Source organism: Seriola dumerili, unplaced genomic scaffold (genome assembly GCF_002260705.1).
Source record: "Seriola dumerili isolate Sdu_G_001 unplaced genomic scaffold, Sdu_1.0 BDQW01000088.1, whole genome shotgun sequence".
Taxonomy (NCBI): domain Eukaryota; kingdom Metazoa; phylum Chordata; class Actinopteri; order Carangiformes; family Carangidae; genus Seriola; species Seriola dumerili.
In genome coordinates, this window is record NW_019174343.1 from 624709 (window position 1) to 696797 (window position 72089).

The 72089-nt window shown below is 39.9% G+C and overlaps 3 protein-coding genes across 10 annotated transcripts in view; all 3 read right to left on the bottom strand.

Annotated features, from left to right (window-relative positions):
• Positions 1-766, bottom strand: part of LOC111221877 (serine/threonine-protein kinase 35-like) — a 22767-nt gene extending 22001 nt beyond the window's left edge. For all 6 annotated transcript variants that reach the window (XR_002665102.1, XR_002665103.1, XR_002665104.1 and 3 more), the window contains exon 1: positions 91-766. Coding sequence is in view for 2 of the 6 variants with exons in the window: in XM_022745463.1 (XP_022601184.1) it covers positions 91-583 (493 nt within the window). In the remaining 4 variants the exon portion in view is untranslated. The remainder of the gene's footprint in view (positions 1-90) is intronic.
• A 14070-nt stretch (positions 767-14836) lies between these two features.
• helz2 (helicase with zinc finger 2) lies at positions 14837-37588 on the bottom strand. Of its 3 annotated transcripts, none has more exons than XM_022744958.1 (20): positions 37529-37588; positions 30934-32526; positions 29894-30077; positions 29561-29668; positions 27399-27913; positions 26617-27255; positions 25670-26468; positions 25434-25509; positions 21929-25325; positions 21736-21821; positions 21503-21565; positions 21203-21358; positions 20962-21106; positions 20737-20868; positions 19471-19663; positions 18903-19049; positions 16818-17027; positions 16563-16719; positions 15940-16107; positions 14837-15836 (listed from the first exon to the last, which is right to left on the bottom strand). In XM_022744958.1, the coding sequence occupies exons 2-20, from the start codon at positions 32283-32285 to the stop codon at positions 15724-15726; spliced, it is 8640 nt and encodes a 2879-aa protein (XP_022600679.1). In that variant the 5' UTR covers positions 32286-32526; positions 37529-37588; the 3' UTR covers positions 14837-15723. The 3 variants fall into 3 exon arrangements, with proteins under 3 accessions (XP_022600679.1, XP_022600678.1, XP_022600680.1); XM_022744957.1 differs by having other exon boundaries at positions 21440-21565; XM_022744959.1 differs by lacking the exon at positions 16818-17027 and having other exon boundaries at positions 21440-21565.
• A 1630-nt stretch (positions 37589-39218) lies between these two features.
• On the bottom strand, positions 39219-46411 carry stmn3 (stathmin 3). Its single transcript, XM_022745374.1, has 4 exons — positions 46303-46411; positions 45410-45588; positions 43799-43990; positions 39219-39278 (listed from the first exon to the last, which is right to left on the bottom strand). The coding sequence occupies exons 1-4, from the start codon at positions 46382-46384 to the stop codon at positions 39219-39221; spliced, it is 513 nt and encodes a 170-aa protein (XP_022601095.1). The 5' UTR covers positions 46385-46411.
• Positions 46412-72089: the final 25678 nt, after the last annotated feature.

Consider the following 72089-nt stretch of genomic DNA (forward strand, 5'->3'; position numbering starts at 1 on the left):
GAGAGTGAAGGGCTGTGTCTTTACTTCGGCCACCAAAAAGCAGCAGTTAATCCTACATTACCTGTCTACTGGAGAACTAGATGGACTCACCTTTCAGTGAGGTCTCCACCAGGCGCAGGTACTGCTTGGACCGTTTGTTCCCGTGACTCATTTTCTGGGCCATACCGTTCCTCTGCAGCACACACTCCTCCAGCTGCACCACATTCTGGTGCCGCTTCTCCAAACTCGCCAGCGCCCAAAACTCCTGCAGGGCCAGCTCCACGTTTTCCGGTGCGTCGCACCGCAGCTTCTTCACGGCGACTTTAGCTCCGGATCTCCGGGCCAACGCTTCATACACCACGCCGTATGTTCCCCTTCCAACCTCCCGCAGCAGGCTGTAGCGGGGTGCCATGACCCTCCGCTCCAGGCTGCCCTGCTTGAAGAGGCCGGTGTCCTCCTCCATGTCATGGTCTTCTTCCGTGTTTCCCACGCTCAGACACCGCAGCACACTGGACTCGTCAGTTGGCGCTCTTGTTTGTCGTCTGCAGCACGCTCGCGAGCTCCTCGTGCGTCTCCGCCAGTTGTCACCTCCAACTGTATCCATACGTCCGCGTGAGCTTTCACGACTCAAACATTAGACAGAAAAGTGTCCACATGTTGTCCAGGTGACCTGGATCCCTGATCTGACGGTGAAAACGGGGAAGAAGTTGCTCAGTAATGAAGGTTTCAGAGGGGAGGAGGGTGGACGGTAGCGGGATGCTATTAACACCGATACGATGCATTACTATATTTCCGGTCGGGACCTTCAAAATAAAACATGTAAAGTTTAATGCGTTTCTTGTTGGGCAAGTTCACGTGTTCTTCTTCTTCGTTTCTATGGCAAATTGCAACCATATGGAGCATTATCGCCACCTACTGCAGAATTATAGAATCCTTATATCCTTGTTATTAATCCAGTGTCTTTGAGGTAAATAAAAATATGGTTCCAAAAACCATTCCCAGGATTATTTGTAAAGCCAGTTTGTAGATCCATGCGTTTTATCCCTTCTTGTTCCAAAGTAGTCCTAGATATGTTCCTCTCCTTTTCATATTTAGGGAAGACAAAAAACATGCATTCCACAGTCTCTTTGTGTTTACAAATGTCATAGTTTCCAGATGGGTGTTTTACAATAAGATGTAATGATGAATTCAGTTTGGTATGTCCTAATCTTATTCTATTTAGCAAGCACTGTTCTCTCCTACTTTTCCCCAAAGTCTTTTCCACTCCAACCTCCTACTGGATCTGGTACAGATGTCTTCATTTTAGCTCTACATGCCATAATTTTTGCCACTGCCTTGATTTTGTGCCAAATAAATGATTTTGTTTATATTTTACTTATTGATATATGTAACTCTACATGCTCTGCTTTTAATCTACGTTTAGCTAATTGATCCACTGTTTTATTCCCTATAATTCCTACATGAGCTGATACCCACAAAACCTAACTTGTATTCCTAACCTAATTATTCTATATAATAACTGCAATATTTCATTAATAATGTCTTGCCTACATTTTTAAGAAGTATGTTTTAAACTAGTCAGTGCTGCACTATGAACAAATTAACACTTGCATAGGTTTGTGATCCTCTACCCACTGAAGAGCTAATAAGATTGCCATCATTTCTACTGAATATGCTGTGATCACTTTGCCAACTGCACAACTTGTTTTACCATTATCTGGGTTTTTAGATCAATCCGTAATACAGATATATTGTCCATACATTTCATGAAGAACTGTGTTCACATAAGCCTGCAAATTTATTGAATGTCTTTTTGAATGTACATGATCCAAAACAGAAAAATCTATTGTCTGAGGTAGTAACCATGGTGGAACAACTGATATTAAAACAGTTGGCTGGCTAATATTCCAGTCACTGATTCCTCATTCCTTGATTATATCTAAAATACCAACACAAAAACATTCTTTTTTTATTATGGTACTTTTCCAACTTATATTTATAATTTGCTTTGTAGGGTGAGAGAATCTTTCTCCTTAGAATTAGAATCCCCTTAAATTAATAGGCATTTCCCCAACTTCTACTTGTATTGGTGACAATGGTTTTGACTTGACTGCTTGTGGAGCAGTCAATATAACCTTAATGCCTGATCCTGAATTCTCTCCAAATTTTTTGTACATGATGTACATGCTGCTGATCCAATTACTATACAACCATAGGACTGGAATCTAGGACTGTTTTAATACTAGCTATATAAATATTTCTATGAGCAACTCTACCATCTCATGATATTCAAAACTTTTTTACATTTATCCTCTATTTTGTCAATTTGATTTTTCCATGTGACCTTTTCATGCACCCATATTCCAAAGAATTTGAAAGATTTAAACTGACATCTTCTCCTACATTTTTCCTTATAAAAAGACAGTTTCTGATTTATCTACAGATAACTTAAAGTCAGAGACCAAAAGACAGTTTCTGATTTATCTACAGATAACTTAAAGTCAGAGACCAATTTTCAACTTCAATGATTGCCTCCTGGACTTTTTTCACAACATAATCTATATTCCTACCCCTTTTCCAAATAGCTCCATCATCTGCAAAAAGTAACTTACCAATATCTGAACCTACCTCATTACATATATCATTTATTGTAATAGAGAACAGAAGGGGACTAATTATACTACTTTGAGGGGTTCCATATACTTCATTGAAAAACAATTCCCAACATGAGCCCAAATAGACCGACCAAATAAAAAGTCCATAATCCACTTATATACTTTACTTCCAAAACCCATATTATCTCATTTTATTAAGAGCCCTTCCTTCCACATCATATGATAAGCCTTTTCCACGTTGAAGAAAACAGCTACAACACACTCTATTTGCCTGAGTTTTCCTGATGTCAGACTCCAGACATAAGAATGGCTCTAAAGTACTATGTTCTTTTCTAAATCCACTCTGACAAGCAGTGATTATTTCATTTTTTTCAATGTAGTATGTTGGTCTTTCTGTAAACATTATTTCCATAATCTTGCATACATGCAATGTCAAAGCTATAGGCCTATAATTAGCTGGACAAGTAGGGTCTTTCTTTTAATGGGTTCAATGACAGCCTCTTTCCACATTGCTGGAAGCTTACCTTCCCCCCAAATCCTATTATACATCTCCAATAACTTTTCCAATGCAATATCACTTAAATTCAATAACATTACATAACATATACTATCCTTACCAGGAGCAGCCAATTTGTACTTATTTAGAGCCCTTCTCAACTCATGAATGGAAAAAGGAAGATGTAAAGCACTTTGTGATACATTTAAGTTCATAATTGTTATTCATGAACATGGCATCTGTAATAAAAAAAGACACAGCTCATGTTTATGCTTTTTTGAGGAAATGATTATGCCAATATTTTACCAGCTGGCTCCAAATCAATTTAAAGGTACACTCTGTGACATAATTACAAACACAAGGGTCACCGCCCCATACCAAAATTCAATGTTACTCAGCTTCTCTGATGGTGTTCAAGAGGTTGAGAGAAGTACCTAGAATATAACAGTTTTATTTAATTAGGCTCAACTGACAAGCATAAAAGCCGGACTCTTTAAAACAGACTTCCCAATTATATGTGAATACACCTGTGACCTACAGGGTGTATTTAAAAAAAAAAAAAAACTACTGAATGGTCAACTGTAGACAAAGAGAAGTATCTGGACTTACTTCAGGCATACTCACTCTGAGCTAAGGATGTAGTTAAAATGTCTTTATTTTTGTCGGGAAATATCTAAGTAAAAATATATTATATGTGATTCCTTATACAAAATGAATGGCGAAAAGGGCTAAACCAGCATGTTACACAATAAATATACAAGTAGACTATGTAGAAAAAAAGTCACAGTAATGATTGTAATCATAACAATAGAGGAAGTAGCCATAAAAATATCCACAATATAAGCAATGCTGAGTGGCAGGACACAAATATACCATAAAAACTAATAAGGCACATTATCCTATGGCACACCACTACCATATTTGTCATGAGGGCAACCCTTTTGGAAGAGAAAGGTTTGAGGAGCAGTGTATGAGAGGAGATGATCGTCAAAATAATTGACCTCAGAGACTTATTGGATTTTTAAATTCAACCCTTTCACGAGGAAATTGATTTTTTGTAATCTGTTTCACTCCTGTCATCAGTACTTTTATTTTTGAGTCGTCATTTCCGGCCTGTTTCAGGCTCCATCTTGCTGCTTGACGCCCGTGAAGGGACGGGTTGCAGAGTTCGAATGTACCACTGTAAAAGAACACGGGGTACCAAAACACAAAGCTTGTGTGTGTTTGTGTGTGTGTTTGTGTGTGTGTGTGTGTGTGTGTGTGTGTGTCGGTGAACAAACGATCTTTGTAAACACCATCAGATACAGTGAGTAACAGCTACACGAACCTTTCCACATGTTCTGTAAATCACAGGATCAGATCTGTCAGTGACGTTACACATGAAGAACAGCTCAGTGTGAACAGCTCAATAAAATGCTGTATATGTCGCTTCAGTCATAGAAGAAAAGTGTTCGTCGTTTGCGTTCACATTTGTTCCCCCGCCACTTTCCCTCTGATGGTTTCTTCCGTTCATTTCTTATCCAGCATGGTACTTCACGTGCGCATATCCTCAGCCCCAGAGGGCACGTGTGGCAACACGCTGCCTGCAGAGTCAAGGACAAATGACGTCACACAATGCAGGCACATGAATCATTACAAAAACCAGAAACAATCTTTATTCTCTCCTGACTGGTTCCAAAGATATAAATCATGTTCTCAGTCTTTTTGATGAAAATGGTGTCATATGTCTGTTCACAGTTTCCTTTCAGAGAACTCTGCCCCTCCAGATGGATTAATGCACTTTTGAAAAGCCACTTAAAGAACACAGCATTTACTGATGCTGGATGGAATTAAACTAGACTGTAATAATAAGAATAAGAAAAATAGAAAATAAAATGGTAGTCTACTAAGTTTTTCTGTAAGTGTAAAATTGAAAACATAAACTGGAGAAGGGCTAAAAACTGGATATCAAACGAGGCTCAGGAAGTTAATTTTAAAATGCTGTGTTATATACATTATACACTGCTGGTGTTTTCAGACACTGATATCTTTTGTACCCTTTGTAAACATGATATAGAAACCTTTTCTCATAGTGTGAAATATCCCAGAAGATTTGTAAAGACCTTGTGAGGATGATAACTCTCTCTACTCCTTTAACCTTAAATATAGGCTATTATTTGTTACTGTGTTGATCCAAATGATGGTGAATGAATATTTGATTAACTTTATTATTCTATATGAAAAATTCTTTATTCACAAACAGAAATTTGCCAAATCATTTATCAATTTTCACATTTTCTCCTAGAACTGATTCTGTAGGCTATTCAAGTCAGTCGATCTATTCGAAAAACACAAAGAGTAATAACCACCTCTAACTGAATATGTTAACATTTGTGTATTCATGTACCCTAAGCCTTTTAAAAAATAAACATTTGTCTTGTTGTATTTTCATTCATTTCATGTTTCCTTTTGTACTTATGTCATTTCAGGTCATCTTATATGTGTTTCTGCTGTTTTACTTGATATATAGTAATATCCTTTGTAAATAAATAAAAATCACAATCACAAATTTGCCAAGTTGATTGAAAAAACAGCAAAACAAAAATGCATTTCTAGTGTTAAAAATTATTTATTTATTGATAAAAAATCTTCAGTCTTTATTTTCATACCTATTATAATTAAGCTACACATCACCTGTCTGAAGTTTTGATCTCTGAAACTGATTCTTAGGACATTGTCTGGATTTATTCTGTATCTGTCTCATCAATCTGAATTAACTGAAGTTTTCTTTATTCAGCATCCGTAGGAAAAAAAAGTTTCAGAAAATAAACTATATATCATCTGTCATCACCTGCCCCATCCTTTATTTACTTAGTGAAGTTGTGTATGTCAGTACAAATAAGTCACTGTATGAAAAAATCTGTGTTGACTTGCTGTGATGGAGTGAATCAATAATTTTAGATGACTCAGTGTCTTTTATCAGGACACAGCTTCATGTTCCCTTTAGGTCACTTCGCCTATTTCCTTGTTCAAGCATTTTGTGTACACAAAGCTTAGAAAATAAAAACTCTTCACAATTTTCAGCTGTATTGTGTTTCAAACTGGATTGCATAGAAAACATGATAGATGCATAAGTGCTTTACAAGATACTTTTCAAATATCTATAATACACACAGGGCAGTATATGAGGATGGGGCATGTGGAAGGAAAAGATGATGGCAGGCAACAAACAGAATATTTACTAATGGAGGACTCTAACCATGTGTTGTCTCTGTACCAGGAATCATTACATGCCCCCTTCTTGACTCTGATAGTGAGAGAGACGGGGGATCAAAGTCCCCTGCACCAACCTCACTCTGGCTGTCTTCATCCAAATCTGTGTCATCCAGGTTTGTTGCTTAAACACAAACACATGTCATAAACATCCATACTTGTATTCAGCTAAAACCATGTCATGTGACAACTACACAATTAAGAGACTCAGTGCTTGAAATATTGAATGAAAACTGTGGTGGACATGAGCACTGCTCAGCAAGACAAAACCTTTATGCCTCATCACCATAACATAAGAAAAGAATTCAGGTGTTATTTTAAATAATCTCACTGTCCACTTGTGAACTCCAGTGTCATATAGAACAGTTATTTTTTACCTGTTATCATTATCTTGCTTAGTCTGTCCATACCCTGGTCCTGACCTTGACTGGCTCCTGCTCCACTCTCACTGCTCTGAGCTGTGTTCACTGGCTGCCAGGCTGGGACTCCACCTGTCCCATACTTTCTATCTCTGCCAAACATTATACTTAACAAAATGCTAATTACATGAAGTAACATTAGTGGTATGCTGAGTTCAGGCACTCAGTTCCATCCTACTGTGAGAGATCAGACATTTCCCTAGTTTTGAGGTGTCTGGGAAGCAGCTTTAGTTTCATTTACTTATCAGTGACTGTGACATGACCATCTGCAGTGAGAAGGTGAATGAACTGCCACTGCCCAGTGTGAATTTTACACACTGTTTCGGCACATGGACAGTTATTTTGTCTCCTTTAGTAGCCTGGTGAAATGAAGGCCCTTTCAAAACATCACTGACTGGACTGTGGAGGCTATTTCTCATGTGTATGCCAGCAAAAGGCGCAGGATACAAGCTAATTACACTGATTTACCATCTCTGTGTGAGATCTGCTGTAAGTTTGAGACAGAAGATTATTACAGGAGTAGAGCAGCTTCTTTCAGGAATAGATCAATACGTAGGTTGTGTGTGTAGAGAGAGATAGAGAGAGACAGAGATAGAGAGAGAGAGAAAGAGAGAGGTGATGCTGGCGATCGTTGTAGAGAGTTAGCTTGTTAGTTAGCAGTTAGCACTATAGCTGTGAATGTACAGTGTAATGTATGTGCACTTTAGCCTGTTTGTCAGTAAATAAAGGCTACAACTCCTCAAGACCAAAGTTCCTGCGTCTCCCCTGTGCTTCAACTACAGTCCGGTTTTATATATACAGTATCTAATTTTATCTAACTGGAAATAAACCTGAAACTACTTTAAGCTTGTCTAATAGCCTCCATCTCTGATTACAGTGTGTAACAAAAATTCACTTCCCTGTGGTCCAACAGAGACAGGTCTTTGGCACAGCTTACAGTGGTCTGAGGCCAGAGCAGCAAGTAGCACCAGCATGTGGATCAGTAATCTTTGAGTAGTTTTGTGCTGTGAGACAAGAAACCATTTGTATTTTGTTTGTTAATTGCTGTAGTGGGTTCAGTCAGCTAGAGTTCAGTTGTCGAGTGTTTGTTTGTGACGTTATGAGAAACAAAATAGAGTTTTCTCTTTGTCCTGTGCTGACGTCATCCCATATGAAGCAAAATGTGTGATGGCCATGGATGACCTCATCTGTGCTGTCTCCCTGGTGAGGGAATGTCTGGAATCTTATGTTTATTAATCCATTCCCACATGAACCTCATCTCCGCAGCACCAACAGCTTCTGGTGTTTTCTACAGCACTAAAGATGATGCTTTTTTATTCTGTTGTTTCCCAACATGTTGATGTGGATAAAACACTGATGTGTTATTTTGGTCACAATCTATTTTCTAATGAGGCAGAAGTTTCTGCACCTTGATCTGTAGAGACCCTAGTCTGGTGTTGAACAAACCCTTCAATCTGCAGGCTGTAATGTGTTTAGCATGTTTGTGTGGAGACGTGTGGAAGATCATCCTGATGAAAACTGGATTTTAGCTACTTAACTGTATATGTACATATATGCATTATGTCTGTACTCATAAAACAACAGATATTTGTATTAAGCCATTACTCTGGAAGAGGACTGAAATGTCTAATTTCCTGTTCTTCACTCAGAGGTAGCATATGCCCTCTTGTGCTCACTAGCAGAACTACATTATCTATGCAGAGATTACAGTACACTGATTTATATTGTGCTTACAAATAAGATCTTTCTCAAAATTTTCTCAAATTTTCTCAACTGATATGTAGACAGGGTCGCATATATATATATATATACAGTATATATATATATATATATATGTATATATATATATACAATACATTAACATTCATTTAACATACAGTGATATCCAAAAGACTCTTGCAACCAGAACTTAGAAAGACTGAACCGGACAAACTTGGTGTCATTTGAAAGGCCTTGTTTCCCTAAAAAGTTTGAGCCCCTGGCTGCTTCCTACACAGAGCAGTTACACCGACAGACACACAAACTGCTCTTTAATTATAGTGGTAGGATAGGCTATATCAGCTATTTTACAGTTATGAATTTTAAAATGACATTATCAGCAGGGCCCATTGAGAAAGCTCTGCCCCCTCTAGCTCCGTTCCTGCATGCAGGTCTTTACAAGAGAGAGGTCTTAATACGAGGGATGATGCTTCAGCACTGCCTTTCGTTTTAATACTGAGTACTACTAATCACTCAGTTTATGATACAAGAACTTTTTGGGATTCTGTTCCTAAATGTACTTTTGTCTGTGAGACATGTTTGTATGAGTGTTCAAGTCAGATTTCCTCATCTGTCTTAACAGCACAAACTTGTCATACATCACTTGTTTCAGAATCATGAATGAGGAGGTGCAAGTTCATTAGGTTTGATAATTAGTATAATCAAGTGTCATATAAGGCTGCCTGTTCCACCTAGACTATGGAAATGCTTCACTCAGAAAAATGTCCTTCCAGAAGAAAAGAAAAAGAGGAATTTCAATTTGCAGAGCTTGACGTCTGCTCTGAGAAACAAGCAAACAAAAACAAGAGCATTCAGTAGTCACATAAAAGGACCCAAAACAATGAGAAAATGTTAATGGTACATCTGTCAATGATGAGTCATCAGAGCAGCGGTATACAGTGACAGAAATAAGGAGGAAATGGTTTAGGCTGCATGAAGTTAAATGCTAAAAACATCTCTCTAAAATCAAGGGTACATGCACTAGCTTACAGCAGGTGATGTTGCACTATCGGGTGCAGCAGAGGATGATACTGAACAGTTGTGGCAGCTGCCGCAGTAAAGTAATTTTCCAACAACTACTTAAATGTAAAACAAAATCTGTAAAAATACTTAAATATAAAATATCTCTCAGTAAATTGACAAGATATGATGATGATGATGAATGATGATGATGATGATGATAATGATGATGATGATGACATTCCTATCATTAAGTCAAACAAGTGTATTTCCCCCTGTTCGTGACTCATACTGCAGGTTTGGACCAATCGTGAATTTTGTTCATATACTGAAGAGAGAACTTTAATACAAATTCTCTTAAACTGCTCATGTGTGCCACTTCTAATAATAATTAAAAAATAATAATTCTGGTTCTCCCACGATGCTCAGTGAGACTTGTCATAACTGAGTCAGTCTCCTGAAACTGACACTTGTGTAGGAAATGACAACTATTGACAAGAACTATCAACACAGCCAGCAACAGCAAGTAGCATGCAGTGTGGTCAGAGTGGAACCAGAAAAGAACCTTGTTCTCGTTTCTCTCCAGGCTCTCTGGTGCTTGTCTTAAGTTTGCAGAAACAAGCTTTACACACTTTTATTTCTTGCAGCTTGCTCCAATATTAGCAACACAACGAAGAAGACTTTTACACAACTATATTTTGGCCTCCCTCTGAGTAATGCAGGACATGTTTGTGTGATTTTACAGAAACAAGTGAAAAGGGAGAACAATATGAAAATCAGCTCAGTGACTGCGAAGACTACAAATTGATCCAGATGATGTTAACAAACACATCAGCTATGATTATGGGGATAATGCTATTATAACCAAAGTGGAATATGTATAAATTATGAAAAATATTTGCAGCACAAACTGACTAAAATGTCTTGCTGGTTACAGCCCTTGATGCGCCACGGTCGGGTCCTCTCAGAGTCAGGTTGTTTGGGGATGCAGCTTAAAGCAATTGGTAAACTCAAACAGTTAATTTGTTACTTGTGTGTTCACACACATACTTGTAGTAGTCTACATCTCAGTTCTAGAACCTGCATTCAGCTAACCTCCCCCTTCTAACCTGGTACCTTTAGACTATATGAGCTTGGCTAACAAAGAAAACCTTCCCTCCCCCACAAACCAGGTGGTCTCAGTAGCCATTTTGAGTAGTTTCTTTGTTTACCACCATTATGTGTAGTCTTCTTTGTCCAGGGCATGTGGTCACAGCGACCATTTTGAATTAGCCATTTTATCTATCTTACCTTTGTCTGTGTCCCCCCCCACACACACACACACCCACACACCCACACACACACACACACACACACACACACACCTGTATATACTTCAGATTATACATTGTGTTTTTAAATTGTAAATAAATGTCTTTAAGTATAACTATTGGTGTGTTTAATGTTGCAGTGTGAGTGTGAATATTGCCAACCTCTACTCAGAACTCCAAAAAGAAAAGCAACAAAGGAAGCAGTAAATGGACTTACATATTTAAGACCTAACTAAATGTAATTTAAGACCTAACATGCAGCTAATGTAAAGCTAGCGGAGCTTGGAGAGTTGGTTATCTGGTTGCTAGGCACGCACACACGCACACAGGTCAGGAGCTGCCGTTGCCATGGCAATGTGAAAATCTGCCCAGAATCTGGCTTCTACATGGCTTAAAACAATTGCAAATTATGAGAAAACCGTTACTTCTTTTCAAAAACCGAAATCACCGTGACAGACACTGAAGCCAGAAGTTTCTTACAGTCTCTATTTTATTCAGATATTCCTTAAAATGAGGTTATTTTTTACTGCTTCACGCACTCTAGCCAACTGACGCTGTCACTCTAACTTTGAAGAAAAAGTGATTTGCACTCCTCCTTTGAGTGCTCATAGTTTGAAAAGTTTACATGTTATGTAAAAACAGTTGCTGTGTTTTGGAGAGAGCAGAAGTTTTCCTCCATTATTCCACTATTCCAAAAATACTGGGAATAAATAATGCATTAGGAATGCATTGGAATTTTCTTTAAAAACCCAAAAAATTTCACCTTTTTTCTACAAACTACTACTTTTTTCTGAGTCACCCAGCTCTCTCATACCTGCACGTAGAAATGTGATTCAAACTATAAAACGGAGGAAAACTTCTGCTCTCTCAAAAACACAACAACTGTTTTTACATAACATGTAAACTTTTCAAACTATGAGCACTCAAAGGAGGAGTGGAAATCACTTTTTCTTCAAAGTTAGAGTGACAGCGTCAGTTGGCTAGAGTGCGTGAAGCAGTAAAAAATAACCTTTATTTTTATTTTTAACTCGAGCTCACGGCCAAACCGTAAAAAGGAGACAAATAATTCTTTCTGAAAATGTAGACATAGTTGTTGGGATTCATAAAATGTAACTTTGACAGGCAGGGTCTGCACAAAATTTAAACGGGGGTGCCGAGTCCGGCAGCAATACCTGTCTCACTCTCATTGACACCTAATGTAATCGTCTTTTTTTTTCAAAAGAATCTCACTCTGTCTTCGCACTGAGCTTACTCACTCATTTTAAGGAATATCTGAATAAAATAGAGACTGTAAGAAACTTCTGGCTTCAGTGTCTGTCACGGTGTTTTCGGTTTTTGAAAAGAAGTAACGGTTTTCTCATAATTTGCAATTGTTTTAAGCCATGTAGAAGCCAAATTCTGGGCAGATTTTCACATTGCCATGGCAACGGCAGCTCCTGACCTGTGTGCGTGTGTGCGTGCCTAGCAACCAGATAACCAACTCTCCAAGCTCCGCTAGCTTTACATTAGCCGCATGTTAGGTCTTAAATTACATTTAGTTAGGTCTTAAATATGTAAGTCCATTTACTGCTTCCTTTGTTGCTTTTCTTTTTGTTTTGTTATATGAGTGAATGAAGTTGTGACGGTCTCCGCTGAGACAGAGGAGAGGAGAAGCTACTAGCCCTCCCTCGCTGTCACTTCTAGTCGCGTTGCTCTCCTCCCCAGTAATGTTAAATTTAGCACCGAAAAAAAACATAATAGTGGTAATTTAAATAGCAGTTCATGGGATTTATTAACCCTCAGGGGTCCCTCTGTCCTTTTTTGGACATTTTCTTCACTTTTCTTTTTTGATTTGCTGATCATTTTGGCTGTGTTACAGCTGAAGGTATGGATTTCTGCAAGAAAGTGTCTTTTTTGACATATTTTTAAAATCTAATGTCAGTTACTGTTACAGGTCTATTATACACTGGTAACACATTTTGTACCCTCTGGGGTTCCTCGCGTCCAAAAAAGGACACACAAAGAAAATGCTATAAAATCATCATATATCAATATTTTTTCTGCTTTTTTTTTGCATACATCTCTTAAACCACTTCAGTTCTGCTCAAACCTACCAAATGTTTATTAGTTTTCAGGATTTTAACCCTTTAAATGCCAGTTTGAAGACATGTTGCCTCTTGTTTTATTAAAAAAAACAACACAGAATATGAGATATTTCCCACATAATACATGATGGAGGGATGTGACATTGTTTTATATCAGAGTCTTTTATATCAGAGACATTTCTCAAAACCAGAATATGATCAGGGTGACTTTTGAACACTGGAAATAAATCATGTACTCATCCTGGCAGTAGCCCCCGTGGCACTCAAAATTTCCCTGGAATTTTCTAGTTCAAGTTATTATTGAAGTTCATTATTTAAATTAGTTATCATTTAATATCAATATTCTTAATATGAATATTTATATCATGATAGCCAATAAATTGATAAGCAATGGAAGGTTCAACATATGGTGTTCCACTCATGAGGCAGAGCATCGACCCAACAGTATGCCTGCCTCTCCTCTGGCACTGCTGCATCAGCTCCTGATATTTGGTGCAATTCCGTCCATTGGCCTCCTCCATGCGGTCCTCCCAGGGAAGTGTCAGCTCTATGAGGAGCACCTGCCTTGAAGAAGCTGAAGATAGTACCATGTCTGGCCTCAGTGTGATTGCCACGATATGAACCAGGAACTTGAGCTGGCTCCCCAAGTCAACTCGCTGCTCCTAGTCCAAGGCAGATGTGAGCAATCTGGCTGCTGGTCTGGGCTGCATCCTGTGGCTGCTCATCAGCTCTGACGAAGGTGATCTTCTTCTGGCCAGGTACGTTTGTACCCATCTTTGAATATTTTCAGTATCAACGTATTTGTGAGTAAATATGTAAATACAAAATTTCTTCATTATGTTCATAGAAAACATAATCCAGTTGCAATTACATTCATTAGAAAACATACTTGTTGCAGTTTAGTTAGTATAGTATAGAGACATCATTTTTAGGAGACAGGGTGGCTCCAGCACACCTGTCATGGCAGTGTCTTTGGTCTGTTTTAGCTGGAACAGGTGTATCTGAAAACAAGTGACTTGGCTTCAGTCCCACAACTACACATCTTCTTCTGAAACAAAATTCTGTTAAAATTAGAGTGTGAATTATACAATGACAATCAGGTCAACTTTTTCTCTGGGGTGTAAGGGAACCCAGTGCAGTGCAGGTGTTACAGTGAACTGTTATGGTCCTTACATTATCTTACTTGTTCAACTAAAGCTGACAAATAAATGTAGTGGAGTATGAAGTTCAATATTTCCCTCTGAAATGTGGTGGAGTGGAAGTATAAAGTAAAATAAAATGGAAAAAATCAAGTAAAGTACAAGTAGCTTAAAACTGGAGAGTATTTTGAGTAAATGTACTTCATGACTTTCCACCAATGCTAATACAGTTGCTGAGCCTTCAGCCCACAGATTTTAATATTGTTCAATGACCCAACAGGTAAAATTCCTGAGTGAAATCAAAGGTGTCTATTATAGAAACTAATATCAAAAAGGTAAAAGACCAAATAAACCACCACAAACACACAAAAGACTATTATATATAACATGAAATAATAAACTCTATACTGATGTCAAAACGTACCTTAAAGCTAAAGTTAGAAACTAGCTAACATTATTGTTCATCTACTTGACACAATCTAATTAAGAAACTCTGACGGTAAGAAAATAAAGTGACTTAAATGAGTTAGATAGTTAGGTACTGCTTATTACATTTACCTACAGTGTCTTTGTAGGTCAGGTTAAGAAATGGTATGATCCACGTTAGGGGTGTCTAAAACTGTATTACAAGATTATTCAAGACATTAATATAGGGAATATATTGTAATATTTACAATTACAGGTAAGAAAGATATATATTCAGTCCCCCAAAATATTGTTTTTACGTCTTTTGGGGGGTCCATGTCTCAAGCAGGGTGGTCAGATTCTGTTATTGCCCTCCTATTAAAATCCAAAAAATTCAAAATAACTGGGTTCAGACAAAATTAAAACCTTGAATAAAACAATTTTAATGTTTTTCTACATTTGTATAGACTTTTACTAAAACCACTGAATGTAGAAAAGGGTTACAATGAAAATATTACACAATAAAATGGTGTGTGTGGGGGTTGAGGGTGTCTTGTTATCAGCCATTTTTTTAAATGTATGTGCAGCTCTGCTGTGTGTATTTTACCATCGCTATACAGACAGCAAAGCATGAGCAACAGTTCTGGTGCTCCAAAAGCTCAAAAATACTTCTAAATCTTACTTCTACAACTGCTCTGTGAAGCTTCAAGGCCTCTAGGCCTAATAGTTTAGTTTAAAAGGTAGCAAAAACAAAAACATGTAATGAGAAATTAAACATAAAAAATAAATGAATGGTGAGCATTAAGAACAGCTGTCCTGCAATGAAAAACACTACTGACTCATTCATCAGTTATCAGGCGCACTGACCCACTGGGGGCGATTTCATACAGTGGTAATTCTGTACATGTCAGCTAAACCTAAACATGAATAAATAGATCCAAACAACAGCTGAACTCTGTCTTCACAGTCAAGACTCGCACTCAGTGATAAAGTATTTTACTTTAGAGGTCTACAACCTCTTCTAAATACAATATGTTAAACTAGAATCAAAAATGAAAAATTCAAAACAAACATGTCTATATGTTAAGGAGAGAGGTGTATGTAAATCAGAGCGCAACAACAACAGCTGTGTCAATATCAAAAATCCAAAATCTGCTATTAAATTGCAAAAAGAATAAAAAAAACATTATGGTGACATCATAGAAAAAAAATATATATGTACACAGATTTCATTAAGCAATGCTTAAGTTTGGGAGCTCTGATCTGCTGCTTGTAGAAATCAAGTCTCCAAAAAAGGATAGATCATCTATGTAGCACCATGAACCGAAATCTTGTCTGCATCAGTCACTGCATTGTGACGCTTGTAGTGGTTCATGAGCTTTCTCCAAGCTCCACTGCTGCTCAGTAACTCCTGGTTCCCTTTGAGAGGAGAGACACATTTGAGTTATGAAGCTGCATACAGCAGGAGATTTGAGCCTTAGTAAGTTTAGGCAGAAAAAAGACAGGAGCTACAATATCTCACCAATGATGCACAGTCCCTCCTTGGCCCTGGTGATGCCCACATTTATCTGGTTGGGATCACCCACAAAGCCCAGATGCTTGGAAAGCCAAGCCCTCTCTGGTTCACTCTCAATCTCTTCACTTGGCAGAGAGCACACTGTAGATATGATGACGTAACGCCATTCACTTCCTACAAGACAAAAGGTTCTGGGTCACATGATGGGCCATCGCTGAAACAGTAGACGTTTTTTTCTGGTGGCCTTCCATTTTACACATCTGGAAAAATTGTCTACATCATGATAGTAATTAAGTATTTCCATTGTGTAAGAGTCTCTCTGCAACATTTTGAAGTGAGATATCCCTTTTATTTCACCACATGAATCTGTATTTACTGTTTTACAGATTGAATTACAGATTGAATTTTTTTCATTCAAAATGTGAATTATGTTGATAAAATATGACACACTGGTGATTTAAACTACAGGAGGTGTGTAGACCCAGCACCACTGGGGAAAGCTACAACATTAAAATGCTGGTTACATGTAAATACATTTAACAGCTTAACAGCACAATGAGTCATATTCCCACTGTGGTGTTGCTACTTTAATTTCAGTAAAAGATTTGTTGTTAGATAGCTAAGCTTACCTTGGCTTTTAGTGATTGTGGTAACAGTGATGTTATTCATTTTCTTCTCCTTCAGCTCGTCTCTTATTTCTGACACTTGTGCATTATAGGGTGACAAAATCACAATACTCTGCTGTTCGATTTTGGCAGTTTTCACCAGCTTTTCAGCAATGTCAATCTGTAAGAGAACCAAAGGAAAACCTGTGATTGGAAGCAATAATGAATAATGTCACAAAGAGCAAGGAACTGCAAGGGTGCCCTGTACAGTAGGCATACCACTTTCTTTCTCTCTTCTCTGTTTGCTTTAGAGTTCTCATTGCCCTTGGCTGTGTTGACAACCAGACTGATGGTCTGTCCTTTGATGTGCCCAAAAACAATTGGCATTGTCCTCTCATCAACACGCAGGACACTGCTCGGCTGCTCCACGCCAGTCTTCAGCTTTCCCTCATAATATTCTTCTGATGGGAACTTGCATATGTCCAAGTGCTATAAAGGTACATAATTGATAGATGTTAAGTTGAATTTAAAATACTAAATACAATATTGTGATAGTAAGTACATAGTATACAATACGTATGTATGTATATTTATGTATTTATACAGGTAGAAAACCCTTTGAGATGAACCATCTTGTTTTCAAGCTGGTCCTTAACATAAATACAGAAAATAAAGATAATACATATACAGATACAGACAATCAGTGTTGTGCATGAACGCATTAAATGAACGCTGTTCATTGAACCCGTTCATATTTTTTGTGAATGCTGAACTAAATGAATCAGTTTACAAATGATGAACGTGAACGTGAGGCATTCACTCACGTTTTATGACAGTTTTAAGGCACGCCGCATGACGTCTCCATGACACGGCTCAGCATGGCTGGTGCTAGCAGTACAGACGGTACAGATGCATCTACTACTGCTGAAGCCAGTTTGTTTGAGCATTTGAAGCAGTTTTATGAACAAACAAGTGAAGACTAAGACGGATTATATATAGATACAGATTTTAAATGTAACTCGTGTCTGTGATTCTTCAGTGGTGAACAATAATCCATTTAGTTTGGGAGTGGCAATGATTTGGGGCTGGTGATGGATGGTTAGAAGGAGGTTCTATTGAAAAAAATTAGTGGCCTATTTATTAAAAAAAACGGAACAAATGAACGTGAACTAGTTAATGTTCATCTGTATGAACTGAACTTTGAACTAGTTCTTTTTATGTGTGAACTGGCACAACACTGCAGACAATGCATAATAAATCAGCACAAATACACTCACACATACACAAAAAAAACCACTGGTTCCCCTATGTCAAATACATACAGTAAATGTACATAGAGAGCTATATCCATGTATTTACATGCAACTGTACATTCAAAATAATTATTTCACAAATGTCTTGAATATTAGAAACAAGAGCAAGTTGCCTGAAGATAAGTGAAAAGGGATGGCTTAAAGTGATGAAAATTGGTGATATATTTAAAGGCTGACCTTCAACTTTCTACAGAAATTCTATCTAGGATCAAAGAAAAGAGGATGCTCAGTATGCCTTAGATTATATGATATTTGTAAGTTTTGCTGTTGCTACATAGCTAACATTAGCATTAACAGTTGTTTCAGTCTAGAAAAAATGTTGTAAGTTCAGCATCAAACTTTATTCTTTACTCACCAAGAGCTGTCTCCAGAGGTGGAAAGCAACTCTCTTGTTTTGCTTCTATTTCTATCATTTTTATATTTTACTTAAGGTAGTATACTGACCAGCTAGCTCTGTCAGTCAGACTGTCTCGTCCAAGCATTAACCTATGAGGCTGAAAAATGAAGCCAACATTGAAGTGACAAAAACTGCAGTTCCTCTAATGACCACTTGAGGCTGGCTCCAACAGTGCATCAACAACAGTGTTTGTTTGTGGGGGGGTCTCATTAACTGGGTAATTAGCCGGCAAATGAATTAGCCTTGGGTTAGCCTTCGAGCAAGACAAGCAGACGCCCAGCTGTGCTAACAATTCTAATGGGAGTGTATGCTTGACACAGTTATTAAACCGGCATGCACCGAAGTCTTGGTTCCACACACACACCCCTCTTTCCCCATCTTCACTGTAGCATCTAGTCTGCCCTGAAGGGGATGTATTATAACTCAAAATGACACACAAAAAATGATGGCTGAAGTACTTGGCAAGACTGGTAAGTAAACAGCTGTTAATACTAATAACTTTACAAATAGTTCCTTTAAGTAAGAATGATAAAAATACACATTTCAAAATGAAGTGAAACTGTCTTCTAAGGTAGCGATAAACCAATCAACCAACCAATACAATACACACCATACACTATCATTACATATATAGCGTAAATATAAAATTCTCACCATCCTGTATTGGGTGTCCAGCATCACTGCCCTGTTCTCATGGATTGCATAGTAGCGTTCAAAAAGAGACTTGGCCATACCCAGCCTCCTCACACACTCGTTCTTCACAATGGGACGAAACTGCTTGTGGTCACCGATCAAAACAATCTGAAAGTGATATTGTGAAACATTACAATGAATATCTCTAATAATTACAGCGAATAACATCAAGTGAGTGTTACTAAGTAATGATGCAGCCAGTGTCCCAAACTCCTGGAATTGAAAGAGAATAAGGTATAAAAATAGCCAGTTAGACAGCGGCACATGGATGGCTGTTTAGCACTTGGAGAACCCCTCTCTCCAAAATGGAAAGTCATCCAAAACAGAGGGATTATTCCCTGTGGAGGTTTATCTAACATTATTACAAATAATGTGAACTTACATGTTTGATAAGATTTTGGCCAAAATAGAATCATATTATGACATTAAAACTCATTGTAATCTCAGACTATAGGCAGTATTTTCCTGAATCAAGATACAAAGAAGCAACGTTCATCATTAGCATACAAACATTAAACGAAAACCACACCTTTTCTGGTTTGTTGCAGACTAATGGAATCAGGGCCTGGGGTTCAGTGGCCATTGCACATTCATCAATGAGGATCTGACGTGCACTGACGGTCTTAGTCAAGCTCGGGGTGGAAGATTGTGTGCATGTGCACAATATGATGTCATGCTGTTCAAGCTCATACGTCCGAGCGTCTCTGAGAAGGTTTTTGTATCTAGGAGGAAAAAGAATCCATGCAGTAAGGGCTGCGAATAGGCCTGCACGATATGAGTATGAAATTTGTGATGACTCTGTTCAATATTGCGGTGACGATGTGACTTGCAATAAACAAACAAATATTGAGGTGTGCATATACAGTTTTGCTGAGTGAAGCTGAATGAAGAACACAGACAAAGGTCACTATTGGTCATCTCCTCCTTTCTCTGTTGCAGGTAATGCTGCTGAGAGGAGGCAGCTGCGGTCTCAGGCTGTTGTTCTAAGTTTATAAAATCAAATGAATCAAATGAAGTTGCAGTCTACACACAGAAAACTTTCCTTTTAGCTTGTTTGTAACAGTTCACTATTAGCTTAATGTTAGCACATTGGGCTCGTGTAAAACAAACCGCGGTGGATGGAGAAGTTGAAAATGTGTCTTTTCTACATGTTTAAATCTTGTCTAACAGGCTGAGTGATGGAGGAAGCAAATTGCTTTTTTACTTACAAAGCTTGTGATTGCACTCACAGTGCTACGACCTTAGTTGTTGTCAGCTCCAGTAAAAGGTTCACTCCTCACTGTTCTCCACCGCTGCCTCTATGCTGTACTGTTTTGACTATTGACTACTGGACAGTTTTTTCTTCTCCTCCATGTGTCAGTAACTTGATGGTTCATCATGTTACATGTCTGTTTTCATTAGTGATGGCTACAGCAGACATGATAATGTTAGCTAACTGTTACTGATATTATGAATGTGTTCAGTAAATGTTGCTATTGCTAGCTGGCTAACTGTCAGCATTGCTGAAGAGCATATTACAGTGATGCAAGCGTGGACTAATGGTTGTGGCTGCATTGTCTTTTTGTTGGCTCTCGTGTTCACAGGGTAATTTTACTTAGTTTTCCCTCATGTTGTGTGTTTAGTGTCCGCTTTCACTGGGCTTTGTAACACCTTGCTGACTGAGAACGTGAAGGAAGGGGAGATGTGGCCGATGAAGTGTTTGTTTTGGTCTGAGATGCTGGTGGTCTAGTGTGACATCTTGTGGCAGTGACGATTGTTTACAGAACCTTCAAAACAATAGTGTATCTGAACTTACACTTTCACCTCCTCAGCAGTCAGCTTTTTTCCTTTTTTCTTAAGGGCAAGTTGAATGCGTTGGTCAAAATCTTTTATTTGACGTGAATGAGGATTTTGGTTCTCTCGCATGCGATGATGCAGAGTGATGCTCCTTAAACCATGTAAAATATTCAAGTGTTATTTAATAATTAAAAACAGGAAACATTTCAAAAATGAGTGTCATTAACTGGTGTGATTACAATACCTGAGTTCTGCTTTGGAGTGATCTTGACGGCGTGTCCTCCTGGAAAACTGAAGGGTGCAGTCTGGATAAGGGTAATCAAGCATCTCCACCTGTTGGCTGTAGACCCTGAGGGGCCTTAGACTGTCCTTAAATCTCAATAGGTACTCTGTGTCAAAGCAGTAAAAGAAACACACAACACAACATGGATTATGATAACAGAAAAAACAAGTTAAAATTTCAGCAGAGACATAAAGTGACTTGCCTGCAACAACATCCACAGACTTGTTGGATGGGCCACAGTAGAGAATAACTTGTTTCTTCTTCTTATCCTTTGGGTCATCAAATTGCCTTTGGTTTGTTGAGTTCAGCTCAAAGAAACCGTGCACTATGTACACACCTACGACTGTCTTTCCAGTTCCTAAGAGACAAATGGGAAAAATGACTTAAGCCTTTGCTGAAAATATGAAGGATCAGGGTGAATATATGTTCTAGCTCTTACCAGGTGGTCCCTGTATAAGTGTGAAGGAGTTATTCAGAGCTATATCCACAGCATGATACTGACTCTGGTTAAGGCTTGGCAGTCCATTGGATAGCTGTTTCCTCATGATGTAATCTCTTGCTTTTACTGCAAACGCAAAATGAGAACGAATCGACAGATTAGAGTTATTTTTGCAAGAAAAAGAAAAAGCCACTATAGGAATGTATAATGTGTGTCTTTTTAAAAAAAATTTGTGTTTTTGTCACATGGATACTAATAGTTAAAATCAACTATTTATTGTCAAATAATGGACATACCCTCTCTTGGAATGCGTTGTCCAAGTGCTATTCTCTGGACAAGATCACATGCAGACGTAATGTTGACCACAGCATTTTCTTTGCGGCTACAAAAACAACATAAATAAATACCTTGATATAAATACACTCATCAAATTTAAACTATAAAAATTGTTATTTTGCAATGCTCAAAGTGAGCTACATTTGAACTTACATGTCAGGCAGGAGCTTTGGGATTATTTCAACAGTGAAACATGTGTTTTTCTGAAAGACACAATCAGGAATGTTTTCCATCGGCATGTGATTGACATAGAACTCCACTGTACTTTCTTCATTAGTCGAGTGTTTCTGTTCCACTTTCCTTGTGACACCATGGGCCACCCATGTGAACTCTCTGGGATCAACCAGTGTGTAATGTTCTGGGGTCAATTTCAAACCTCTTTTCCGTATGCACAATAAACACTTTGAAAGGTTGCATTCAATGGCCCATTCATTGATCCATTCCTGAGGTAAGAAGAAGCTTCCTGTTAGTGTGCTTTCCCTTTTACTGAAGTTTACCACCAGGTTCTCAATGACTATGCTGTCACTTTCACCCACTGCAGTGGTAGCAGATTCCATCTCACACAGTGGTTTCCAGATCCGTACATACTCCTTGGTGTCACTATAATGAATTCTTGATGGATCATCTGCAGATCTGGAGAAGCACGTGATAGGGCTGTGGACATGGTCCACACAAATCTCAAACTTTGGTTTGATGTGCACCAACTGGACAGCAGGCATGTGATAACCTCTTTTTACCTCTGATGTCATTTGGATCTGAAGGGTGTCACCTGGCTGCAACTGAAGGCTGATGTCAACTTCATGCTCACTTTGCACCTCTGTGACCTCCTCTGGGGTACATGTGTTAATCTTGGCGTGAGGCACCTCAGATGATTGTGGCAAAGTATTTTTATTTTGCAGTGGCCTTGTAGCAGCATCCATTAAGAGAAACTTTGCACAATCCCAGTTTTCTTCATCAATTGCTTTAATAGCTTCTTTCCATATTGTGAGCGGAAGCTCAATGCAGGGTTGACAGTCTGGCAGCATCTTCAGCTCTCTGTGAATTTGCATGGTGTCAGCAGCATAGATCCGCTTTTTCCATTGAAGACAGATGCAATGATTTGTTTCATCAAAAAATGGTTGGTCCTCTAATTGTAAGTCTTTGTACATTATTGATAAACTCTCTGCAAATATGTCCTTGTTAAAAGGAAATGACACTGCAAAGCTATCTCTGTCAGGATCTGCGCTAACAACAAAGGCTAACTTTGAAGCACTTTGTTTTGTCATGCTCACTGCATAGGAGATCTGCTCAGCCTTTTGTTCATACTCCTTGGCAATCTTGAGGTTGTCCTCAAATTGATTACACATGGCCGAAATCTCTGTTCGAGTGTATTGTACCTTCCTGTCACATATGACAGCGTGCAAAAGTCTCTGTAAGACGATGTCCATGTACCGCCGAATCGGTGAGGATGCTTGTGTGTAAGATGTTACATTCAGAGAATAATGCCCAACCTCTGCTTTGGGAGAGGACTTGGAACGGATGACATACGCTTTACTAGAGCACCTTCTGAACTGATCAACGACTGGCTGGATCAGAGGGTAGATGTCATCTGCAGCAACCAGGTCCACCATTTTGTCTATATCATTGTCTCTGGCAGCTGACTGGATATCTTTCCACACTTCTGCGAGTATGCGGAAGTTATCACAGTTTTGGCCTTCTTTGTCATGGTCAACTTTATGCCGCACATGAAAGGACAGAGGTATGAATTCTCCACATTTCTTTATGAATTCTTCAACCTTTTCAGGGCTTGGTTTTTCCTGACAGCGAAGAGGTGTGTAATACCTGGTTTTTTCTGAACCAATCAAAGTCTCTGATGCAAGTGTGTTGAATAACACACTCAGCTCTTCAATCATCAGATGGGCTTTGCGCTGTCCAGGCAATCTCTTAGCATCAGGTTGGGAATAAGGCCAATCCACAATTCTGATCTTCCTGTGAGCCTTTGCAAAACAATAAGCCACTGCGACACACTCTTCTACTGTGTCAAATTTCAGTCTCTTTCCATATTTTTTGGTGATTTCTTTCTCTGCCTTTTCATAAGAAAGCTGCTTGTCTGACCTGATCAGTGACAACTGGAATTTGGGCTTATCAATTATCTCATTTGTTTCCTTGGTTACTTTGAACATTAATGAAACCACCCTGCGATCTTCACCTGGCAGAAGACTGAAGCATCCAGTGCTCAAGCCATGGTGGAACATATGAACTGGTTTTTCTCTACTGCAGTAATATGTAGCCCCTTGTTGTTTTGCATCCTCATCTAATTCGCTACCTGGACTCACATAGCTTGCCACATCTGCAATATGGACTCCCAACTCAAAGTGGTCTCCAATGTCCCTGACACTGATAGCATCATCCAAGTCCTTTGCTCCTTCTGGATCAACAGTGAAAGTGATTACATCACGTATGTCCTGTCTGTGTCTCCCATCTTCATCTGCCTCGTCTGCCTCATCTGATTTATACATACTGGGTGTAACTCTGAATTCGGCATTCAGGATCCTTAGTCCATCAACCAAGGAACTTCCAACTGGAAGAATATTTATGACCTTCCCCAATGGAAAAGAACAATTTTCCTTCCATGCAATCACTTGCACAATAAATACATTGTTCCGTTTCAGCTTTTCATTAAGACGTTCATGTGTTGCAATCGTCCACTCTCCATCAATTTGCTCCCATATTGGAATGAAGTTACGTCTTTTCTTGTTGATCAGTATGCGTATTTTGGGCTCAGATTTTTTGATGGGCATCATCATCCTTTTGACAAATTTGTCTTCAGAACACTGTCTTGATTTGCTGTGATCCTCATCCTCAAGAAGACACACAAGTACACAGGCAGATTCAGCTTCCTTGATGATGTTGATTACTTTTGCTGTTTGTAATAGCACTTCGTCTCCAGTGAAGGCTTTACCCAGGTTTGCCCTTCCCTTGATGGTTATACGTCTGGTGGGATTATTAGATGGAATGACATAACCTCTGTTATATGACTCCCTGACCAACTTTCCTCGCTGGTACATCTCTGATTGTTTTTCACATAACTCTGAAAGGTCTTTGTCAAGATCAGTGATATTGTTTGATGATCTTGACCTGTGGTGATTGAAGCCTTCAAATTCCAAGCTGTCATCATCGGAACTGTACTCTGTTCTCAGCTGTTCATATTCATCTTTCAGCTCTTGAAGAATTGCATCACTGAGAGTGTTGCTGTCATCCATATGTTCAGATTTTTGAAACCTTATAGTTTCCACAACATCTTTTTCAAAGAAATCCTTTGTGAAATGCTGTGGTGCAGCACTGTTGTTGCTGATGCAGTGGTCTACGTAGCTCTTCCAGATTCCTGAGCATTTCCCAAAGCAACAGAGAGCAGCAGCATCTCCAACCACAACCACCTGGGACTGAGCCCTAGTCATCGCAGTGTTTAACACACGGGCATCATTGAACAGCTCCAGACCAGGCAGGTGTGACATTTTCAGACTGTCACGTGTTTGCACAGCTGTCATTATGACTACCCTGAACTGTTTTCCTGTTGACACATAAAGACAACTTTTAAGATTTATAATGTAAATATTTATGAAAGGTAATATCAATGTAATGTTTAAATGACAAGTGTGCAGTTGTTCCTAAGGCTTACCTTGCACATTTGCCAGATTGTCAACATGGACTTTAGGGAGGCCTCTTCTCGAAAGTGCTGTCCTAATTTTCCGAACCTATGAACCATGAAAAATAAGTGAGATAATTAGACTGCAATCATATTTAATAATGTCATTGCCAATACATTCATGCAGAAATCTTTACTGCATTGTTGATGTAATCTATGGTTGTGTTCCAGTCTTGTGATAATTGTTGAGAGTTTAAATTGTAATATACCTGAAATCCCTCTGAGAGAACGCAGATTGAGCTTTGGTCCTTGGGCCCCCATGTCAATGGCCACTGTTCCAGAATTTCTTTCACTGCTTCAGCCACTTTACCAACTTCTTCATTGTTATACCAAGACATAGACACAGTGTCCAAGAGACACACTCCCCTGTCATGATGAAACTTTAGGGCATGACCATCTGCAGGAGCTGGAATATTTCCACTGGCTTTTATAACGTCATTCTTACCAACGTAGAAATGGGTGGATACAAACTCCACTATTTCTTTGGTTGAGCGGTAGTTTTCACTGAAAATGATTCTGCTATTGTTAGCAACATCACACTTCTGGCCTTGGTAGTAGTGGAACAAGCGGTTAAGCAGTGTGTGATCTGAACGGTGATGATCATCCACTGAGAAAAGCTTGGGTCCCATTTGCATGTGATCTCCAGCCAAAACGACTCTGGTGTTTGGCCCAGCAAGACCAAGGGCCATCAAGGCTTCACATTCTAGCATCTGAGAGGCTTCATCAATTAGAATGTGGGTGAAGTATCCCTCCGGGAGCTTCAGGTCATGAAAATGTCTTGCCATTGTTGTGGTAGTTATGATGATTTTGTGGCAATCCAGGGCAGCTTTTGTAGGTGGTAGAAAATGCTGCCTATCTTGTGAAAGAAAACAGTATTTCATAGTAATCTCATCCGTGGCCAACAAAGCACTGCCTTGTTTGTTTGCTTTTATTCGAATTGGCCTCATTCCAGCATTTTTCTTGTCAATGAATGGATGGAAGTGATCTCTGACGTACAGATCTGCAGAACTGAAATGAAACAAAAACGTCACAGACTAGCTTAGCCTAGCTTAACACTTTGAATGTAACATGTACAATTACTTGGGAAGTACACGTCAATAAAAATCAATGAATCAATGAATATTTAAAAAAAAACCTTTTCAAAAGTATGTATTACCTGTTGGTGTGGGTGCAAATTAGCACTTTGTTTTGAGGCTGCTTAGAAAGCTCTCTGGCTGCTGTAGCAAGTGTGAATGTTTTCCCAGTTCCAAATGGTCCATAGATGAGAAGCGGTGCCACAAATTTTTGGCCACTGGAATTTCCTGTGATGAAGTCCATGGCTGACTGCTGCTTTTCATTCAGGTTCTCATAGTGGATGTTATTTACAGGAACTTCACAGTTTTTAAGGTCTGGTAGCACTCTGTTTGTATCAGGAAGGAGGTCTACAGCCCTGTGCATAGTGCAGAAGCTGTGGCGGTTCATCTGAAACTGCACCTCCATTTGATATGATTCGTTGTTTTTGAGTGTAAGATCAGAGCAACATTTTTTAGACAGTTTCAAATACATTTTGTTCACACTTGTTTGGTCTTGCAGAATGGTGGCTTCATAGACCTTCAATCGTCGATCACTTGAAGATAAAGGGGCTATCAGACCAGACTGGATGCTTCGTCTTAATACCAGTCCCTCAGGGGTGTCTGGTGTGAGATTACAGGAAATGGAGACAGCACAGAACAGCTCTCCCCGAGGAGGCATAATCATGCCCCACTTTGCACTGTTCAATGTCTCCAGTGTTGTAATTTCTCCACAAACATTTAGCCTAAAGTAAACAAGAAAAAACAGCTCAGGCATTGTTTTATACAGACAGTGGGGAACTGGAAAGTGGTCTAAGACTTTTGGACCCCACGGTCTGTGCAAACTCCAAAGATCATAAAAGAAAAATGAAGGAGATAAGCATGTTACCTTGAAACAACCTGGTCTTCTGCACGTTCCTCATTGTAAAGGAAGTGGTGCATTCTCTCTTTGTAGTTCTCATTATTCAAAGGTGTTGGGCTGTTGTGGGAGGATTTATACTGAAAGCTAATCTGAGGAGGCTTGTACAGCTTCAACAGCTCCTCCTGTTCCTCTGTCTTGGACGAACATGGAATGATAACCTTGTTCCCTCGATGCCAACGCTGTGCTCTTTGAATGGTGGCTCCGTGGGTCACAGTTGGTTGTTCAGTGTTATCCAGTGACAGCTGGCCTACTCTTATTCTGAGTTTCTTCAAGAGCACCGGTTTCATGTCAAAATCTAGCACTAACCACTGTTCATACAAGCCTGGGTTGATGGATGTGAAAGACACAGTGACGTCATAGGTCAAGTCTTCACTAAGAAAGTAGTCACCTGAGGAGTAGAGGCAGGGCACAGAGCTGACATCACCAAGGGTGAACGAAGCTCCTGGTTCTTGTTTCAGCAGAGCCACATGCACAAGCTGTCTCTGTATATACACAAAAGTGACAATTAGCCACACGATGACAACGATATAACATTTCTGGGACATGAAAGAAAAACAATATTTGAAGATGAAAATTGTGTGGGCATTACACTGACACAACATATAAACCTGTAGTGCAGAACCTTTGTCTCCCCCCTCTGACAGTGAGAGTAATTACACAAACACCAGAATTTAAAACTCCAGTATAATGCAGAATGTAAAGATTTACTTGCAGCTGATAGGCTTAACCAGCATTGTGCGAACAGGCAAAGCCTGATTGTAACAGACATTCATTTACATGTAAAAGTCTGGCACTCCAGCCTTAGCTCAGTTATATTACTGCATGCCCACACCTGACTACATATCTGTCTACCTGTTTCCTAACTACCTGTTACCTTGGTGTATGATGTGTTTTGCTCATCATCCTGCCTAAGTTTATTTGGATCCTACAGCTTGTTCTTACTGCCTGTAAACCCGTTTATCTACCACTGAACTACAGTGTGAGTGTTTGCTTTTGTTTCTTTCTGCTTTTAACACATTCAGGAAAAACTGAAGCTACTGTCGTGCAAACCCTTGTTAGGGCTTCAGCATTGAGCAGTGCGAGGCCTCTATTGTAATCCTGGAGAATTGATCAGATTGACATCACAGTTGATCAGTCTAATCTTAAGACCTCTGTGATGCTAAATTGTGAAACCTTTGAGTTTTTGCTGAATTTAGATTATTCGCCTTGAAAAATTAACTCCTTATAACTCCAGAACACATTGTCCAAACTGGCCCAAACTTTATATGTTGGAACAGAGTCCCGGCCTGAAGACATCTAAATACCAATATTCAGTAGAGCCACCTTATGGTAACAGGAAATATTATGTTTTATAGTTTGATGAACTCCTCCAAGCAGGTTGACCAAACCCACCTCAAACTTGGTCAGAAAATACTTCATACCTTGCTGATGCTTTGTTGTGAAAATTTAGTTTTCATGTAAGGGCATGTTAGCGGTGGCGCAGCGAATTTCGCAACAGGAAGTTATTGTAACTCTATCATCATCTCTTCACATATTTGATGACAGTCCCCCACTAAAGACATCTGCATCATTTAATTCACATGAAATTTTCATGGTCTGGTCTACACTTGATAAACATAATGTATAACATCTCATTAGCGCGGCGTCTGATGGTCGCTACGATGACACTGAACCAGTGTCCTGGCAGCCCCCCTAATGTGCATGACAATGTGAGGGCCAGGTCAATGCTGCTTGGAGCTTTAATTGTTGTTGTAATTAATTGTTGTAACAACTAAGTTGGAAGTTTTTCTTATTCCAATTATTATTCTGCCATAGCTGTATGATAAAGGATTTGTAAATACTTATATGCCGTCATATGTGTGAAAGCTTTTAACATAATGTTTAACATTATCTTAAATAACACAGTATAGATGACTGATGGATGGAAAAAAGCAGTAGGCTACTTCGAATACTACCACTCCTTGTCCAGTCTGGTACCAGTCTACTGGAAATGTGAAATGGCAGCGCTGCTATGTCTGTATGAAGCTGTTTTAAGTTAGATATTCAGCAACTGGACTTTTTGTCACTGGACACAGAAAAATGTACCAACTTCCATGCCTTACTATAAAAATCCAGATTTAAAATCTTACCTCTGTTTCAACATGGAAAGTCCATTTGAGCGTTGCACTGATCTGTTCACACTCCACAGTTAAATCTTCATCACAAGAGATGCTGACATCATCCACTTGTTCAGATATCTGCTCAACATTTGAAATAATAATTCAGAACGATGATGAAATGAAGAATTAATTGATTCAAATGTCATTTTAAAAAGCATGTTATATTTTGTCAACTGGCCAACTTCCTGTGTTGACTCTGTGAGAACATGTTGTGCCTCTCAGTCGACTGAGCCACATCGACATCTTTGCCAAATAAACAAACTTAAAAAGTGACTGAACAGAATATTACAGTCTCATACTTACAATGTGCACTTCATTGCTGCTGTTTTTGTATTCCTCTAACAGCCTTTCATTATAGGACATGAGACCCTGGGCTTCCATGTTATGTCTGATCTCCTTCTCCTCTGCAGCACGCATCATCCACTCCTGCAGTTCTTCCACAGAATGAGCTTTTGGGCACTTGATGCCGTACTCACAAGTTTGTGGTCTAGGATGAAATGTCAGTGTTAACAGTATAATACAGAGCATATGTCAACAGTTCAATCAATCTGTTTTATTTTTTGGGTGTGTTTCTAGAGCTCCTTTTTTCTATGGAAGGTCTAAAAAGACTACATTTAAACAAATTAAACAAAGTCAAATGCATAATGATATTTGTATTTCCTTTTTGTGTATGCATTCTGTGTCAAATGACAAATGACAAACACATACTAAAGGGACAGTTATTTTATTTAATAACTGACTGAACTGGTTTCATTGTGACAATGTCACATTAACATAAAATCAGAACAGAGAAACACAAAATTGAGAGATGTATTACATTTCAGTGTTGTCCAGCAGATGGGAGCATGGGCCAGCCTCATCCTTTAAACCAGTGAGCCCCAGCCTTTCCCAACTCATTTACTCCAATTGAAATTCTCAAAAATGTTGGCAGCCCATATCCAACCCCGTAACAATATGGAGGCCAAATAATACATTCTCAGAGCACTTTGGATTTGACTGATAACGATCAAATGTTCAGAATTGAACTGAAAGCAGAGGAAACTTGATTTTTTATTCGACAGAGGAGAGATAACTTGTAGATTCACAATCTGTTTCTGATTCTCTTTCCTTTTAACTCTTCCTGTTTCTAACCAGCTATTAATTTTGATTCTCCAGTTTTTGCCTTGGATCTGATCTTTTAGCACGCAATCAGACTGAGAGAGCAAACAAATATATGATGTGGTCTGGTGGAAACAACATAAACATTTCTATCATTAACTTATCACTGTGCATGTTTGTAAATTTCATTTAAAAACATCAACAGTATAGTTGTAAATCATGTGATGGGAAGGAGCATTGTTTACCTTGGACACAGCCAGAGCTCATCTTGGCGGTTGTGTGGAGGTTGTCGTCCTCTCCACCTGGTGATGGTGTCCTCAGAGAGCAACTGGGCATGTTCCAAAGAGGAGCAGTGCTTGTAGAAGCTCTCTGGGGAGGACAGGACCAGGAGGCAGACTTTGCAGTACATGGTGACCTGTCTTGGCTCTGTCTGCTCTGGCTGGCTCAGCTGAAGGAGATGAGGCCGAACAGAGAGCCCGCTGTGCTCGGCTTTCCACACCGCCATCTCCACCTCATTCTGGGCAGACTGGCAGTGGTTGGCCCCATGCCAGCAGGGCTTGCCTTGCCTGACATGACTGCAGTACTTAAACTGACAGTTAGGTGGAATAGGACGCACGTGGCTGTAGATGTGCTTTCGACTATTCTCTGATAGGTGATGAACTAAGACTGGGTCCCAGCTGTGAGCTTCATCTGCTGAGCAAATTGAATTCCACCTTTTGGTTGTTAGTTTTTGAGGACGGGCGAGAAAGCAGGCTTTACAGAACTCGATGAATTCACCTGAAAACTGCTGAAGTATGCTTTTAGCTGCACTTTCTGGTGATGACAAAACAGAGTCAGACTCAGTTACGAGTCTGATTAACTCATTTTTATCTATTTTGTTGTTTCTTACATAGTTCCATACAGTGGCCTCCTCATAGCTCCTGGCATAAGTGCATCCCTGTCCATGTACTCTACATCCAGAACCCTCAACAAAGAAGTCACACACTTGGTAAAAGACATTTCGACCAAAGTTTCCACATGTAGGCCGCTCAGAGACTGGCCTCCACTGGTCAGACGCCTTGGCTTTGGCTAAAAGCAGATTTCTGCTGCACCTGTGACTAACTGACTGAACTGTGTATGTTATTTCTTTGTCCCTGACAGAGCACAGATCACAGACAGCCTTCAAATCCAGTGATGCCAAGAGGTCACCCAGAGGTTCAGGGTGGTCAGACTGATCAGGTCCTCTCTCAGACTGAGCTACTAGATTACAGAGAAGTATATGGTCTAATCTGTGACGCTTTACAAAGTTCCACACTGCAGCTTCCTCATCACTCCTGGCAAATGTGCACCGGTTCCTGTGGTATGTGCAACCAAAGCTTTCCACAAAGTAGTGACACACCTCATACTGACTCGGCATTGGAAACTTGGGTCGTCCATTAACAGGCCTCCACTCGCTGCCACCTTTGGCTTTGCAGAGCAGGAGAGTACGTGCACACTGGTGGTGGACTGACTTTAATGTATATGTAATTTCTCTCTCCTTGACAGAGCACTGAGTGCATGCAAGTTTGAGGTCATGGGTTGATGAGAGAGGAGCCAGCGTGGACCCACAAGCTGACATTGTGATACATTCATAATGCTAAAGGCAGCCACTGTAGGCAAAAGGTTTACTGGCCCTGCAGATTGTAGGAATGTGGTCAGAGCTGGGACGAGTTGCTTTCAGGTGCATTTCCTGGTTACAGTCAGTCACAGCAGACCTAGATTAACAGTCTGGGTAACTAAGACACTATGGTATCGCTGAAAAAATTAGGTTGGATTCACCTACTGAAGTCTGAGAAACATCCACCTTTGCTTGAAAGTGTCTGAAAGAGAAAACATTAGAGAGAACAACATAGTGATCAGTGTGCTCAGAGTGTTCATTAAGAGTTTTTCATATTTTAGTTTTTATCTGCAGACAGTTTAAAGAGTATGACATTAACATTCCAGATCTGGAAAGCCAATATCTGTATCTGGATAATGTGATACAGCCCATCGGTCTTTACATTCATTCATTCATTATCTATACTGCTTGTCCTTTTCAGGGTCGCATGGAGGCTGGAGCCGAAGCCAGCTGACACTGGGTGAGAGGGGGGGACACCTGAACAGGTAGCCAGTCTAACACAGAACAGAGACAAAAAAACATTCACATTGACACAGAAAGGCCCCAGCAGGTTCAAACCCAGGACCTGTGCTCACCACTGCACCACAGTGTCACCCTCCTTACATTTATACCCAAGGGTGGACACTAACAAAGTACATTTACTTCAGTATTGTACTTCAGTACATTTTTAGTATCTGTATTTTATTTGAGTATTATTTTTTTTGAACATCTGACTTTTACTCCACCACACTTAAAGACAAATATTGCACTTCTGACTCCACTATATTTCTATCAGGTACTCTTACTTTGTTTTTTTTAATACTTTATTGTGTCAATTAATGCCACCGAAACACACTTTACATCTCTTGCCACCCAAACATCCTGACACAGACTCCTTTTTTTTTTCTTTCCCCCACCCCAACCTAGAATGAAGTGCACACACAACCCAACAGGGTGAGCGACAGTACAGTTTTTACTGATCATGATGTGTACCTTCATATCATGTATATCTATACTGTCAATTACCCATACACCAATACAAACATGCATACATATGCACATACATACATATACATACCCTTGTACATATACTGTATGTGTATGAAAATAAATAAATAAATAAGTAAATAATTTAGTAAATAAATGTATTTGATGAATGAAAAGCTTTAATATTTAATTTTATGTTCATTTTATGTAACTATTTCATGTATACTACTTAAATCATCTTCTCAAACGTGATACATCTGATGTTTCATTGACATCTGTGGTATAATTAGTGAACTTTCTTTGCTTATTTTGAAGAGGGCCCATCTTTTTTCCAGCTTCTTTTCATTGTTGATTTTGTAAGTTACATTTTCCATATTATATATATTGACACATTGGAGGTTCCAACTTTTTCCAGCCCTTTGTTATTTGCTTCAGAGCTGTAATGGTCATAATCCAAAAGTAATATAATTCCTCCTTCTACAGGCTTTTAGGACGTATTCTTAAAGAAAGTTTTGATGTTCTAGGTGCCCCACTTTCCTGAACGTCTGTGTTATTATATATAAAATATCTGACTGGTACGTTTGTATTTTTTTTACATGTATAAAAAGTATGTTTATAATCAGCGTGAATTTCCCCATATTCTCTACAACAGCTGCAGTTGGGCAGTGTGTACTTGGAGATGGTCGATGGTGTTTTAAAGTACCATATATTCATCTTCCAAGCATATTCCTGCCAGTATTCCTGACTTTATATAAGCGTAAATATCTTTGAAACTCTGTTTTCCCACTCATTATCAGATATTATACTTTTCAGGTCTTTCTCCCACTTTTCTTTAATATAATCTAAATCTTCAATTTTGTTTTCTTGAAGTATTTGATAGATTTGTCCAGTTACATTTTTGAGGTTATTACTTCGATGCATCTTTAAAATGTATCTCAGGAGGGGATGAAGGTCTCCATCAGTTCTAATTTGAACTTGCAAGTATCGATAGAAGTGGCTTCTGGGGAGAGCATATGTGTTTGCTATATTTTCAAAGATATTCACACTCATTCCCTCACTATACATTTGATAAAACCTTATGAGTCCCTTACTTTCCCATACCTTAAAATCATCGTCCAAGCTGTTTGGAGTAAAATCTGGGTCCCATGCTATTCCTCTTAAACCAACTGTTTCTTGTTCCTTGACTTTGATTAATTTGCATATTCTTCTCCAGATTTTAAATGTGTTGTATACAGAGAAATTATCTATTTTGATCTGTGTTTTTTTTTATGACCTGAGAAAATCAAAGTACTGCATGTGGTTGCATGTGTTATTCTGGAATAAAAATAGGAAACGTGGTAGAATATTCATTTTAATTATGTTAATTTTTTCAAGTAAAGTTAAAGGTAAAATTTTCCACCTATTCAAGTCTTGTTTTACTGAATTCTCCAAAATTCTGTAATTCCAGTGACATTGATTATCGAAGTTATTTGGTATATTTATCCCTAGATATTTTACTTTATTTTTTAAAAAGCTTCCTCCAAATGGCCACCAACTTCCATAGCTTCATTTTTATTTAAGTTTAGCTTATAGCCGGAGAGGCTATAAGCACCATAGTTTGTAATTTCATCTAGTAACACAGTCAGAGAATTATCTGTAAAATACAACATAATATAATCTGCATATAAAGCAAGTTGTTGCTTCATTCTTGTTGCATAGTCAATGATGGTGAGAGTGAGTCGCACATTATCACTTAAAAGACGGTCCTTGAAGAGTCCTGTTTGGTCTAAGTTAATTATTTTTGGAAGTACAGTATATGTGAGAGTCTATTTGGTATTATTGATGTTAATAACTTTTAAACTACATTTAAGAGGGACTTTTCCTTCTTTAGCCATTAGAGTGATGATTGCTGAATTCCATGTTTCTGGCTAGTGTCCTGTTTGTAAGACCTTACTGAAAACTAGAATTCATTAGTAAATCCATCACTTCCCGGACTTTTTCCAGTTTTGCCTTTCTGAATGATTTTTTAGAATTTCCATCTCAACTATTGGTTTTACTAGATCGTTGTTTTGTTTATCAGTCATTGCAGGGAGGTTTAACAACTCTAAATACTTTTTAATTTTCTGTAAATCTGTCTCTTCTATTTCTGTGTTGTAGAGGTTTTGGTAATAATCCCTGAAACATGATGCTTTTTCCGATTTTTGTCCATGATGGTGGTTATTGTGGACTTTTCTCTCTTTTTCTTTTTTCAACGCTTTCGAATATTATCATACTAGGTTTGCCTACAGGACATGAGATTTTCTTCTATTTTTTGTAGTTCTATCATTTCCAATTCTTTTTTTGCTCCCTTTAGTTGTGTCTGTACATTTTGTTCATCGTTTTTTCATGTTCCTTTTGCAATTTAATTATTTTATTTTCCAATTCTGTCTTTTCTCTTACTCTTTGCCTCTTTTTCCAAGATGAGTATACCATTATTTCTCCTTGTATTGTTGCTTTTGCAGCCTCCAATAATAATATAGACGTCACCCCTCCATTATCGTTTATTTCAAAATAAGACTTCATGCTACGTTTTATTTTCTCTTTGAAACACGTGTCTTGAAGCAAGGAGTTGTTTAGCCTCCATGCAGTTTCCCTTTGTTCCCTCTTCAAGTTTAGTTCCATTATAACTGGTGCATGGCATGCTGTGCAAATGGGTAATATCAGCATTATAACATTTTATTACCTTTGAGATCTCAGTTTTCAGTATAAAGAAATAATCTAATCTCGGATGGACCTTGTGAAGACCCTCTCAAACTTCCAATAGTCCTAAATCTGTTCAGGCTTTTCTCAATAATCCTGCTGCTTTGAGAGTCTAATTTCTTGTTCATTACTAAGTTACCTCCGTCATTAATAAAGATAGGATTCTTTTCAGGAGATCTACTTCTTGTTGTTCTATTTCCACAGTTATAAGAACATATCTTCCTTCTTTATCCCTGATACATTTTTCTTTACAAAACATAAGATTGTTTTTGATAAGGATTGCCACTCCCCTTATAGCTGATGTATATGAAGAAGAGAACACTTGTGCCAAGGCTAATTTCTCTAATCTTGCATGTTCCATTTTGCTCAAATGTGTTTCATGGAGAAAAATAATTTCTCCACCTTCTCTCTTTAGTTTTTGCAAATACTTACTTTGAAGCAGAGGTTTTAGTCAGTTAATCAATTTTATTTTATTTTGAAAATGTGAAGTGGAGAAAAACCAATCACAATCAACTCCTCCACTGTCAGTCATGTTTGAACCTGTCAGTGTCGATGAGGCAGAAGATTCTTCACCAGAGACCATGGTCTGATCTGAGGTCTGTGTTTGAAGGTTTAGAAATAAAGAAAGATTCATTTATTTTGAAATGTTTGCTGTGTTTACCACGACCAGACTTCATCACTGATTAAAAAAAGAAAACTGAAAACGACAGTAACTCCTTTGATTGATTCAATTGTGTTTTTATGGCTTTGTATCATATTCTGTTTATTCTACAGGGTCTTTCAGGTTGTTTCAGAGTCATCAGGTTCTGTGAATGTGGAACAATACAAAAATACTGACACAAAAAATGTACTTCAGTATTTCCACCTCTATTTCCACCTGGTATTGATAAGTTCTCACTGTGATTGGATCTCAGTATACAGGTCACTTTGGCAGCTGGAGGGAGGTGAAGGTGAAGGCTTCCATTTTTTAAATTATTTTGCAATTAAAGTTCAAAATGAACGTTTGAGGTAGCAGGGTGACTCTAAGTATCTTAAGTCAGCTGATATGAAAGCTCATTAAAATCACAGTTGATCCTTCATGTCTTTAATAACAGCAGGTCAGGAACGAGGTGCTGCAGAACTTACATCTAAGGTCCAGCAGATGGCGTAGTTGCGCGTTTTAAACAAAATAACAGGAGCAACCAGAGGCAGTAATACAGACCCACAGACTGAAGTCCTCAGATGACCTATAATGACCGGGATGTGATGAAGAACTAGACATTGTACACTAAATTTTTTATAGTAAAATAAAATGTTCTGCAGGTGATCAGCTGTCGGGACACTTAATATCGGCCATGACAGCAACTGTCACTCAGGTTTACTTTGACAGCTGCTGTTACTACTACTGGTAAGAGGAAGTAGACGAGGAAGAGGAGGAAGAATGGCAACAACAAGACTATAATAATAATGGTGATAATAATAATAATGATAATGATAATTATAGTAACATGTTTGAAGATAACAAAAATAATAATAATTACCGTCAGATACGCTGGTCTAATTGAGGTCATCCATGTTGCGGCTGATCTGGTCTGATCAGGTCTCGGAGTGCAGTTAATATAACACCTCCCTGATCCGGAACACAACTGGAGCCCGTCAAATAGGCGGGAGTCTGATCACCGGGGTGGGACTGGCTCATTTAAGTTTCGTTTCCCATGTTTTGCGTCAGCATCAGGTTAGAATGATAAGCATGCGTTTTGTGGCCCCCACCCTGTCAAACGACACACTGCGCGCGCACGCACAGTTGTTAAAAAGATGGTGCTTGCTCATGTTAGGTTCCCTGTGAACCTGCAGGTGCCCGCTCAGTCAGGATGTTCCTCTGTTCTTCTTCACTGTTGCTGACTGTCATTACACAAGTGTTAACGACACTTTGTCAAAGAGAGGGAAAGTTTGACATCAGGGTCGTTTCACCCGTTTTTGTTTCATTTTCTTGACGCTGGTGCAGAAAATATCATTTGTTCACTCCTTTTGAGTGATGTTGCCATATATGTCACCAATAAGAGGATATATTATTATTGCACACACACATCTTCTCTGATATGTGAAGATATAAGTTTACAACTTATATGAAATACCCATATTAAAATTGTATTTGTAGCCTATATATTAAAAATGAATTTATATGGTATAACATGTTGCAAGCAAATATGCTATCAATACATATTTAATTTATATATACAAGAGTTTATTAAAATGACATAAAATTCTAATGTTTTGTAAATGTTTTTTTAATTGATTTCTCATTCATTTCAATGTGTCTATCTCCCTATTCTAGGAAAATGATCTGAGACTTTTGAACCCAACTGTATATAATATCAACATATTCTAACAGGCTTTAGCAGGATATATATTTATGTAAAATACAGTATATCTACAATATAAGCATACCCATACATATTTGTATGGGTTAGACATTAATTTACCTTCCACCAGCTCATGACTGAAGTAAAATTGCAGTGATGGTAATAAAGTGAATTGTGTTAATTATCTAATTATCGTTAAACATAATATTTTAAACCTGAGCCTTGTTCTCTGTTTTTGCTACTTTTACAAGCTAAACTGTTGTTTACTTGTTGTTCAGCACACACACACACACACACACACACACACACACACACACACACACACACACACACACACACACACACACACACACACACACACACACACACAGAATCTCACCTGTTCACTCAAACTAATATTTGATCAGACCTTATTATATAAATCTGTGGAAGCCCTGACAGCAGGTGCATTCTTAGATTTTTTGCTAGGATCACAAGTTTTCTTTTCATTTTTCCATTTGTGAAAACAGGAAAAACTAATGAAAAAAAAACAAAAATAAAAACAAACAAACAAATCTAGTTGACTCTCCAGGCTTTCATATATTTCATCTTTCCTGTGCTTTGTCAGGTGTACTTCTTATTTAGAGAATATCATTTTAACATAAAAACTCAGAATAACAGAATAACCGACCTTGTTTGGCCAAGGACTGGACTTTATTTCAGCTGTACAACACTCTGCTCTTCCAGATGTGTGTGTGGTTAACCACAAATGAAACAGATGTGTAACAGTATTTGGTGCTGATTAACTCCTGAAAGGTGCACTGTGGGATTATAATGGTGAAAACTTTGAAGAGTGTCAGAAGTAGAACCCAGAGAGTAGAGAACATCCTCAGCCGGAGAGGTCGGTCTGACGCTCCTTGTTCCGCCGAACCTCAGCGGCGTGGACTTCCTGTAAGACACAGAAACTGTCAGATACACAAGAAACAAAGTTAAACCTGACAACTAAAGAATGACAGAAGGTAGGACTTTAGTGGAACATGAAACTTAGAGGCACCACATTTTTTTATACGTGAACAGCAGAAATACAGTTGACTGCTGAGAAACACAAAGATGCAGAAACTTCAGGAAGCATCAGCTCTGTCCAACCTGTTTCTCAGATCAGATCCTGTTTGATCTGAGCTGTTGGTGTCTAAAACTGAACCCAACAGCATGCAGCGACATAAAGTCATCAAACCAGCATTCACTGCAGTTTACAACCACTGGGAACACAGGTGTCACACATTTTATGTAAAGTTTCATGTAAATTAAGTTGCTCAGTCTCTCAGGACAATGTTTTCACCACTGTGTTTTTTTTAGGTATATGACATATAATCAATAATAACATCCTCTCTTTTCCTCCTGTCCAGCCTTCTGTCCACTGATCCAGGGTCAGCTCACTGTATGTCTCCCTGAGTTCTATAGTTTTGGTTACATCACATCACTGTTTTGTTACTTTTCCATATTTGGTCCTGTTTCTCTGTTTGTTGCTGTGACTGACCACAGCCATGGTAAATGACATCTATGGCAACTTTAACAGGCAGGAAAAACAAACAACAGCTGACCTGCTGTGTATTTGTTCTAAGAGAGAAAAAAGAAAAAATACATTCAAATCATTTTCATTCATTTTTCAGTTGAACTGTATTTAATTTATTCAAAGTCCATTTAGGTCCCAGTTTATATGCTGCCACGGCAGGTGAATTCACTGGTTGTTGGTTTGAGCTAATCATCTGATTAGCTATTTACCAGCATCACAACACACACTCACATGTCCTTCTGAAAAGTGAATGAATAAAAATCTAACAAAAACGGAAAATAACAAATATTTTGCGCTCAAAGTTTCCTATCTGAAAAGGTTGCAGAAAGATGGGTAAAGGGAGACTTTTCATTTGGAAGTGGAAAGGAAACACAGTCTGAGCAGTGTTTGACAGTCAGTGTGAATCCCATTGAGATCAAGAGAAGTAAACATGAGACTAAGACTTGGCTGATCAGCTGCCACGCCCACAGTCAAGAGGCTGTGTTTCCTGCTTCCAGAGATTTTGTCTTAAAATACTCAATATGCTGCATTTCATCAGAAGTGAAACTGAATCAGGGTCAGAGTCACTGTAGGAGACAAGCAGAAACTGGAAGTGGCTTTATTATAACAATCTAATTGTGTCATGGTGCACAGAGATAAAGGTAAACAGTGGTGCACAGTCTTGCTTTGCTTCTGTTTCTGTCTCTGTAACACTGATGACTCTTTACTGCAAACCAAATTAACCTACAGGTACAAATAAAGTAACTGAAATTTAGGGCTGCTCCATTATGGCAAAAATCATAATCACGATTACTTTTGATCAATATTGAAATCACGATTATTCAGCAAAATTTCTCATTGACTTTGGAAAAAAACTGAAAAAAAAAAAAAAAAAAATTTCAATACCACCCCACCCCCCCGACCTGCAACTGAATTTCTAAACGACAGTTCAGATGATGCTCTATCCATTTCAGACTGATTTTAAGAACAAACCCAGAACAATCGGCTGGATAATGTAGAGTTTTTCCTGCATAGAGAATCGGGAGGCGGCTGCCTCCGTCAAATTTCGTACCTCCTCCTTGGTACTCGGTGGATTTGACGTTTGTAACTGCAATTGTGGCTGTATCGTAATCCGTGCATCAGGCAGAGCCATCCGAAATTGCCAAAGAAGAAGAATACAAACACGCTGGAAATAAAATTTGATTAATTGCCCAGCCCTAACTAACCTATCACATCTTTTCTTCTACTGAAGTTAGCATGCTAACCAGCCCTGTCTCATAATACCATTTAGTGACAGTGAGTCACTGGAGCCCAAGGGTACGATGGCCCTGAGAGCTCAACTCAGTGCAGTTTAAGAAAACACATGCACACAGACAAAACAAAAGCAAAATAAGAAAACACCTTCATTGATTTGACAACAGGTGTGCTGCAAGTATACACAACACAACCAGACAAACAAACATCCTGCAAATACTCAACTAAAACTTTCACAATGTCACAAATTTAAAATAAACCCAACCCCAGCTCATTTAGCTCATTTTCACAAAGCTCTGAACAATAAGTGTCCCAGCCTGACTGCTCACTGCAGCTCCAGCCTCACTCATACAGCTTGGTGCTTCAGTGAGCACCAAGTGGAGAAGATGGCGTCAGAGTGACCTCTGCATTTTTCTGTTAGCTATACATTTTACTAATAGAAATCAAATGACTCCAGCTACATGTGGAGGACAGCGAATAGTACATTGTTAATAATCTCACTCAATCTATTGCCGTGTTGCTGCAGTGGTTGTGTCAGTCTCAGACTGTCTTCTTGTTATTTCTGGTTCCAGACCACTCGACAGCAGAGATGTAGTGCTATTTGTTTAAGTACCAGTGCGCACCTATGGTGGGGGGAGCAGCCTGAAATAACTGCCCTGTGGTGATACCAAGATAACTGCTGAGTGGTGAGACTTTGGTCTGTTCACACCTGGTATTAAAATATGTCTCCAGTGACCACTTATGATCAGATCTCACTTCCCTAATTTATATGCAAATAAACACGCTAAGTGCTTTAGACAATCAGACAGGCAGGTCTGTTGTGACTTTGTTTGTGTGAAAGAGAAAGAGACAGAGTGGTATAGAGGGGTTGAGGGAATCTTTGCTCTGCTCACAGCTCTAATGAAATAAAGATTTATCAATTTGACATAGTAAAATATCTTTAGTTCATTATAAATTATGGTGGTACAAGGACATCAGTAGGGTAGTTGGTCCTTCAATATGTCCCAGGACACATTCATGCACACATTCTGTAACCTCTGAATGTGATCTGAGTGATCAGATCTCAAATGCGTCCTCAATGTGTCTTGGATGTGTTCACACCTGAACTTAGAGCTGTGATCAGATCTCCCGAGACCAGGGGTGGACTGCGACAAAAAATCGGCCATGGCAATTTTGGCCCAGACTGGCCCCCTCTCAATCAGTTGAACACCACCCACCACACCTCTTTTGCAGTCCCCTTCAATATGTGTACTGTACTACAGCTGTTTTTTTTTGTGCCATGGGCAAGTGTACCAGTTTACTCATTCACTCTTGACTGACTCCCTGGCAGTCATGTGGCTTTGTTAATATTATGATATGATATGATATGATATGATATGATATGATATGATATGATATGATATGATATATGCTCTAACAAATAAGCTATTTGGCATTGATTGCCTGAGTGAGCATCAGCAGGAACGTTAGCTGATGATGGTCTCTTTATGAGACCATTATCTTATTATTATCATCCACTTGAATGGAATTAACGTTACTCAGCATCATCATCAACATGTCGGCATACACAGCCTAACATTACTCCCTCAGTGTCCCTTTTTACCTGCATGCTACCTTCTGCTTCTACTTCGACTATACTACACACTTCGACCTCCTGCTCACTGTGCTCCTCGGCTTCCCTGTCACACTCCTGCATCTCTTCCTGCTCCTCTGTCTGCTCTCCTCCTTTCACCTGTTGCTGGACGAAGATGCCATAGAAGTTGAGGCTGTTGCGGCCCCTGAAGCAAACATATGTGGGATTTTGGCACACTTGACGGCCTCTGCATGTAAATTCTTTATTTTTCTTGCTCGCAGCTTCTCCGCACCTCTCTTCTTCTGTTTTTGATGTTGCTGTCTGTCCATTTTGAACATCTCCCTCCTTCGTCCACAGGTGTGTAACTCTGCGGACACGGGACACAGAGAGGACAGAGAGGGAGGGGTGGGGCCAGCACAGTAGGAGATGTGAATGGGCCAGTCTGGTGTCATAAGAAAAAATGAACCAATGGGTCGCTGCCCCAGTTATATGGGCCGGCCGGTGACAAAAACAGTTTTGGGCTCTAGAGCTAATTTCCTCCTTCATGACAACTGTTTACATAACTCACCTGTTTACATTTGATTAAGGCTTCAAGTTATGTAGAAATGAGGGAGTGGCCTCTTTGAGTGACAGGTGGGTGAGTATATGCTTGCCACAAATCGGAAGAACAGAACTCTCCGCTCCACACATGCCCCACCTCTTTGACCATTTTTGGATTAGTTGGGAGTTAGGGGTGGAGTCAGACACTCCCAAGATGGCGATGGCAAGATGGTGAAGCAGCTATCTTTGAACTTCAAAACCGCTCTTCAGACACATGTAGGTCATGTCATGGACATTATGTCCATCTTTATTTACAGTCTATGAACCATACCAGCTGTTTCAATTTCCCTTTCAGGACCAGAACTTTAATTTGGTGCAGAAACATTACTGTCTATATTTTTCATTCCCACATTCAACATTGTTGAGTAAAACTCTGATCATTTGATGAACTAGGATTCATTTGGTTTGTTTTGGATGTGTGACTATAAAAATAAAGCTGGACCCTGGATAAATGAAATGACATTAATGATGAGGGTATGGGAAGACTTGCTTTCTCACGCAGCCTCTGTTTGAGGGCATTGAGGTGGGCCTCCCGGTTCTCCTTGTTGACCTCCATCTTTTGGATGAGTTTCTCCTCCGTCTTCTTGCTGAAATTGTTGTTTTCCTTGTGCACCTTGTGGAGGACCTCCTGCACGTGCTCCCTCTTCTCAGCCAGCTGTTTCAGCACTAGAGCCTCCTGGGACTACAGCATGGTTTTGGGGGGTGGGGAAAAGAGAACAGAGCAAAGAACAGAAAGAAAAGAATGAACCTTCTTTAAGGTGAGGTGTGTTGTGTATATTATCTGCAGGGTTGATTTGATGACTTGTACATTTCAGAAATCTATTTATGACTTGTGCTGTTGAAATAAAAACCTGCCAGCCACTGGAGTTTCTGTACACTCCCTCGGATAATTATCTTCTCAGTGAGTCACTGAATTATCCTTTGAATCTTTAGATTGAAAACAGAAACACATTTTGTGCTGCTTGTTTACAGTTCAACCTGCTCAGTGACTTGGTGATGGATGCTTAATTAATGTGGAGTCACAGATGTCTGTTGTGTTTCTTTCTCTGTTGTGTAGCTGTGCACACCCTGCTGATCATGTCTCTATCACTGTCAAGATCATCATGTTTAATTGGTACACTAAGTCTTCAGCATGTGTCAAAGTCCAGTCTGAGTCAGCATCATGGTTTGTGGAGCTCTGTGGAGTTCACCACTGCCACAGGACATGTGATGACTGAAACTACCTCTGAACATATGTCATAATCTGGGAGGAAGTTTCATCCTCTGTGATCAAAACACTGCAGAGTAACACAACAATCAACAGGCTGCTCACAGTTACAACAACAATATGACATGAGCATATCACAAACCAGCTGAGTCGTGTTTCCATGGCAGTTTTATGCAAAATAGAAGCATCTTTTTTGAAAAAGTCGACAAAACAAAGTTGTGAATGTTCTGTGTTTCCACTGAGTGATGTTCTGTGAATAAAGCTGGGTTTTCTCCTCTCATGATATCAGTCAAATTAAACATGATGACAGATTATCAGCATCTGTTAATTATTGGGACGATTACATCCACCGCAGTAGCTGTTGTATTTAACCGAAGGTGACAAGGGCATCTGGTGCAGGTAATGACAGAAAACAAACCTCTCATATCTGCCAGCGACTACATATCCTAATATTCTGTAATGTTAGGTCATGTGACTGAAATAAAAAAATGTTTCCATTTCACATTAGTGAAACATTGCGTTGTCTAATAGTCTGAAAACAACCTCATTGAGTGTATAAATGTTTTTTTGAAATTCACATGTTTCCATTACTCGTTTTTTAGTTCATAATTTCAAATAGCATAGTAAGCAGGTTAATGGAAACACAGCTATAGTTAGCCTAGCATAAAGACTGGGAGCATGGGAGGACCAGCTGTCCTGGCTCAGTCCAAACAGGGAAAAGTAACACCTATAATGTTCACTGAACAGTACAGTGGAGCTGGTACCAGGCAGTAGAAAAGGACTATACATGTACAGCTATTATAGAATCAGTAGAGTGGGAAAAAAATTAGCGGTGGAAAATGAGATTAATTGTTATTATTAATTATTGTTGATGAGAAGACCCCCTGGACCCACCTTCCTCCTCTCTTCAGCTGCCTCCAGCCTCTTCTGCAGCTCCTCCAGGGACACCTCCCTCCTCGGAGTCGTCCGTAACGGCTGAGGCTGGGCTTTGTCCCCAGACTGACCAGGATCCTTTAAGATCACTTCAAAAGACTGTCCTGAGGCTCGCTTGTTCAGGCCCTTCACCTCCAGGTCTGACACAGAGTCACAGGGTGAGACACCAGTTAGAGAGCTGTTTCTTTTTTTGTTTGTTTGTTTGTTTGTTTGTTTGTTTGTCTTTCTTTCTTTCTTTCTTTCTTTCTTTCTTTCTCTCTCCTTCTTTTCTGTTGTTCTTCACCATTCAAAAGGCATCAGTACGGTTGCCCTGAGAGCTCAACACACTGCAGCTTAAGAAAACACATACAAACAAACAAAACATAAACAACTGAAGAAAATATCTTCATCAGTTTGACAACACATGAGCTGCAAATACTCACAACACAAGCAAATACACAAACATGCTGTAAGTAGCACTGACAACAATGGAAGTGTTTCCAGAAGTTAAAATCATTGAACAAGTGCACATGGATGTATTATAATACATATACAGCACATTTGTGTATTTGGTGTTATGAATATTTGCAGCTCATGTGTTGTCAAATTGATGTTTTCTGAAGTTGTTTGTGTTTTGATCTATAAGAGAGGCTGTAAGAGCAGACAGACAGACAGACAGACAAACAGACAGACAGACAGACAGTCAGACAGACAGAGCGACAGATAGACAGATCGACAGTCAGACAGACAGACAAACAGTCAGACAGTCGTATAGACAGACAGGCACACAGACAGACAGTCGGACAGTCAGGTTGACTGACAGACAGACAGTCAGACAGACAGAGACAGTCAGACATACAGTCAGAAAGACTTACCTCCATACTGATAGAGGCTGTTAGGATGTGGCTGTGAATAGAAGCAGGAGCAGAGCAGAGACAGCATGGACATCTCCTTCATCTTGTCCGTGTAGACTGTTATACAGAGACAGACAACAACAACAACATGTTAATCCACATGAGACCACCTGGACCCTGTCAACTGGATCAAACCTGACTCACCTCTGTGGGTAAAAGACAACACTAGAAAAACATAGAATAAATGTGTGTAAACATAGGTCCTGGGTCTGGTTGTCATACATTTCTTCATATGCCTGTGTCCATTATTAAAATTAAGAAAAGAAAGCAGCTCCTCTTTAATCCTTTATCCACCTTTAATCAGTCCAGGACATCAGGACAGTCAATTCTGTTCTATATTAAAACACAATGGGATGACAATCAGAGGTCTGACAACATTGTCTGTCATGATAACCTGTACAGACTTGTTAATTATAAGCAACATTGTCAGAGCCATGAATAAAGTACTTAACATGATAGGTGAAGAAACACTGATTCCTGCCAGTAAACTCACATATAGCAGTGTCATAAAGTGAAATTCAGCAAGGTGAACTGTAAACAATATGGTCACATGACTGCAATAAAAAATGTATTTCTAAATATAATTTCTATTGAAGTCAGACTAAGGATGTATTGTAAAGTTTCTTATAGAGTATTCTTCTCTTCAGCCTGATGATGAACAAACTGTTATGAACATGTGATAAAACAGTTAAAGTTAATGTTAAACTGTTTCTGCTGCAGAGAGGAGAGAAAGAAGAGGAAAAAAAGAAAATCTCTTTTGTCCCCATCAGGGTCCTGTAGGAATGATGATTCAGTTTTTCCAGTAATATGGTTGGTCAGTGGTTTAGCTTTTGACAGGTTTTTATCTGATCCTCTAAGTTAACCTGCTCTGGAGCAGGTTAGGGGTTCAGCATCAGTTAGCATGGTGCTTTAGTGAACCACTGTCGTAGGACTGAAAACCCAGAGTTAAACCTGAAGTTATTGAAAAACTGAAAAACACCTGTCGGCCAATCAGAAGCATAGAGGTCATTATCCAGCACAAATACTGGATGAAGTCATTTTACGTAGTTTTATTTACACTTTGAGTTTTTATCACTATTTGTTAAAGTAAATTAGGAATAAAGAAATAATAATTAGTTTATGTTGAATCAGGAAAATAGGGGACTGAATCAGGTTATGGTGAAAGAGGAATACTGATTTCACAAAGTGAATGAAAGGTAAACACGCACACACCACAAACAGACACATACACACACACACACACACACACACACACACACACACACACACACACACACACACACTGATGTTTTGGTCAGTCGGCAGCGTCAGCAACTGACGACCAGAGACCACTCCATGCAGAGTATTAACTAACAGCTTGAGGCGCTGCAGAGAAAGTGATGAGCAGAACAATGACAGCAGTGAATGAGAGCAGTTCTCACCAACCTCCTGAAGACATCTGGTCTGACATGTATTTACACATATATATATATAAATATATACTCCAAATTAGATCAAACTATAGTCTAAACCTGTGTGTGTGAAGACTCTATTGGTCACTGTTACATGTTCTTACCCAATTACTTAAACCTTGACTGGAATTGATTTGGGTAGTTCTCTCTAAGTGTATGTTTCTCTCTACTACCTTACATATGAGACCTTGGTTACCCTAGCAATGAAGGATAGTAGTGTCTCTGGAGGGGCACTATCAGTGATAACAGAAGCTAAACAGAGAACCACTACCTGACACTGTGAGGTCAATGAGACCTGAACTGTTGAAACCTTGGACCGTTTTACCTTACATTGTGTAACATCATGTCCACACAGGGGGAACAGAGCAGCAGCTGAAGTTCAGATGTGTTCAGGCTCTGGACTGTGTAGCGTACATACGTGGCCTGGCATCAGCCACAAGCCATTAAGGAAGTTCATTATAAGGATATGCAGAGTTACGGACCCACAATTGATACTTTGCGACTCTTCCCACCATCAAACTATCAAATTGATAGGAAACAGAGACAAAGGATCCCTCTTCCACAAACAGACCATGCTTTTAGCATGTCCAAATGACACAGAACCAGACCAAAGGTCAAAGGGTCAGCTCCAGAGGATCAACCAATGGACACCAGACAACTGGAGAAATAGGCAAAATCTCCAGTTTGTAACAATAAGACTTTGTCTAATGATATTTGATTGTTTCTTGTATAGGACAAGTAACAACAAAAGGACTGATTAACACTAAGGTGTGAATCCTGGCCTTTCTGTGCCATGCATGAACACACACACCAACCTCCCTTCCTCTGTCCCTCTCTAGATAAGAGTCATAAACTTCGACCCACATTCCAATCCTGGGTAGTGACCAGCAGAACTCTCTTCATAGACACAGATTTGACGAAGAATGTAAAATTAAATATCTAACTGTTCTCTAGCTGTTGAGATGTTCCTATGCAATAGGTTAATCCCAAACTTCTATCCCATAGAATGTTTGAAATGTAACATGTAGATTTTAAGACAATGTCCTTCATGTGACTATACTGTCAGCATCCTTCACACGAGGTAACACACACTACATGACATCCAGAATGTCCATATTATTATTATTACATGTGACACATGTGAAGAAAGACACCAATCACCTGTTTACAGATGATACCAGGAACAGATTGATTCTAATGCTGAGCTGTGCATGAGCATGGCAGGTTCATAAAGCATCACACGTCTGACGCTCCAGTGGCACAGAGCCACCTGTCACACACTGAGGAGAAGGCTGGATGAACTACTGACACTGATGATGACTCTGTCTGTTATGTATCCCTGGAGGCCTCTACAGTGAACCAGCATCCACAATACCACCAACACCAAACCTTGGAATGGGCCCTAAATGGAATATAGCATTAGCATATGCCATCATCAATTTTAGTAACTACATCTGTGCTTTTTCTGCTTTGACACATGCTGTGAAAAAGGTGTATTTGCCTGGTGACAGCACAGGTCTATTTGCCTGGTGACGGAACATACAGTAATTCCTTCATTTGTCTAATCCGCCACTCTAACTCAAACACCTGTGTGAGTGTGCAGAGTCTTTAAATACTGAAAAACATTTCCTGTCTTATTGGTGACACCTGTTCATGTGCACACAGGTAAATGAAATGGCCTCTTTTGTCTCTTATTTCTCCCCTTTCCTCATGTTTGGTCTTACAGTGCAACCTCCTGACACAAACAGTCTTCGTACTATGGCTCTTTCTGTGTCATGGTTTGACAGCACTGCACAAAACAACTAGAATTACCACGTCATGGTTGTTTACTCAATCAGTTAAGTATCAGAAAATATGGTCCCACTCTGTCCTTCCTGAGTTATTAGCTGTGGCCCAGTTCTTGGGATAGGTTGGGCCATGAAGGATCCAGCTGTTGGCCTCCCGTGTTTTTCATGAGACCTCTGGATTGAGACACAGCTACATTGTTGAATGATGGCCAGAGGTGTTTTTCAGAACATTATGATTTCACAGTGAAGTTGACCTTTGACCTTTTGGCTACAAAATGCCATCACTTCATCATTTATCTTTTAAGACATTTGTGCCATATGAATTCAGGAGTTATGGCCAAAGATGTGTTTTGTGAATTCACTGTGACTTTGACCTTTGATCTTTGACCACCAAATTTTAGTCACTTCATCCTTGAGACTAAGTGAATGTTTGTGCTAAATTTGAATAAGTTCCCTCCAGGTGTTACTGAGATATCACGTTCATAAGAATTAAAAAATAAGAGGAGATGATATCATCCATTACTGTCTTTTCAAAATAAATGTGTTCAGTGTGTTCATTCACTCAGCATGAAGATGACCACTGAAAAATAATTAATCCAGAGGAGAGTTGAAAGGGAAAATCATATACTGATATTTAAGCACTGAGGTCAGACAGCCTGGTCTCACTTACAGACACTTTAAAGCTGTTTTCAGATGAGACATGTTACAGTGTCTGTATTGAATTCTGTTGTGTGTGATGTACATGTTACTGCACCACACAGCTGCTCATGAGCTGTGTCTCCTCCAGACTTATTACACTCATGTCCTTGATTATGTTGTTGAAGCAGGAACTTTTGACAGCTGTGCTCAGATGTTATTGGCTGATGTCCTCAGGTGTTATCAGGTGTAGCGTACATACGTGGCCTGGCATCAGTCACAAGCCATTAAGGAAGTTCATTTTAAGGACATGCAGAGTTACAGACCCACAACTGACACTTTGCGACTCTTCCCACTATCAAACTATCACATTGATAGGAAACAGAGACATAGGATCCCTCTTCCACAAACAGACCATGCTGTTAGCATGTCCGAACGACACAGAACCAGACCAAAGGTCAAAGGGTCAGCTCCAGAGGATTAACCAATGGACACCAGGCAACTGGAGAATATAGGCAAAATCTCCAGTTTGTAACAATAAGACTCTGTCTAATGATATTTGATTGTTCTTATATAGGACCAGTAACAACAAAAGGACTGATTAACACTAAAGTGTGAATCCTGGCCTCTCTGTGCCATGCATGAACACACACAAACACACACACACACACACCAACCTCCCTTCCTCTGCCCCTTTCTAGATAAGAGTCATAAACTACAACCCACATTCCAATCCTGGGTAGTGACCAGCAGAACTCTCTTCACAGACACAGATCTGAGGAAGAATGTAAAATTAAATATCTAGCTGTTCTGTAACTCATGAGATGTTCCTATGCAATAGTTTAATCCTAAACTTCTATCCCATAGAATGTTTGAAATGTAACATGTAGATTTTAAGACAATGTCCTTCATGTGACCATACTGTCAGCATCCTTCACACGAGGTAACACACACTACATGACATCCAGAATGTCCATATTATTATTATTACAGTCAAAGAACTGCTGTGTAATCCACATTTATAGACTATTAGCTTTGGTAAATGTTTATATTGTTGTTTGATCAGTTAACCACTTGTATCATGATTAATTCCAGGTTTGAAGGATGTAATATGCAATCAACACTCCTATTATTCCTCTCTGCCATTATTAGTGCAAGTAGTTTTATATGTTATTTCATTTAATGTGTAAGAGCCATATTTGTATTGCTTACAATAGTTAGTAGTTTTCCTTTAAAATGTTGAACTGCTCCTTTAATTATGCTGCTGATGACATCACAGTAGCTTAGCTCTCAGACCAGGAGCAAGACAGTTTTTTGACGATACCTGAGATTGAATCTTGTAACTTTGTTTTTTGCTTTTTAAGTAAAGTTATTTTTTGAACGGAGTTACTGCCTCTGAAGATTCTTTTTGTGTCAAGCTTATTGCCAAGAAGACTGCTTAATAGTAGTGGTAAAGCGGAGTACTGGTAGGAAGAAAGATTGCCGCTACATATGAGTCAAAAAACTCCGCTCTCAGTGGAAAGAAGAACGGACGAATTTGGATTAAAGCCGTTTCTACACGGATGAGGAGACAAGTCCTCATACTGGAAATTGGAATAAGTAAGTCTGTGGATGCTTTGCAACAAGATTTCACCTGCTAATTAAGCTAACACGCGGAAAGATAACTCCAGCCTGTCGGAGCTGCGCAGCACATATATGGTGAATGCATTTCATTGAAGTGGATTTGAATATCAGCTAGTCGTTGGATACTGATGTGTATACGAAGATACTGTTGGGCATTAGTTTTTCCTTGGAAAACAGACTGTTTTTAAGCTGAATTCTAAGTCAAGTGGTTTGTGCTGTGGCCATGGAAGAATCTGACCAGAAGAGGGTGCCAAAGCCCACAGAAAAGGCAAGAGATTACAAAATAAGCAGACTTATTGATCAAGAAGAGGAAAATTATCCCATCTTACAAGCATGATGAAAAATATTGAAAGCTTGAAGCTTGATGGTTCAAATGTGGATGAAGTGGAAGAGCTGCGTCATGATAATTTTCACGAAGCATTTATTGAGTTTGAGGATATAAATGCTGCAGTTGTTGCTTTAATGGATGAAGATGAGGGACAAATAGATCAACATAATTGGTATGAACCAAGAACCACACCTTTGAGAGACTTTGTTGAGAACACTGAAAACTGGTGTGCTGCAATGAGGAAGAAATTAGCAGATAAAAATAATGAAGATGAAGTTAAAGGTGCAAGTGGGAATCCAGGAAACAAGCTTGGTCAGGATGACGTCAAAGCAGAAGACAGCATATCACAAGCTGGAATAGGTCGTCATAGTAAAGAGAAATCCTCAGTTTCTTCATCAACAAACACCGGGACTTCAGCAGCTCTAAAGGCAGCCGCAGATCATGCAGCCTTGATGGCACGTGCAGCAGCCTTACAAAGGAAACAATCATTGGAGAAGGAAGAGCTGCAGCTGAAAGCTAAAATGGAACAGCTTGCACTAGAAACAGCTATTGCAGAGTCTAATGCAAAACTCAAGGTGTTTGAAGAATATGAGAGTGTGAAAGGAAGTATTCACAGTAATGCATCATGAAAGCATTCACGAAGTAAACCTAAAGAAGAGAGTGACGGTGCTATGCTAACCTCAAATGTTGCTGCAGGAGGACAAGCAGCATATGTTCCTGGTATGTTTGCGCAGTCGTCACCAGACACACAACAGAACAAACCTCGTGGCAATAGCAACCCACAGGTGGCAGACAGTGGAAGAGGGCTGTATGAGGTAATGCAGAAGCAAAATGCAATTACTGAGATGCTTGTAAAACAACAAACAAGGTCTTATCTCCCTTCAAATCAAGACTCAAAACTCATCTGTTTCAATCTGCTTATTCACTATAATTTCATTGTTTTCTTTTTAACCGTCTGTTGTTTTTATTATTTTTATTGTGTTTTTAATCTTCTGTAAAGTGTCCTTGAGTGCTGTGAAAGGTGCTGCCAAATAAAATGTATTATTAGTGCCACGGTTGCTCAGCTCCGAGGCACTCCTCTACAGCTAGAATAGCTGAGAGGAGTGCCTTTTCTACAAAATTTCACCTTTTTTCTGAGTCACCCAGCTCTCTCATACCTGCACGTAGAAATGTGATTCAAACTACAAAACGGAGGAAAACTTCTGCTCTCTCCAAAACACAGCAACTGTTTTTACATAACATGTAAACTTTTCAAAATATGAGCACTCAAAGGAGGAGTGTAAATCACTTTTTCTTCAAAGTTAGAGTGACAGCGTCAGTTGGCTAGAGTGCGTGAAGCAGTAAAAAATAACCTTTATTTTTATTTTTAACTCGAGCTCACGGCCAAACCGTAAAAAGGAGACAAATAATTCTTTCTGAAAATGTAGACATAGTTGTTGGGATTCATAAAATGTAACTTTGACAGGCAGGGTCTGCACAAAATTTAAACGGGGGTGCCGAGTCCGGCAGCAATACCTGTCTCACTCTCATTGACACCTAATGTAATCGTCTTTTTTTTTCAAAAGAATCTCACTCTGTCTTCGCACTGAGCTTACTCACTCATTTTAAGGAATATCTGAATAAAATAGAGACTGTAAGAAACTTCTGGCTTCAGTGTCTGTCACGGTGTTTTCGGTTTTTGAAAAGAAGTAACGGTTTTCTCATAATTTGCAATTGTTTTAAGCCATGTAGAAGCCAAATTCTGGGCAGATTTTCACATTGCCATGGCAACGGCAGCTCCTGACCTGTGTGCGTGTGTGCGTGCCTAGCAACCAGATAACCAACTCTCCAAGCTCCGCTAGCTTTACATTAGCCGCATGTTAGGTCTTAAATTACATTTAGTTAGGTCTTAAATATGTAAGTCCATTTACTGCTTCCTTTGTTGCTTTTCTTTTTGTTTTGTTAAATGAGTGAATGAAGTTGTGACGGTCTCCGCTGAGACAGAGGAGAGGAGAAGCTACTAGCCCTCTCTCGCTGTCACTTCTAGTCGCGTTGCTCTCCTCCCCAGTAATGTTAAATTTAGCACCGAAAAAACATAATAGTGGTAATTTAAATAGCGGTTCATGGGATTTATTAACCCTCAGGGGTCCCTCTGTCCTTTTTTGGACATTTTCTTCACTTTTCTTTTTTGATTAGCTGATCATTTTGGCTGTGTTACAGCTGAAGGTATGGATTTCTGCAAGAAAGTGTCTTTTTTGACATATTTTTAAAATCTAATGCCAGTTACTGTTACAGGTCTATTATACACTGGTAACACATTTTGTACCCTCTGGGGTTCCTCGCGTCCAAAAAAGGACACACAAAGAAAATGCTATAAAATCATCATATATCAATATTTTTTTCTTCTTTTTTTTGCATACATCTCTTAAACCACTTCAGTTCTGCTCAAACCTACCAAATGTTTATTAGTTTTCAGGATTTTAACCCTTTAAATGCCAGTTTAACATGTTGCCTCTTGTTTTATTAAAAAAAACAACACAGAATATGAGACATTTCCCACATAATACATGATGGAGGGATGTGACATTGTTTTATATCAGAGTCTTTTATATCAAGACATTTCTCAAAACCAGAATATGATCAGGGTGACTTTTGAACACTGGAAATAAATCATGTACTCATCCCGGCAGTAGCCCCCGTGGCACTCAAAATTTCCCTGGAATTTTCTAGTTATTATTATTATTCCCTTCTAAAGACATTCCAGTTTTTAAAGGTGACCCTCTCACTTACAAATCCTTTGTCAGAGTCTTTGAGCATGCTGTGGATAGCAAAACCGACAGTTATCAGGACAAGTTGTACTACTTAGAGCAGTATACCAGCAGGGAGCCGCAGGAACTTGTTCGTAGCTGTGAGCATATGTCTTCTGACAGAGGCTACCATGAGGCCAGAAAGTTACTCAAGAAACAATATGGTGATGAGTTGAAGATAGCAAATGCCCACATGGATAAAGCCTTGAGATGGCCTCAGATTAAACCAGAAGATGGTAAGGCATTGAATGCTTATGCTCTTTTCCTGATTGGATGTAGGAACACGATGGATGACATTGAATTTATGGAAGAAATGGATAATCCCACGAATATGCGAGTTGTTATTTCAAAGCTTCCCTATAAGATGAGAGAGAAGTGGAGAACAACAGCATTCAAGATCCATGAGGAAGGAAGAGGACGAGCAAGGTTTTCTCACCTAGTTGATTTCATTGACAGACAAGCAAAGGTAGCTATGGATCCTCTCTTTGGAGATGTTATAGAGAGTTCACAATCCTTCAAAGGAAAAGAAAAGGCTACAAAAGAGAGAAACATCAGGAAATCTGGACAAAGAGAGAGCATGTTTGCTACAGGTGTACAGGACACAACCATGGAGGCAACTGCAAAGAAAAGCGTCCCTGCAAAAGGTGTTGTAACAGCCTTTCACAAACCCCGTTTATTCTGCCAGAAGAATCATGCTCTTTCCGTCTGCAATAAAATTAAAGAGCTGACAAACACAGAACGGATAGACTTCCTGAAGGGCCTGTGTTTTGGATGTCTCACCTTTGGGCACCTTAGTAAGAATTGCAAGAAGAGACTCAAGTGTCAGATTTGTTCTCGATTGCATCCAGACATACTCCATGTCAAGACGGAAGACGATAGTGCTTCAGAAAAGATGGAAGAAAACAATACTGAGAATGACATGGTTTCTAGTGCCTATGTGTCGTTGGGTCAAGAGTCATGTGGAAACACTGGGGCTGGAGAAGAAGAACGTGTGCTTGCAGTTGTACCAGTCAAACTTAAGTCCAGGAAGTGTGACAGATACGTGGAAACATATGCTTTTATAGATCCTGGCAGCACAGCGACATTTTGCACTGAAGACATTCAGAGGAAACTAAATCTCAAAGGAAAGAGCACCCAGTTTCTTCTTGACACAATGGCTCAAGACAACTTTGATAGTCACAAACTAATGAAGAGTGTTGTTCTTTCAGATCTTGAGGTGTGTGGTCTTGAAGAAAACATATACATTGAGCTTCCAAAGGTGTTTACACACAGCCACATCCCCGTGAAGGAGGGAAACATACCACGACAGGAAGATATTGCGCAATGGCAGTATCTGAAAGAAGTACGCCTGCCACGTATTACAGCGGAAGTGGGAATGCTTATTGGTGCCAATGTCCCAAAAGCCATAGAGCCATGGCAAGTGAGGAAGAAAATACACATCCTTTAGTATAGACTGGCTACACCTAGAAACAACTCTATAACCCCACTGAGTCGACTCCTTGATCCTTGATCAAGGAGATACTACTTTTCCCTGTTTATTCTCGCCCACCGTCTGCATCATTGTCTTAACAACATCTTACTAAACAACATCTTACCTATAATGTTAATTCAGTCTAGGGGCCCTGCCTGCCCTATCCATAGATATGCTGATCCAACCCCCTACCCCCTACCCCCTACCCCCTGATAACGTGAACCAAGGTGCAAGACCTCTTGATAAACATTACCTTTTGTTATAACTTCCTTTCCTGTCTGACCAAATGTCTGTAACCCCAGGTATATGCAAATACAGTGTCCATTCCTTTGTCTTTCTCTGTATAACTGGGCCCCTGCCCTACACTCGGGGTCAGTCTACTGCCTCAGACCCGCTCTGTGTCAGTTGGCTCACCGTATCCTGGGATACCATTAAACTTACTTCCGTACAGCAAACTTCAAACTAAGGACTTGAGTGAATTTTCTTCAACACAAGTCATAAATAGTGAAGGAAAAGGGCCATATGCAGTTAAGAACGCCCTGGGATGGGTGATCAATGGACCTCTTAGAAAAGATGACGGACCAAAAATGGACAATGGTAAACTGCAGAACTACACAGCTAATCACATTCTTGTGAGGGAAATAGAAGAGCTGTAGTTGAAACAGTACAACACAGATTTCCCAGAACGAAGCTGTGAAGAAAAAGAAGAAATGTCTCAAGATGATCGCAAGTTTATGCACCTGGTCACAAGCTCAGCGAAGTTGGTTGATGGACAATATAGCCTGAGATTGCCCCTGAGGAATGAAAATGTCCAGATGCCAAATAACCGCTGCATGGCTCAGCAGCGGGCTGACAATCTCAAGAGGAAGTTAAAGAAAAACCCAGACTTCCATGAAGATTACATATCATTCATGAAGGGTATCATTGAAAAAGGCTACGCTGAGAAAATACCAGCTGAACAGATCAGTCGCAGTGATGAACGTGTGTGGTACATCCCCCACCACGGGGTGTACCACCCTAAGAAAAAGAAAATTAGAGTAGTTTTTGATTGCACGGCCACATATCAAGGTGTCTCACTAAATGAGCAATTGCTCCAAGGACCAGACCTCATTAACAACCTCACTGGTGTCCTATTAAGATTCAGAGAGCATCCAGTGGCACTGATGGCAGATGTGGAGTCTGTGTTCTATCAAGTGAGGATCCCGGAGGAAGACACAGATCTGCTACGGTTCCTGTGGTGGCCGGAGGGTAATCTAAACAGCGATATGGAAGAGTTCAGGATGAAAGTACACCTTTTTGGTGCTACATCTTCACCCAGTTGCACTTCGTACGCTCTGAGAAGAAATGCAGAAGATGCAAGAGGACTTATGAGTGCAGAGGCAGTTGACACTGTGTTAAGACATTTTTACGTTGATGATTGCTTAAAAGTGGTGGAAACAAGTGACCAAGCAATCAGCCTCGTACAAGAACTCACAGCCTTATGTGCCAGAGGAGGTTTCCATCTCACTAAGTGGGTGAGTAACAGCAAGAAAGTCTTGTTGTTATCTATTCCAGACAATGAAAAAGCACCTGAAGTTAAAGACCTGGACTTGAGTCACAACACACTTCCAATGGAATGTGCACTTGGTGTGCAATGGTGCACAGAGACTGACAGGTTCAGATTTCAAATAAACATGCAAAGCAAACCTGTCACCAGACGTGGCATCTTGTCCACAGTAAGCTCTGTCTTCGACCCTCTTGGTCTTTTGGCACCGCTCATTTTACCGGCAAAACTCATCTTACGTGACCTGTGTAAGAATAAACATGGTTGGGATGAAGAGATTGAAGGTGGACATGCAAAAAAGTGGCAAGAATGGTTGGCAGACTTAGAGAGTTTGGCAGAGTTCAGCATACCCAGATGCATCAAAGCAGAAGAGTTTGGATCCACACAATCAGCACAGCTGCATCATTTTGCTGATGTTAGGGAGGATGGATATGCTACTGCCTCCTACCTATTGCTTACCAACCATGAGAACAAAAAACACTGGTCCCTCCTAATAGGAAAATCAAGAGTAACACCTCTGAAACATGTCACAATACCGAGACTGGAACTGACAGCAGCAGTCATCGCTGTAAAAATGGACAGAATGCTCAACAGGAACTTAAGGTCCCATTACAGGAATCCGTCTTCTGGACTGATAGCACTACAGTGCTCAGATATCTGACAAATGAAAGTGCTCACTTCAAAACGTTTGTAGCGAACAGAGTTACGACAATCAGGGATCATTCTCATCCTACCCAGTGGCATTATGTCAACTCAGCGCTAAATCCAGCGGATCAGGGCTCTCGAGGAGTCAAAGTGGAGAAGTTCATGCAGAGCAAAGTCTGGATACATGGGCCAGCTTTCTTGTTGAAGCCCGAAAGTGAGTGGCCAAAACAATTGAATGAAAAAGAGTTGACCACAGAAGAAGATCCAGAAATCAAAACATGTGCTAGAGTGACTATGACCAGCACACAAGAGAGTTATGATGCTGTCAACAAGCTTATCGCTTACTACTCGGCATGGCAATGACTAAAGAAGGCAGTCGGATGGTTTCTCAGACTAAAGAAGATGTTAATACTACTGAAGGACAAAAGAAAGGAGCTCAAAACTACAATCAATCAATCAATCTGAGAACAACCATAAAAAACAGAACAAGCTCACTGAACATTGAATGAAGAAATTCAAATCAACAATTCAACAACATCTGTTGTCACTGGAGGAGCTGGTTGAAGCAGAAGTGGAGCTCATATGGATGAGTCAGTTGCAGGACTACACTGAAGAAATCTGTGCTCTTAAAGAAAATGGTCCAATCAAGAAAAAAAGCCAGATCTACAAACTTGACCCCATATTGCAGGATGATATACTAAGAGTTGGAGGCCGGCTTCATAAAACTGCAATGCTACAAGAGGCTAAACACCCAGCCATCCTCTCTAAAAATTCACCTATAGCCAACCTCATACTGCAACACATCCACCAAGAAGTCGGACATTGTGGTCGCAACTACATGCTGGCAACGCTGCGACAAAAGTATTGGATCCCTCAAGCTAACTCAGCTGTAAGGAGGATTATCTCAAAGTGCACTGTGTGCAGAGGACTTCATGCTAAAGCTGGAAAACAAAAGATGGCAGATCTGGCTGGTCCTTACTGCCAGATCAACCACCCTTTACCAACTTGGGGGTTGACTTCTTCGAACCATTTGAGGTCAAACGTGGAAGAAGCCTTGTCAAACGGTACGGTGTAATTTTCACTTGTCTCACTGTGAGAGCTGTTCACATTGAGAGAGCTCACAGCCTGGATACAGATTCCTGCATTAACGCCATACATCGGTTTATATGTAGAAGAGGACAAGTAAAAATTTTATGCTCAGACAATGGAACAAATTTTGTTGCAGCAGAAAAAGAGCTGCGCAAAGCATTGGAAAACCTTAATCAGACGAAAATACAGAACACTATGACAGAAAAAGGCATCAAGTGGATTTTCAACACCCCGGCAGCCTCCCACCAAGGTGGCGTATGGGAAAGAGAAATCCGTACTGTAAGAAAGGTCTTAAACTCTGTGCTACAACAACAGTCACTAGATGATGAAGGACTCCAAACCATCATGTGTGAAGTCGAGGCCATCATCAATAATAGACCAATAACGCTCTCATCAGATGACCCTGGTGATGTTGAAGCTCTAACTCCCAATCACTTGTTGCTTATGAAGACACAACCCAACATTCCACCAGGAGTCTTTGACCAAGATGATCAGTACACACGACGGCAATGGAGACAGATACAGTACATAACTGATCTGTTTTGGACTAGATGGACGAGAGAATACTTGCCACTCCTTCAAGAGAGACAAAAGTGGCTCACACCAGAGAGGAACTTCTCACCAGGAGATATTGTACTGATAATAGATAAATCTGCCCCTCGCAACTCCTGGAATATGGGTCGAGTAATAAAGACATTACCAGACTCCAGTGATACAGTGAGGCGAGTCAGCGTGCAGACTAAGACTAACGTACTGGACAGACCTATAACCAAACTATGCCTGCTGAAACATGCAATGTGAATTATTCAAATGAAGAACGCTAATGAGAGTTAATGTATAAAAAGTTGATTTACAGTATATTGAATATTATGTTGAATGTTACATGGCTCTCATGAGTAAAATGTTTGGTAATTGTTCTGCATTTAGCATAAGCAATTAGGGGCTGGAAATGTAAGAGCCATATTTGTATTGCCTACAATAGTTAGTAGTTTTCCTTTAAAATGTTGAACTGCTCCTTTAATTATGCTGATGATGACATCACAGTAGCTTAGTTCTCAGACCAGGTTAAGCAGCCTAAGGAGCAAGACAGTTTTTTGACGATACCTTAGATTGAATCTTGTAACTTTGTTTTTTGCTTTTTAAGTAAAGTTATTTTTTGAACGGAGTTACTGCCTCTGAAGATTCTTTTTGTGTCAAGCTTATTGCCAAGAAGACTGCTTAATAGTAGTGGTAAAGCGGAGTACTGGTAGGAAGAAAGATTGCCGCTACATAATGTTTTGTGGTCATGGTGGAAGACGGATGTGCAAGTTTATAGGTAAAGTCTAGAATTAAATTACACCAAAGTTCAGTGAAAAATTATTCTCTTCTCCAAGTGGAAACACAGGAGAAGATGGGTGATGCCCCTGAAACATGCGCCAGCCCCCCAGGGGATAAAACAGTCGTGAACAATTCACACAAAGTCAGAAAAGCTAGAAAGGTTAGAAGTCAGAAATGTTAGAAACGCGAAAAAGTTAGAAACTCAGTGAGATGTTGGTGTCCTGTTGTATTCTTTTGACGTAGAGACTGGAGATCCATTGAATCGAGAAGTCATGGCTTCCGATATTAGATGAATTTGGCAATGAAGTAATTCATTGTTGCCCTCCCAGAGGACTGGTGCCCCATTTCAACACGAGTAAATTCTAAAATATGGCATTAACGCTACACGTCACTCACTGGTGTCAGGTGCAAACAGCTCATATCTCAGAAAATGTTTGTTGTGTTCACAGTGAGAGGCATGGTGGTGGAAAAATCCCAAACATAAAGCAGAAAATATTTACTGTTGATTAAAGTGCAGGTGTGTGTGCAAATGTCAGTGTGAGCTCCTCAGTAAGTTCACTCAAGAGTCAGAGGTTCAGTTATTGATACATGTAATGAAAGTAGTTTATTTGCTGTAATGGAGGCAAGGCTCAGTGTATTGGAAGCGCTCCTCCTCTTCCCTGCAGTTCCCAACCAATAAGCAGAGTGAACGTTCTCATGTGGTTTGTAATGACGCATTTTGGTTCAGTTGAATTTTTCTCTGTGTGAAAGCAAACAAACCAAGGGGGGAAAATGCTACAAGTTTACAAACTCATCAACTGAATTGGACCAGAGCAAACCAACTTTAGGTGTGAAAACGCCCTAACTCTACATTGCAGCTGCACCAAATTACTTTGAAAGACCAATGAGGAAACTCCAACTCATTGACGTGGTGTTCAGCTGACAAATGGTGGAACTGTGATCACTCAGTCAGTCAGTCAGGGACAGCCGAAGAGAGAAGCAGTGAAGATAAAAGTAAATATAAATTGTATATCAACTGACATTTTATTTATCCTGCAGCAGATCAACAACATAGACCAGATCATAGGTTCAGACTCCACCTCTGACTTAATACAGTCACTGAAAAAGACAAACTAAGATTTCAGTTCACATGCCAGGTGCTGTAAAAATGAACAAAATAACATCCCTCATACCAGGCCACACAGTCCTATAAATCATTCAATCTGATAGAACATTTTAGAAAGGTTTGGTTGGCATGGATCTGTGTTAATACAGTTACAAAAACACACTGACTGCCTGATGGTGTCTGAAAACACCAGAGCTCTGTACAGGGATGGAGTTATTTAAACTGGTAAATCCCTGACTCTGCCTGAACAGTACTTGGACTAGACCTTGAACCCTGACCTGCTCCTGATGATCAGACCAACACCTTACATCGAAAACTGCTACCACCAGTGACTGTGTTTCTGCATGAGTGAATAGTATTTACCATTCTCCATCTATAGTGAAATGTGGTCAGATTTTGCACTCAGCTGCTGTGTACAGCTTTCACCTACATGTGTTTGTAACTGAACTGAAGAAAAATGTCAGTTCTATTAGATAAGCATAGACTCTGTCAGACATCTGTAGGAAACAGTGATGTAACTGCCACTGTTGACATGACTCATTGGATCTGACTCTTGACAGGTGTGTGTGTGTGTGTGTGTGTGTGTGTGTGTGTGTGTGTGTGTGTGTGAGAGAGAGAGAAAGAGAGAGAGAGAGTGAGGGAGAGCATGTTTGTAAATATACTGGGTGGCAATCAGAACAAGGCAGTGATTGGTCACAGCACCTGTAGGTGATTAGCTCCCTCCTGGTGACAGCAGGGGCCAGTTTCACAAAGACAGACTTTGACTGTGTCTTAGATAGAACAAACAGTCAGACTTCAGACAGACTTAGTCTGAATTCATCTGGTGCACAAAGCAGTTTAGTTCTTGACTATCTTAAGCAAGACTGTGGTACAATGAATTCTGGGTAATTAAGACCTTTTTCAAAATTGAAAAAATTGGTCGACCAAGGAGCTGTATTCAACCTCCGTTTATCCCAGCAGAAAATGTTTGTCTTTAGCAAGAATTTGTTTTACTTTGGAAATTCAGTGAAGAGTGAAACAATAAAACGAAAAATCTGATTTGGTCTCCAAAAACTCTTTTCCTTCTCTTTGCTCAAATTATGAGCCATGTTCCCCTGTTTTTTTGTTGTTGGGTGCTGCTCAGCGCAGGTGTCATTGATTGTTACCATAGTAACATTGGTCTTAGACCTGAGTTAGCCTGGGGGTAAGGTGTCTAATGTTTCTGGCTTAAAAGGAGTCAGCCTTTATTTTTGTTGAAACAGTCTGACTGCCATTAGATTGATCTATGACTGGACCAACCCTTCAGATCAGTCTGAGATATCTTTGTGAAATTGGCCCCAGATGATGCCGAGGAGCCAAGATGGTGCCCAGTGTGCATCATGATCATCATCATCATGACTATTTGATTGGTCAGTAGTCAAGCTGTGGACAGGTTACCTTGGTGATCTACTCTGGTTTAAGATACCAGAAAATCTGAGTTAAGCCCAGAGACAGCTTCAGTGTCATGTACAGAGAGACTCTGCTGTTTACCTGAAATCAAATTCAGCTTCTACACAATGACTCTCTGATTCTGTGTTGTGTTTGATGAGACTTCCTTCACATGTCAGCGCTACCTCAGCTGTAGTGACCCAGAGTGACAGGTTTGTCCTGTCATGGCTCTACACATGGCTCTACTGTTTCCCTGTATTATAGGTTCATGTGTAAGTGCCCCCCCCCCCAGTAAAATAATAATAGAAACAGGATGGAAATGTCCCACAGCCATCAGTCATTGTTACCTCACCTGCCTTATTGAGATGCCCCCCCCTCCCCCCCCCCCCCCGACCCCCCCCCCCCCCCGTGTATTGTCATATCATGAATCCCATCTGCCAAATGAATGCAATATAATGTAATAACACCACGTCACATGACTGGCCTCTATCAGAACATGAGGTCTGAGTTACAAAGGTTTGACAGGATCATAAACACCTACGCAGGTAAAAATACAAAAGCAGTAAAAAAATTTGTCATTGTTTGTCTTCCTACATTTAAATCATCTGATCTGAAAGGCTATACTCTGTGTTATCCTGTGTGTCTTATGGCTCTGTGTATAAAATGGGCTCTATATGTATATATATAAAGCTGCAGTGAGTCTATGTAGTTGTGAACCCTTGACCTGGTGATGTTGTAAAACCTCCTGTGATATATTTAATGGACTTACTGTGAACCAACCTGGTAAAGAAAGTTCATCCTCCTGCAACAGACAAAATGAATCTCACAAACTAAACAAATGTTTCCTGATGTTAAACCTTCATATGACCACACTGTGGAAATTACCCATAAATCCTTCTGTTTTCTAATCTGACAAAGTCACATGATAAGTGATGTTGAGTCAAATGAGACTCATTTTATAACTGTGTCTCTGAGGTGTCAGATCTTCTGATAGGACAGGTTTGAATTTCAGACACTTCCTGTTTCCTGTGTTGAGTCATTGGCCCTTACAGATTGTTCAGAATGTGTTGATGCGTCTGGATGTTGTCTTGTTATTCTTGTTGCTGTTGCCATCAGGACTCCTGGAACCCCGCCCACCTGGACTACAATCCAACCTTGCAGGATTTGGTTTCTCTGAGTGTTTACCTGAAATGTTGTTGGTTGTGCACATCATCAGTGCACATCACATATGTCTCCAGGATTAGCATGATAGTGGAAAACACAGGTAAACACAGGTACTCCATGTAGCATTAGCTGTAGTATGGGTAACTTATTAACTAATCAGTGCTTTGTGGTCGTCATCAGTCATCATATATCTGAGTCAGAATCATGTCAGCTGCTCTAGGCTCAGTCCACAGTATCTGAACCTTTAGCTGTGTGTGTGGAAGCTTTTGTTGCGTGACTGAAACTGTAAAAAGTTGTTGTTGCTATTTTTATGAACATGTACTTAATCCCTTTCTGCCTCACTGCCTGCTGGAATATGTGTGTGGTGCTTGCCGTTGCTGTCTGTGGATGTGTGTGTGCTTTCTGAGTGAGACAGCTAATCTCCACAAATGGATCTGGCTGCAGCTGCCCCAGAGTCACGCACATGTCTGGGCTGACTCTGCAGCAGTGACTTTACTTTCTGAGGACACTGAACAAAGTCAACAAGGCTGCTGATGTCCTTCTACTGCTGCTCCACTGAGAGTCCGGACACATGGAGCCTCATGTGCTGTGGCAGCAGGTCTGTGGCTGAGGAGACGGCTTCACAGAGTCATCAACACAGGCTAGAGGATCACCTGCACACATCCACCTGCCCTGGAAGACGTCTACAGCTTCTGTCGCCCACAGTCTATGGGTGTTCCACTTAGAGATTCCCTTAGAGGCCTGGAGCTCTTCTATTGTGTTTTCTGGATATGCAGTGTTTTTTCTTGTTGCATTTGTTTTGGGGGTTTATGTGTTTTTGTTGTTGCATAATTTCTGAATTTGCAGGTCGTTTCTCCTGATGGAAGTGTTTTAGGTCATTGCAGCGGGTTTGCCCTCATCAGCTACTGTAGAAGTCTGAACTGACAAAATACCTCCCATAGACAACACTTGCAATGTCTTTATAAGAGCTCTGCTCAGGTAGTACACCCGGATTTCATTAAGGTACAATGACAATAAAAACATTCTGATTATCTGATTATCATCTATTTGGATTTTTTAATTGCTGTCACAACTTCACCCTGGTGGGTAAATGTAGTGGGGTAAATGTAAAGCTACTTTCTATTTTATACTGACTCTATATATCACCTGTCACTGTTCTGTTCTGCTTTACTATAATATAAATCAATAGCTGATTGGTTGTCCATATATTTGGAGGATGTCTATGTAAAGTTTGAAGTGTTTAAGATAATAAGATTGCAGATTGGCCACATCATATAACAACAGAGGAGACTTTGCAGGAAAAAGGAGGAGGTCTGACTGAAAGTCTCAAAGTCTGAAGAGACCTTGACAAAAATCTGCACAGAGACACGGTCTACTGTCAAAACTCAAATCCTGCACTGCACAACTAATCTGGTGAAAACTGACGATACTAAATGTACTAAATGACACTATGTAGTGATTATCTTACATTTGAATATCAGTTGTGTCATAATTATTGTCAAACAATAATAGGTGAGGTCGTGCACCAGCAGATACAGTATGTCTCACATGCTGTCACTACATGAACCAGTACGGCTCCTCAGGTCTTTTAACTGTTCTGAAGTTCAGGACTCAAACCTGTGGTGAAACAGCTGTTAGCTTTTCTGCTCTGAGCTGATGGAACAGTCTGACCTGAGAGCAGCGTAAACTCAGGACGTTCCACTGTAGCCTGGCTTTTAATACATTAGTCACTTTATTTTATTCACTTAGTCTATTGTATCTATGTTGTAAACTGTATTTTATTGTATTTTATGCTTGTTTTTGTTTGCTGATGTTATTGTAGCTTTTAAATCTATTTTATAGAATCTCATTGTCAGCTTTCTCATTTGATTTGTCCTTTTCTTTTTGGCTCATCAGTCGTCTGTGAACTTTGAACTGCACTGACCTGTATAAAAAGTGCTGTACAAATAAAGTTTGATTGATTGATTGATTGATTGATTGATTGATTGATTGATTGATTGCAAGAAGCTTAGCACTGTGCTGGAGAAAGGCAGGAAAAAGAAGACTACTAGGTAGTTGTGTAAACACCTTAATAAGGTGAGAAAATTAAGTCGCTAACTAATAAAAACAAACTCAACACGTCAACACCTCATTCTTATCCATATTTTGCTCTCTGTTTTCTTTAAGATTACAACTGTTCCAAGAGTGGGACCCACATTGATGCTGGGGATATTGACCAACACAAACAATTGGACATGTTAAAGTGTTATTAAGTCAGTGAGTCAGTGAGTCAGTAGTGTGGGAAGGTAGATATGAGTGACAGGATACTGTGTGTGAGTGTTGGAGGGTAAAAGGATAAACAAAGACAGGGAGGCTGGAGCACCAGGAGCAGAGTTTCCCCTGGTTCACTTTACATGGCACAAGTACACAACCTACTGGTCATCTGCAACACAAACACAAGGACCAGCAGCCCAATTAATTACTATATGTTAATTTACTATATGAGTATTGGTGATGCAAATATAGATTTATATCAGAGTTTTGCAAGTTAAATGACAGAGCAGGTTGTGTGAAGCAGCTTCATCCACTGATTTGCTAACAAGGAAATCTGTAGTGGAAACACCAGGAGCCTGATGGAGCACAAGCTGCGAGAGTGTGGCATTACAGTATACTGTCAGTGTGAGTGTGAGTCAAGGGTTGCAGGAAAAGTGGACAGTTTATGTTTCAAGCAAGTTCAAGTGTGAAGATGAATGTTTATAAGACATCATCCAGTACATGTGTTGTGTTGCAGGTCTGGGAGTCCTTTTTCTGTCCAAGTGTGCAACACCAGTTGGATTAACTAAACTCTCTTAACTGCAGACTTTCAGTCTGATGACATCACCTGTTCAAGGGGAGGTGTGTGTTTCACTCTGATTTACCGTGGTTGATATCCCTTCTGCTCTTTAAATCTCTGCCTCTGCTGAATTACTTCCATCCAAATACAGCTTTAAACCCTTTGGTTTGTTCTATATTATCGTATCCCAGATGTGTCACATGAGGAAAGGACAAGGAGTATCAATATGAGAGTGAAAATATCACACTAGCTACTACTTTTAAAAATGCATTTGAATATTCCTGCAGATGCAGATGGTTAGATTCAAGTCCTGAAATACTTTTATTGAAGTTCCTCCAGACATGTTTTAAACTCTGTAAAAATCCGTTGCTATGATTCATATTTTAATCATCTCCTCTTACTTCCTTATTGAGAAATCTGGATCAGGCCTGATGTCCCGCCCACCACCTGCTTGCTCCGGGTTGACAGGTGACAGAGCAGAGAGTATCAAGATGGTTAGAGGAGGAAACATCAGAGAGACTCAGCCACATGTTTGAGCCTCAGTCAGACCCAGACTCATATGAGGAGTCTGTTGAGACCAGAACCAGAGACTAGCAGACTGATCAGAACAGTTAGTGTAATTAGCATCTTTTATTTGTTTCTGTTGTTTGTTAGCTTGTAACAGGCAGTGGCTGACACTGTTAATGGTAATGCTAATGTTAACTCTCTTTCTCTCTGTACCTGACCACAGGTTTTTAGGTTTTTTAGCCCCCCCCCCACACACACACACACACACACACACACCCACAAGTTGACAGGATTGGTTCCTTAGGTTTGTGATGTATGAAACCCTGGCTGTCTGAATCTGTTTTTATGAGACTGCAGTTCAAGGTAGAAACACTCAGTCATGGTGTTGACTGATTATTTCTCTCATCATATGTCTTGTATTATATAAAAACATCATAAGGATGTTAACAAGGTTAAACATTGGATTTTATTCTGAGGGTCTTTAAAATTCATAATTATTCTATAAATGATACTTTACAGGCTTCACGGTACAGACCCACTGTGGTCCCTGATTTATTTTCATGAATATAGTGGACCTGAAACAATTCATATAATACTAATATAATGTGTCATAACTGCAACACTGAACTGTAACAGAAATCCAGAGGTAATGGTTTAGACCATAAGACAGTAGAAACAAAAAAACATCTAAGTAGTAAGTAGTAAAGTGATCCATGTCTAATTTGAGGTGATTGAAGGGGTGACAGAGATATACAGAGAATATTAGAGCAGGTGATGTTAGGTAACAGAGGCTGACTCTGGACAAAGGCCTGCAGAAAGACCTGAGTATGTTCCAGAAAAGAATGAATCTGTCTGAAGAATGATTTTTGAGAAACACTGAACGTAAACATACATTTTATTTGTTTAAAAAATCATTAAAGTTATTCAAACTTTGCTTCAAATCTCACAGATTTCTCCATCATATTAAATATTCATGAATAAATAATCAACAATCAAAGAGTTCAACAGTGAAGAAATAACCCAGCAGGTGTCAGCAGATTGGTCCACGTTACATTAGTAACATTGTGCCCCTTTATCCCCACTGCTTGGACCTGCAGACCACAACATCATCAATTTTCTACTTTACTACAGACAGGGGCGTAAACGTTACAAGCTACAATCCTACACTGCCCCATAATGGTCAGAGGTTGACAGCACACAGGTCCAGGCTCCCTTACATGAACAAACTGAGACATCTTCACCTTGAATACCAGCACCGCTGTCTTAACCTACAGTATCAGTTTCTTTATAAATAACACTACACCAGGTGATGAAAAATTCATGGATCCGCCTCTGTAGCCAGATTTGCCCCAAAGTTTAACGAGTTCCCCCCAGGTCCAGCACCCATCCCTTCACCAAGTTTGATGAAAATCAATTGTGTACGTTAAGTCTGGGCTGGAAAATCACCACATCAAAAATGAGGTCGTAAAAGGAACACTGAGATTTAAGGACAAACTGAAGCAACATGAAACAAGCTTTTGTAAAAACTCAAACACAGTCCATCAACATCAACTGAACTGAACTTCATCACTGAACTGAACTAGTTCTTCAGTTGCTTCAACACTCGGGAGAGCCCTCCCTCCACTTGACCCCAACAAACCGGCCCCCGTTTCAGAGGAGGAGGTACAGTGCCAGGTTAGCCGGGCGAGAGAGACAGAGAGAGGTTGGATTTAAACCCTGGCCACTGCAGTTAGGACTGAGCCTAAATGGTACGAGCTCCGCCAGAGCATCCCCTCATATCCCTAATATTGAAGTGCCTGGAGAAGCCTCTGCCACACATCCTCTTCCAGAACCTGCAGTCCCCAGGCACCTTCACCTTACTACTCTTTGTACTCTTCAATACTCTTTGTAGACTTCAGCTCTGCTCTCAACATCATTCACAGTTACCTGATGATCCAGAGGCTCCAACATTCAACACCCCTCCCCCATCAGATCCATCTCGCTTCCTCAGTGATCACTTGCACCTCCACTACACCAGCCCTTCACCCACTCAACTGCCACCTCACTGTACTGCCCTTTGGGCACAGGTACAGGTACCTCTGGGAAAATCCTGGTACCTGCAGCCACAGCAGCCCTCATCAGGGTGAACTTCATCTCTTTCTGCCTGTAAAACACTTATTTAAGGTACCTTTACACAACCTGTACATAAGGCAGGAACCTCTAACAAATGATCATGTTACACTGTGAGTGTAGGTTAAGAAATGAATCAAGTACTTTGACCTGAGATGGTGTCCCCAAATGACAGTTGTCCCTGTCTATGTCTGCACCATTGCTGCAAAACAAACCAGGGTTTGATCGATGATAAGCCTGAAATAAAAGCCCATCATGGCCCCAGTATGTGTTGCTAAGGTGACATCACTGTGTGAATAGGCTACAAACTCAACACCTGATGTACAACACAATAACAGAGGTCAGTATTTTTTCATGACTGGTTCAGGTGCAGTCCTGTAGACCAGGAACAGGATCAGGATCCCAGAGGTTCCACAATAAATGTTGAGACTCTCTTCTCTTTCGTTGAACTGAAATAAGCTCCATGACGAAATGAAGGAAATATTATTACCCTTGTCCAAAGCCAGTGGGTCAGTGTTGTTGTTTGTAGATTTGATTATTATACATATATTAATCATTATATTATACACATATGTATTGATCCAGGCTCATTTTATTTGATGTCACAGACGCCCCCTGCTGTTCAGAAAGGTGATGATTGGTTTGACAACTCATTATTGTAGAACAGAGTGTGTGTGTGATTCAGTTACACAATCAAACCTGAGCTGAATAAGAGATCAGCTGATCTGATGGATGTTTTTTCCTGTTACATCCTGACTGACTGTGTATGATGACCCTCTAGCCTCTCCTGTGAATTTCTCTGTTTGAGTCTCTGTCCCCATAAGAAACACCACTTTTCCAGTAAGAGATGTTTCTGTTGAAAGAACTCTGAGTCTTTTAACTTCAGGATAAATTTAGAAAGCTTCTACAGAGGTAGGTAGGTTATGATGTGAGGCCTGACTGCGTGACAGAGTGGTATTTGTGCATTCACCACAAGCTCATTTATTATTGAGATGCTCAGCAGGGTGGATGCATTAGTCTCTGTCAGTGTCCCAAACTTTTTTGTCATCTCTCTGTCCGAGGCACGCAGCATCAGCACAGTGAAGATGACTGTCTTCTTCATAGAAAAACTTCCCCAATAAATAATGTCTGCAGATCTGCTGGTTCCAGCAGCCTGTTTGTTTCCACCCACAGCACAGCACACATTTTATAAAAGCCACAGACAGTAATTTCCTGTCTGCTCCATTAACATCCAGCTGGAGAACAGCCAGCCAGTGGTTTATCGGTTTTTATTGCAATTTAAAAGAAGATGAGCAAACAGAAGAGGGAATAATAAGGTCTACAGTATATGACCCTGAGCTGAGCAATAATAATCCTACTATACAACAACACACTGCACATTATTATACAGACAGTCTTAAATGTTGAGTTGTCTCTTATCTCATCTCATCATCACACTGAGGCTCCCCCTCTTCACTATTATCCAGCGTTATCACTGGGTTCTGTGTGCGGGCTTTCAACATAGCTGAAGCTGAATTTAGACCACCTTAGCTACTGTTTGTCATCTTTCTCCACTCGTACTTCCACCACCTTTATCAAGGCTCCATCTAAAGGCTCAAATAGATCCATCCTTTTCAAACAAGGTAACCATCAGTGCCCACATACTCTCAACATTAACTAGAGCGTAGCTCAGAGTCAAAGGTTGCTGACAACAACAGACATGGCAACGGTGGAAGAGGTCGTGATAATGTACCACACAAGAATGAGCCAAAAGCGGAGGCAGCATTGTAGATGGTGGTCTGTGAGGCCAAAATACATCATATGACTTGTCCTCATTAAGTCGTGTGGTCAAGTCTTGCTTGAACTATTGTCTACACTTCCTCCACGAGTTCTGGTGGTTCTGCTCTGTTTCGTCCATGTCTGTAAGCTTTGAGAAAACATGCACAAGTACAAAGTACAGACATAAGGCTCCGTATCTAATGTTGAGCA

What these genes read in the sequence shown, in the direction of transcription:
- stmn3 (XM_022745374.1), bottom strand. Translation starts at nt 46,384, where the DNA reads ATGAAGGAGATGTCCATGCTGTCTCTGCTCTGCTCCTGCTTCTATTCA. An exon ending in CAGCTGAAGAGAGGAGGAAG is followed by an intron (nt 43,991 to 45,409) that starts GTGGGTCCAGGG and finishes ACCATGCTGTAG; the next exon opens with TCCCAGGAGGCTCTAGTGCT. An exon ending in AACAGAGGCTGCGTGAGAAA is followed by an intron (nt 39,279 to 43,798) that starts GCAAGTCTTCCC and finishes TGTGTCTTACAG; the next exon opens with GAAGTCCACGCCGCTGAGGT.
- helz2 (XM_022744957.1), bottom strand. Translation starts at nt 32,285, where the DNA reads ATGTCAGCTTGTGGGTCCACGCTGGCTCCTCTCTCATCAACCCATGAC. An exon ending in CACAATCACTAAAAGCCAAG is followed by an intron (nt 16,108 to 16,562) that starts GTAAGCTTAGCT and finishes TTTGTCTTGTAG; the next exon opens with GAAGTGAATGGCGTTACGTC. An exon ending in GGAGGGACTGTGCATCATTG is followed by an intron (nt 15,837 to 15,939) that starts GTGAGATATTGT and finishes CTCCTCTCAAAG; the next exon opens with GGAACCAGGAGTTACTGAGC.